We start from the raw sequence: 72,089 nt of genomic DNA, 5'->3' as shown, positions 1-72,089 counted from the left end.
TTGATATTTATATTTTATGTATGCAGGATTTTTAGGAAGTCAAGGAACTAAATATATAGGAAAAAATATTCTAAAATAGAATGAAAGGAAAAATGCCTAGATAAGAAACTTAGTACATAAATTATGATATGGGATATGAGGAAGCTAATTGCCAGTCTTTCATATAAACTGATGGTTAAAATTTTCTTTGTTACTAGACTGTTTGGATTTTGAAAAGACTGTTTTATCAATGGTGGGAACTGGGCAGCATTTAGAGCCTCAGTACATAAGGACACATTCTGACAGAACTTATCAAACAGGTATATTTTGAAATTTAAATCAATCACTTTTGTCTAAAATGTTCTGAGAACCTCAGGCACCTGGTAAGTCCTATAGTGTTTTCCTCTCTAATGGAAATGCCACTGTTAATATCTATCTATGACTCAAATAAGTGGGTATACTTTGAAGGTTAAGAAAGTTCTTATTTAAAAGACATATTTTATTATTATCTGTGAATGGAAATAAATTATTCTAATTTATGTGGCATAAAGACAGTAATCCTTCATGTCTATCAAAAATTCTCTGATATGGAGTGACATCCACAAGAAGGTAACAGAATGGCCTCCAGAGACTTGACCATGGGAATCATCTTCCTTTCCCAGACTGAAATTGGAATCTTGGGGAACTCTGCCTTACTTTACCAATTCCTCCTGACTGATTTCACTGGGAACAAGATGAAACCTACAGATCTGATTTTTAAACACCTGACCTTGGCCAACTTCATGGTTTTTCTCTTTAAAGGAATACCTCAGACAATGGCAGCCTTTGATCTGAATTATTTCCTTGATGCTATTGCTTGTAAATTTGTTTTTTATTTCCATAGTGTTACCAGAGGTGTTTCCTTTGGTTCTACTTCACTCTTGAGTATCTTTCAGGCCATCACCATCAGCCCAAGTAATTCTAGGTGGGTATATTTCAAGATCAGAGCCCCAAAGATTATCAGTCCCTCTCTGGGTCTTTGCTGGGCCTTACACATGCTGGCAAATGTCCTCATTCCCTTGAATGTCACTGATACATGGAGTGGAAGAAATCTTACTTGGATGAAAGATTTAGGGTACTGTGCTGTTGTAGATTCTAAGACACTGACTGGTATAGTGTACTTGTTCCTGTTGGCCTTCACTGATATCGTGTGCTTGGCACTCACGCTGTGGGGCAGTAGTTCCATGGTGTTTATCCTGTTCAGGCACAAGCAGCGGGTCCAGCACATTCACAGGTCCTTGTCTCTTAGGTCATCACCTGAGACCAGAGCCAAGCAAAGCATACTTATCTTGGTGAGCAGCTTTGTGCTTTTTTATGCAACTTCTGTCATCTTAACAATGTATTTGTCTGCCACTGATGGAGCCACTAGGTGGCTGGCTGACACCAGTGTAACCATGGCTTCAAGTTTCTCAGCCTTCTTCCCCTTTCTGTTCATCAGCTACTACACCCCTATTTCTAGGCTCTGCTCTACTTGCTGGTATCCTGTGCCAAATTGTTCTAGCATAGTCAGAGAATAGTAAAATTTATATGTCCTGCACATGTACTATTTACTTTGTTCAATTCAACACTATCATGCATCATTTCCTCAACATGAGACTTTACCTTATACACACATTATCTACAGGCACTCCCATATTATTTATAATATAGTCTGGGATCCAGGGGAAACTCAATGCATGATGAAAATGCTAATATAATTTCTGCCAGTGGCCCCATGGAGAACATTTCAGTACTAGTGAAATTTAAGCCTTGGAGCTTTATGGATTGTTGTGGTTATTTTGAACTTCTATGAGAATGGAATTTTCAATCACAGATCTCATCTGTTGACAAAGGTTTATGAGCATAGGTCTGTTACTAGATCCTTATCCTAAAGCAGGAAACAAGTCCCAAGGCCATTCAGCAAATAGGACCAAGTTCAGAGAATAAAATTGAGTTGGAGTGGGCTGAGATGGAAACCTTGAGTTGTGCAAGTTTTGGGTGGGACAGGATATTTGGAGTCAGATCAGCACTTTGGTTCCTAAAATCCTAAAGATTATGACCAACGTTGAAAGGATACAATGTGTGATGGAATAATATAATTTTGTTATATTTATATAAAGCTTCAGGTAAAAAGCTGAATCAGAACTGAAACAGAGAAATTATGCAAAACATCAATTAGTAGGAGTTGTTAGAATATTTAGGACCAGCTTCTTACAAAGAAAAAAATTATTTAGGATGCACTGAATAATGGCTTAAACAAGGATGAGTATGGGGTTTGAGAAACAGACCTGTGGGTTCACTGGAATGTTGGCCAGTTTGAAGTCAGGCATGATGAAATTCCAAATGAACAGGAGAATAAATAAATCTAAAATGAACTGGAAGGTTTCTACCTTGGAGAAATATGCCTTATATGGAATTATGACATATTTCCATCTCTATATATTAACATAATTTGTTGGGAAAAGTCATGAATTTAACATATAAGTAGTGAGGTGTGAATCTTGCAAAAAGCTTTAGGCAGAAAACATCAAATTTTAAATGAGAAAAGAGCAAATATTTTCCTAATTAGGCATTTTAAGGTATATAGTTGGGATTCACTTGATAAATGTAAGTGAACCATTAGCATATTAGATCCTGTTATGCTTTCAATGTGAAAGATTCACCAAATGATCCTGTGTCCAATACCTGGTCATATTCTGATAGTACTATTTTCAGATGTTCTGTACTTTTTAGGTGGTGGGGCATAGCTGGAGGAAGTGGGTTACTGGGATCATAACTTTGAAGGTTATCCCTTATGACTAGTTCCTTCTCTGTCAATATTACCAGTCTGGAATGAGATTAAGAAACTACTCTGCCTCATACTTTCATCACCATTGTATTCTGCCCAGGCAGATGGGGTCAAGCATTGACTGAACCATCAGAAACTGTGAGCAAGATAAATTTTTCCTCTTCTAAATTGTTCACTCAGATATTTTGTCCCCACCTACTAAAAAGAAATTAATACAGAAGTAATGCAGGTACCCCTTTTAAAATGTATTAGCAGAACTCTCTTGTTTATTGCAGCACTATTAAAAATAGCCAAGCTGTGGAAACAGCCAGGATGCCCCACTACTGACAGATGGATTAAGAAAATGTGGTATTTATGCACAATGGAATTTTATCCAGCCACAAAGGAGAATGAAAGTTTGTCATTCTCAAGTAAATGGATCATCTTAAGCGAAGTTAGGCAGGTGCAGAAGAACAAAAGTCATGTGTTCTCTCTCATAACCTAAAACAAATGCAGTAATGTAATTATATTATATTACATCACATATTATATTATATTACATTACACTATATTATATTACATTATAGTATATTATATTGTAATGTGTGTGATATGAGTCACACACTAAGGGGGAGAACACACATGGGAGGAACAAGGAAAGGGAAGGAAACCTAAAATTTTAACGTGGTTGATGGGCTCACTGTAGAGGAGCAAATACAGTAATCTTAATGTAGCAGAGGCCACCATGGGAAGAGAACTAGGAAATAGTGAAGAAGTCCAGTAGAGATGAACCAATGTTGGTTGTAATACACATGCGCATGGGAGTAACACTAGGAATCTCTCTGTATAGCTATCTTTATCTCATCTAACAAAATGCCATGTCTTTCTAATTATGTCATGTTTTTCCTTAACAAAATCAGAGAACAAGATGGGGGAACAGGTTCTGCCTGGAAGCAGTGTGGGGAGGAGGTGGCCCAAAAATGTATATACATATGAGTAAATGTAAAAATGATAAAATAAAAAAATTCTGATGTTTTTGAAAAAAGAATATCCACAATAAATATTTGTTGAATAAATGAAGAAGCTGTAACCTGGCAACCCATCTAATCCTTCCATTCCTGATGTCATATTACATAAACCACTAACTCCCAGGAATAAGTACAGTGTCAATACTACCATCAAGAGTTTTGCTGTTTAAATGTGAAGCATATTCTATAATCCTGTGTTTCAATTCTGTAGGCCAAATCTGTCATATGGCCTATATTTATAAATAAAGCTTTATTTCAACAGTTAAAAACTATGTTAGCATACTCTTAGAAAATCTCCTGTGTGTTAGATTATACACTAAATACCCCTTAATGCCATTCAATAGATACTGCACAGAATACCATCTAATTACACTGGAAAACTATACATAATAGTATAAAATTTTAAGGCATTATTTAAAGGAAATGTTTTCATGGTAAATATGATAGTGATGTTGAAAGACATCAAATTTATATACTATGTTCATTTCGATAAAATGCAGACAAAGATTGCTATGAACTAACTTACTAGAGTAGAATGAAATTAGAAAAAAAATTCATATCTTAAATTTCCAAAGTAATGTAGGAAAAACCAATTATATATACAAATAAAAAATAAAAGGACACAAATTGTTTGGTAACAATGAACTGTTGACAGAATATACAACTTTGCAGTGGCTGCTAAAATTAGGATTTGGCAGAAGGGACTAAAATTTTGCAATATTAACTTGAAGATTTGGGAGGTCATTGTTAGGAATTAAAGAATGAGTAAAGAGTAGTCCTACACACAATATGTATTTTTCTTTTTGTTACACATATTATTAGATTCGCCATTGTGAGATTCCTCGAATAGAGTTTGAAAGCCATTGATAAGCAAGTAGAAAGGTAATCTCTCTCTGTGTAAGTAAGTGCAGAAGAGGAAAGAAGACATTTTTAAATCAAGATTGATTGTGCCATAATTGCAGACAGAAGTGCAGTGCAATTGGAGGGAGCAAAGCAAGATGTAGTTCTGTTTGGGGAACAGACTAAATGTTCTATGGGTTCCTAAATCTGCTCAAATACTTGGAATTTCTATCAGTAGCCATTTCAAACCTGTGGCTTCACTCAGTGAGTGTTGCCATGAGAGTATTGTCAGAAGATTGACCCCTTCCTCCCTTCTCATGACATAGGCCTATAATTTTAATGTACTATTCAGAAAGGCAGATGCAAAGTAAAACACTGTATATTTAGAAGTCCTTGAAAATTATCCTCCTATGAATAAATTATAGCTGAACTGGACATTAATGGACAAACAATAACTCCATATTCCCAAATTCTAGGGGCTCAAAACATGATGGAGGCTGGAAAGTTTGTAGATCCCATGAAGGTCCTGATTGAGGTTTCTCATGTTATCATAAATCTTCTTTGTTCTTCCACCCAAAAGTTGAAGCAATGTTCTTTGGTATAAAGTCAACAGCACAGCATACTTCAAAAACTCATTCCCTATTATAGGCCATAAATACATCCAGGGCCCAAGGTTTCTCCTCCTGATCTCAGAGAAATCATAGCTTCATGTAAGTAAATTTTAGCACCTTGGGATCATGCATTAATATCACCTTCAATTCAATGAGGTGAATACAGTACAATCCTTATTACTAACAGAAACTACCAAATGCTTTTTCAAATTGGCATTTGGTGAACTACAAAACATTGGAAATTTACCATCCTAATATAAAATGACAACCTTCCTGGGGCTGTAATATTTAGGTAAGAAATCACTTAAGTGAAGCAAAACAATCACCAGGTCATGGTTAATGACAGCCTATTATGAATGTAGTTTTTTTTGAGTTCTTGGAATGGAACGCAATTGGTCCTCCATCTTCAACATCTGAACTAGCTTGGCCTACAGGAGTTCAATGCCAAGCTTGGTTTGGATGCATTTAAAACTGTGGACTAATCCAAGTTCTTTTGTCTATGTTAAAAAATATATATTTGTTATTAAATATGGGCCTTCTGGAGACAATGCTAGAGGTCTATGATTAAGCTGTCCCCAGACTGTCAGAAGCGGAGTCAACAATTTTGTGTTTTACACAGAGAAGTATGAGGGTCACACAAGAGTATATCACAACCAATGTCATGCAATCAATCAATGAAGTGTATCTTGCTTTCATGTTATCGCTAAACCTTTCCTTTTCTGGGAGGGACATCTGACTCAACCCATTTATCTGGAGAAAGCTGATAATCCACTTAAGGATTACCTGTGTGGATCTTCAGGAATCTGATCAGATGCTGCTTTCCCATTGGACAGGAGGAGTTTAAAGGTGAGGTGCTTGTAGAAAGGCCACTACAGCTTCAGAAGAGCCAGGGAAGAGAAGCAGATTTCTGGAGCTTGCAGTCACTGGCTGGCCCTGCTGGGATTCTACATCTGGTAAGTCACTCACTCCCCTCCATAAGACAGTCCAGTTGAAGAATTTTATGACTTGGGTTGGACTCCAAGTGCAGCTTTGCCTTCACCCCAAATGTGTTTAATCATTCTTTAGTTTGGCAATTTTAAGCTTCTTAAAAAAATTACTTTTTAAAACAAATGATCAAATTGAATTGAATTGAAAAGTTTTCATTTAAAATGGGGATTGTGTTTGTTTGCTTGTTTATTTAATGCTTTGGCATTACTGTAGCTTTTTTCACCTGGAGCCTAACCCTTTTTAAGCAGCACTCTACCAATTGAGCCATGATGGAGCCATTTTTTGGCTTATTTTGTTACTGTCTCTTTTTTTTGATTATGGTTTGGCCTGGGACCCCAATCCCACTTACCTATGACTCCAAATTTAAGGGACTACAGATTCATGCTACCACAGCTGGTTTCATACTTGAGAGATGGGATCTCCCTCTTTTTGCTATTAAATTCAGTTCTCTGGGTCTTGGCTTCCCCAGTAATGGAATTACAAGCATGAGCCTCCAGGCCCAGTCTGAAATTTTATTTTTTGACTACTAAAATAATCAGTTTAATTATCTTCAGTGCCATTGATGAAAGCTTAAGAGTGTGGTGGTTTTGTTATTTTAAAAGTTCAACTTCTGGGTTTTTAAATTTTTTTTATTCATTTATTCACATGTGCTTACATTGGGTCATTACTCCAGCCTGTCACATGCACTCTCCCTGCCCTCCAACACCTCTCACTTCCAGGCAGAACCTGTTCTGCCCTTTTCCCTAGTTTTGTTGAAGAGAAGACATAAGCAATAATATGAAAGACAAAGCATTTTTGCTAGTGTGAGATAAGGATAGCAATGCAGAGAGATTCCTAGCATTGCTTCCATGCATAAGTATGTTACAACCCAAGTTGATTCATCTCTACCAGGCCTTTTACTTGTTTCTTATATCCTTCCCATATTTACCTCTGTTGCTTTAAGGTTTCTCTATTAGCTCCTCTGCAGTGAAGACATCAGACACTTTCATGTTTTAGGTTTCTTACCTATCCTCATATCTCCCATATGTGCTCTCCCCTTAGCATGTGACCCAAGTCCAACAACACTGGTGTATTTGCATTAGATCTAAAGTCTACATATGAGAGAGGACACACAATTTTTGGTCTCTTGAGCCTGGCTAACCTCACTCAGAATGCGGTTCTGCAGTTCCATCCATTTACCTGCAAATGATAAAACTTCATTTTTCTTCAGGGCTGAGTAAAATTCCATTGTATACAAGTACCACATTTTCTTGATCCATTCATCAGTAGTGGGGCATCTTGGTTTTTTCCATAATTTGACCATTGTGCATAGTGCTGCAATAAACAGGGGTAAGAAGGTGCCTCTGAATAACTTGTGTTGCAATAATTTGGGTATATCCCCAGGAGTGGAGTTGCTGGATCATATGGAAGATCTATGTTTAGATTTTTAAGAAGCCTCCAATTTTTTTTCCAGAGTGGTTGCACTAGCTTGCTATCCCACCAGTAGTGTATAAGGGTTCCTTTTTCCTCACATCCTCACCAACACCTGTTTTTGGTGGTATTTTTGATGATGGGTATTCTAACAGGGGTGAGGTGGAATCTTACTGTGGTTTTGATTTGCCTTTCCTTTATGGCTAGAGATAGTGAGCATATTCTAATGTGTTTTTTTGGCCATTTGAATTTCTTCTTTTAAGAAAGTTCTGTTTAGCTCACTTGCCCAATTCTTCATTGGTTCATTGATTTTGGGAGAATTTCATTTTTAAGTTTCCCTATATACTCTGGTTATCAGCCCTTTCTCTGATGTATAACTGGCAAATATTTTCTCCCACTCTGTGGGTGGTCATTTCAGTTTAGAGACCATTTCTTTTGTTGAGCAGAAGCTTTTTAATTTTATGTATTCCCATTAGTCCATCCTTTCTCTTAATTGCTGAGATGCTGGGATTCTATTGAGGAAGTCATTTCCTATACCTATTACTTCCAGAATGTTTCCTGCTCTTTCCTGTACTAACTTCAGAGTTTCACATCTGATATTAAGGTTCCTGATCCATTTTGAGTTGATATTTGTACAGGGTGATAAACATGGATCTAGTTTCAGTTTTTCAGACAGAAAACCATTTTTCCCAGCAACATTTGTTGAAGAGGTTGTCTTTTCTCCATTGTATGTTTTTGACATTGTTGTCAACAATAAGGTGGGCATAGCTCTGTGCATTCATATCAGGGCCCTGTATTCTGTTTCACTGGTCTTCATGTCTGTTATTACACCAGTACTATGATGTTTTAATTGCTATTGCTTTATAATATAGTTTGAGGTTGGGTATTGTGATACCTCAAGCATTGCTCTTTCTGCTGAGTATTGCCTTGGCTGTTCATCATCTCTTGTGTTTCCAAATGAACTTTAGGGTAGATTTTTCAATCTCTGTGATGAATGCATTGGGATTTTGATGGGAATTGCATTAAACATGTAGATTTCTTTTGGTAGTATAGGCGTATTTACTATGTTGATTTTACAAATCCAGGAGCACGGGAGATCTCTCCACCTTCTTCAGGGGTTTGTAGTTCTCTATGTAGAGGTCATTCACATCCTTTATTAAGTTTACTCTTAGGTATTTTTTTTTTTAGGCTATGGTACATGGAATTGTTTACATATATTTTTTCTCAATTTGTTTATTGTTGCTGTATAGAAAAGCTAATGATTTTTGTAAATTGATTTGTATTCTGCCAGCTTGCTGTAGCTCTTTATGGTGTCTAGGAGTTTTGTAGTAGAGTGTTCTGGGTCTTTAAGGGATAGGATCATATCATCTGCCAATAGGGATATTTTGATAGTTTCCTTACCTATTTGTATTTCTTTTATTTCTTCTTGCCTAATTGCTCTGGCTAGGAATTCCAGAACTATGTTGAATAGAAGTGGGGATAATGGGCACCCTAGTTTTGTTTCTGATTTTAGGGGGAATGGTTTCAGTTTTCACCATTAAGTATGATGTTGGCTGTGGGTTCATCATATATAGCCTTTACAATGTTGAGGTATTTTCCTTCTTTTCCTAGTTTTCTTAGAGCTTTAGCACAAACTGGTGTTGGATCTTGTCAAAGGTTTTTTCTGCATCTATTGAGATGATCAAGTGTTTTTTCTTTGCTTCTATTAATGCGCTATATTACATTTATAGATATGTGTATGTTGAACCACCCCTAACATCCCTGGGATGAAGCAGACATGGTATGATCTTTGGGATGTGTTGTTGGATTCAGTTGCTATTATTTTATTGAGGGTTTTTGCATCGATGTTCATTAAGGAGACTGGGCTATAGTTCTCCTTTTTGGAGGTGTCATTGTCTGGATTTGGGATGAGTGTAATACTGGCTTCATAATATGAGATAGGCAGTGTTACTTCCCTTTCTATTTTGTGTAACAGTTTAAGGAGAGTTGGTATTAGTTCTTCTTTAAAATTCTGATAGAATTCAGCAGAGAACCCATCAGGTCCTGGACTTTTCTTTTTTGGGAGACTGTTTATTGCTCCTTGAATTTCATTTTCTGTTATAGCTCTAATAAAGTGATTAATATCCTCTTGGTTCAACTTTGGATGGTCATAAATATCTAGAAAGCTGTCCATTTCTTCAAGATTTTAATATTTATTAGAATACAGGTTCTTCAAATAGTCTCTGATGACTTTCTGGATTTCCGTGGTGTTTTTTGTTATCTTGCGTTTTGCATTTTTGATTTTACTGATTTTTGGTTTTTTCTCTCCTCACTTTAGTCAGGTTTGCAAGGGGTCTGCCAATCTTATTTATTTTTTCAAAGAACCAACTTTTTGTTTCATTGATGCTTTGTACTTTTTTTTGGTTTCTATTTCATTGATTTCAGCTGTTATTTTTATTATTTTTCTCATTCTGCTAGTTTTTGTATTTTCTTGTTCTTATTTTTCTAGAAATTTGAGAAGTTGCATTAGGTTGTTTATTTGAGATCTTTCTGTTCTTTTAATATATGCACTCAGGGCTATAACCTTTCCTCTTAGGACTGCCTTTGCTGTGTCCCATAGTTTCCGGTTAAACATGTTTTCATTTTCACTAACTTGCAGGAACCTTTTAATTTCCTCTTTTATTTCATCAATGACCCATTGATCATTGAGCAATGTGTTGTCCAGCTTCCAATTGTATGTGTATTTTTTAATGTTGTTTAGTTCTAGTTTTAATGCATCATGATCAGATAGAATGCATGGTATGATTTCTATTTTCTTATATTTGCTTAGGCTTTGTTTCTGCCCTAACATATGGTCAATTTTGGAGAAGGTTCCATGGGCTGCTGAGAAGAATGTTTATTGTGCAGAAGTTGAATGAAATAATCTGTAGACATCAGCTAGGTCCATTTGATCTATGGTATGATTTAGTTCTAGGATTTCTTTATTGATTTTTGTTTGGATGACCTATCTATTGGTGATGAGGGATATTAAAGTCTCCAACTACCACTGTGTTGGAGTTTATATATGTTTTTAGGTCCTTCAGAGTATGTTTGATGAAATTGGGTGTATTGCCATTGGGTGCATATAGGATGATAATTGTTATTTCCTTTTGGTGTATTACCCCTTTTATTTGTATGGAATGTCCTTCTTTATCTCATTTGATCAATGTAAGTTGTCCAAGATAAGTATTGCTACTTCTGCCTGTTTTTAGGGTCATTGGCTTGGTAAATCTTCTTCCAGCTTTTCACCCTAAGGCAGTGCTTGTTTCTCTCAGTGAGATGGGTCTCCTGTAAGCAACAGATTGTTGGATCTTCTTTTCTAAACCAGTTTCCCAAATGGTGTCCTTTGATGAAGGAGTTAAGTCCATTAACATTCTGTGTGAATATTGATATGTAGTGGTGATTCCTGACTTTTATATGTTTTGTTGTTTAAGGGTTTGATTGTGTGCAGCTGGATCAATGTTACTCTCTACTTTCTTGCATTTTCTTCTCGTGTGGTTTAGTATTGCTTGAGCTTTCATGCTTTTTTTTTTGCTTTCACTTTCTGTTTGCAGAATTTCTTGAAGAATCTTTTGTAGTAGTGTCTTGGTTTTCATGTATTGTTTTTGTTTCCGCCTACCATGGAAGACTTTTATTACTCCATCAATTTTGAATGATCATTTTTCTGGATAGAGTATCCTAGGGTTGAAGTTATTTTCATTCAGTGCCTGGAAGGCCTCACCCCATGCTCTTCAAGCTTTTAACTTGTCCATTGAAAAACTTGCTGTGATTTTGATAGGTCTACCTTTGTATATTATTTGTTTTTTCTCTGTTACAGCCTTCAAAATTCTTTCTCACTTCTCTGTGCATGTTATTTTAATGATACTATGTTGTGCGGTAGCTTTGTTTTGGTCAAGTGTGTTTGCTGTCCTGGCGGCTTCCTGTACCTGAATGGGCAGAGTTTTCTCTAGATTTGGGAAATTTTCTGTTATTATTTTTTGAATATATTATGAATTCCTTTTGCTTGCACCTCTTTTCCTTTTTTAATGCCAGTGATTCTCAGGTTTGGTCTTTTGATGGAATTAGTGAGATCTTGCATATTCTTTTCACAGGTGTTGAGTTGTTTGAGTAATAGTGTTTCAGTTTATCCTTTAATTTCCATTTCATCTTCTATTTCTGAGATTATGTCTTCTGCTTGTTCTACTCTGCTGGAGTGGCCTTCCATTGTGTTTTGTTTTTCTGTTTCATTCTTTTTTCTGAGGTTTCCCATATCATGGGTCACTTCCCCTTTAATATTGTCATTTTCTGTCCTTGATCTGTGTGCAATTTAGTATTAGCTAACTTACAGTAGTAAAACTAATGAAACCAAGAAAGAATGAGAAAAAAGAAAAAGAAACAAAATAGAGAACCAAAGAAATCAAAGGAGAGATGGTGGACAAAAAAACAGTGAACAAGCCAAACAAATACTGTTGGTCTGTGTCTCCCATGCAGGTATGGAACTTGCATCTGGCGGGGTGAGAGCCCTCCTGCTTTCTCAGTGTAACATGGTGTGGAGAAGCTTTGTACAGGCTGGGGTTTCAGGGTGTCAGAGTTTTGCTTCTTCTTGGTGGTTTTTTTCTGCCAAGTGTTGTTCCAGTGTCTCATCAAAATTTTTGATTTATGGAGCTCACACTCTTTGCTTCCTCCCTCTAGTTGCCATTTTGGATTCCCCCCAGGAAAGGACTTGATTAAAGAAATATTGTTAAGGGATGTTTTTTGTTCATATCTGACTGTACTGGCTTTTTTCAGGTGTGAACAAATTAAAGAAGGAACAATTTTTTAGGGTACATGGTTTTGGAGGTTTTATTTCATGGTTCCTTGGCCCCAGCACTGAGGACCTGTGGTGAGCAGAGTATTGTGGTAGAAATGATGTAGTGACACAGAGCTACTCATCTCTTGAGGAGAGCAGAGAGTGGCAGATAGACAGAAAGGGACCTGAGCAGTGTATACCATTCAAAGATATGCCTCCAATGACCTACTGCCTCTAACTAGGATGTAATTCCTTACATACCATTGATGAAGTTAGTGCTTTCATGATTCAATTATCTTTCACCAGTATCACCAGCTGGTGGTCAAGTCATCAACCCATGAACATTTTCGGAGCACACTTCAAATCCAAGCTATAACAATGACTGCTACCATGTTATATGAACTGATGGAAATGAGGCAGAAGAGAAGAAAATGATGAGAATTCAGCTTTAGTTATAGTAGGAGAGATATATTACCTTAAAAGAAGGAAAAGAAACACAAGGATAATGGCTGTAGGTATGTGGTATCTAATAATGAAAGCACATTCTAAAATCTCACAGTAATATTTACTGCCCATGAAAATAGAAATAAAGACATATTCCTGACAGCAAGCATGGAGGAGTAAATATGAGTGACTGCAGAAGAATAAGGACTGAGTTATTCAGATAGAAAACCAAAATAACCTAGTTACAGGGAAGTACACATAGACTTTAGCTCTTCAGACTTTTGAAATTATCTTGGCATGAACTTCTCAGATATGATCTCCTGCTAGCTTTGTCTGGCCTACTGGGTATGAACTTATAATGAAACAATCCAACATGGATTTATATTTTTTCATGGGTTAAGTAATAGAATCATGCTTGGGTTTTGTTGTCATTTTGCTATTTAAGAAGGAAGTTTGGAATTTGGGACTAAGAAGCTGTTGAGTGAGTGATTATAATGGTAGCCAGTAAAACCTAAGCCAGATTGGATTAACTGAGTCACAAAATGATGAGATTCATGGTCTTGGTAAAAATCAAGGAAAAGAAGGCAGTGGTTAGACGTCATTCCCTTCATCAAGGCTTGGGTGTGTCAAGTGCATCATTCTATTCAACTTTCAGGTTTTTAATTGATCAAAACTTATTTTAAAATTTTCTCAAAAATTAATTAATTGAGTAACTTTTGGTGGTCTTGAAGAAATCTTTTCTTCCACTTCACTTGTTAAGGTGGTTTGTTTTCTGGTACTGGGGTTTGAACACAGGGCCTACACTTTGAGCCACTCCACCAGTCCTTTTTTGTGTGTGTTAGGTACTTTTGAGATAAGGTCTCAAAAGTTTTCCCAGGTTGGCTTCAAACTGAGATCCTTCTGATCTCTGACTCCTGAGTTGGTAGAATTACAGGCATGAGCCACCAGCACCTGGCTTATTAAGATTTTTGTAAGGCATTTAAAAATGACAAATATATAACTTCTAGATGACATTTTCAAAGGGTTATCTTGTTCAATATTTATTTATGTATAAAGTATAACTGCTTGAGTTTGTTTTTTTACTCCAATTTCAATTAAGATTTTGTTCCTGCTTTAGTCTTCATGAAGTTTAGAATTCATATTTCACCTAAAGATGGTAAGATCTTTAGTATATTCACTATGATTTTCCATGAAAAAGTTTATATCAGTCCTTTCAGCTTAGCTTTTTGTTCACTTTGAATTTCTTATTATCTAAATTTTGCAATCTTGTCAGCATATAATTATGATTTAGAGTAAGTGAATTTTCCCCACTTTTTTCTAAACTTTATGTCTTTATGAAATTTCACATTACATTTCTGTAATTTAATATTCTATATTTAACAAAATATACATTTCTTAGTTGATTTCTACATAAATAATTCAGTCTTAATTGATGATTAATAGCCCCTCTATAAAATAGTAACGTGAATACAAAGTTGAACATTTATGAATATTAGACTATTTTCTAATGTAACCACACTTCTATTCATATTTAATAGCTGTTACATTACAAGAGTCAGCTGGATCTCTTCCAAAATTGACTCTGATCTGGCATAGTGTTATAGTTATTATTTACCACTAATTTATATTATTTAAATCCATTAATATGAACATTAGAAAGAGAAGAATATTGATTTTATATTCTTTTATAAACTGAATTGAATTCTTAGTAATGTCCTATAAAGTTCAGAGGACAGAAAATTTCTGACATATTCAGTGTACTTGAGAAGACTGAGAGTGTGGTTTGATAAATATTATAATTAAAAGATATTATCAATTAAATTTAATAAGTATCAAAAACCATGAACACATAAAGAGACAAGGTAAAGGATGGCACTTCATACTAATAAAAGGGTTAATACACCAAAAGGAAATAACAATTATCAACCTATGTGCACTTAATGTCAGTGCATCCAATTTTATTAAACATATATTAAAGAACTTAAAAGCACATCTAACCTCAACACAGTGGTGATGGGAGATTTTAATACCCTCCTATCAACAATAGATAGATTATCCAAACAAAAAATCAATAAAGAAATCCTAGAACTAAATCATACCATAGATCAAATGGGCTTAGCTGATATCTACAGAATATTTCATCCAAAATACACACAATATACATTTGTCTGAGAAGCCCATGGAAACTTCTCCAAAACTTATCATATGTGAGGGCAAAAAGCAAGCCTCAGCAAATATAAGAAAATAAAAATTATCCCCTGCATTCTATCTGATCATAATGCATTAAAATGAAAACTAAACAACAAAAACAACAGCAGATTTCAATCAATTGTCATGAAAATGATGATTGTCAGTGTGAAATTATTTATCAATATTCATCTTGTAAGGTATAATCCTACATTACTATTTGATCAGAATGGACTTCCACATAGCTAATCTACATAAATTACTAGTGCAATTTTAGTGACATTTTGAAAGTCTTTTTATAAGTAACAACCCAATTGTGAAATTATAATGCAATTGTAGCACAAAGTGTAAGAAACATAAGATTATATGCTATAAGATTTCAAATATTTTAATTTTACCAGGCTTTTCTCAAAACAGTATCTATCCTAAAGCATTTTCTCTGAAGAATGACTATTTTTATTACATAAAGATAACAAAATGAGTAGATACATTTGAATGTGAGTCACTCTCTTGAAACGCCAGTTTCTCAAAGATTTGATTGAAGAAACCCAGATAACAGCAGGAGATGTCTACACACAATAATGTTTAAGACTTTCTGTATTAGAACTTTGTTTTCCTTTGTACAAATGTAATTATAAATAAACTGTATACAGCAATCATTCACATGGCTTCATCTTATAGCTCTGATGCTCTCTTGGGTGATTTCATTTAAAAATGTCATTTTCAGGAAGCTATCATTCTATACCTCCCTTCCTGGAACTATGGAATTCCTCTTCTCACTCTTAATTTGGAAAAATGATTATTCACTTTTAGTTAAGATTTTGGTAATGTGTTTGATAGAGACCATACCAGAAGCTGTGGTTAAGAATAATGGAAATTTTGCAACCAATAATATGTTACATCATCATGATAAATACTACTATGAACTAGTTTCAGTAACTAACCAACACTGATGATACTGTTCTAAGAGGAATCATATTTAAAAATCTACACCCTAAAATGGTAACATTACACATTATAAAATAATAAAAATACAAGGAGGGGAATATTCACAAAGTGATATCAAACATTTGGAAATGTCTATCATATGGGATGCAAGATCTACTGGTATTTATCTGCTTTAACTACACTGAATTCAGGGGCAGAGAAAAATAATTTAACCTAAATGTTTAAAGCAGTTTTTAATTTCTGACTAGTCTCCATATTTTTAAAAGTAAAGGAAGAGTGAATACATCAGATTTATGGGTTTGAATATTAATTAAAATCTTACTGGGGAAATTTTTTGAATATTGAGACAAATTATATTTTATTGCTGAAACATCTAATTAACCAAGAATATCATTAATAAATAGAGTCATTGAAATATACCTACAGGTAGTTGTGAGGGGGAATTCCTCAATATATATGCCACTAATGAATACAGGAATATAATATTTTACTCATTAAGAAATGTATTCTACAACTTAAAGACACTATTTAAAGGAATTTACAAAGGATGAAATTATTTAAAAATGTTCACCAAATTTCTTCCTGTCATCCATGAACCATGGTACAATTACTTCACTAAAACAACTCAAGTTTTGAAGATATATTAACTGTGAAAGAAATATATTGGGAATCTTGGCCAGAACTTGCCACTGTCATTTGTACATCACCACCTCATCATCAACCCAGAATTTACCATTTTCCATAGAGTACATTAAAGGTCATATTGCCTAAATGTTATCAAAAGACTTAACAGACTTTTTGATGGTTATCATGTACTTTCATTCCTGGTCCATCATTTTGAGACCTTATGGCACTTTCTTCTGAAAATAAGTGACAAATGAAGCTGCAATGAGGACTAAGATGTCACAGGCTTTCTTATATTCCAGAGATATGAAATTCCCCATGTGTTATGAGCAGTATCTTAAACAAAATAAACACCAGCATTAATATAAATGAGTTATATATTTTTCTGGAATTGCCATGGTAATTTTCATATAAATATTAAACCTTACAAGTTAAGAACATTTATAAGCATTTCTTTCGCCAATAGACTAATTATTTTTTAATATTGCTGTATTATGTGAAGCATATTGTTGTAAGTTTTGCACAAACTACTGCTCTTAAGTTACAGACATCTGAAACTTACTTCAATGAAGACCTGGAGATTGAACCCATGGCCTGGAATGTGCTATGCATTTACTCTACCTCTTGGGCCACACCCCTATCTCTTTTGTTTTTGCATTTTGTGCTTGAGAAATTTTAAAAAATGAGAAAAAGAATAAATACATTTTGGTGTACCAATATGATAAAGCAGATGCTCAGTTTATAGATACATGGGAGTGTCCTCCTTAATAGTGTGTATTCTGGAGTGAGATTCTATCTCTTCATTTCTAACTCAACTAACTTCTTGATCTGTGTTCCTTAGCACATTATTTGAGTTATATTTTTTCACTTTCTTGTTGCATAAAGTGAGTTATCATAATAATGCCTTTTGCATCATATGGCAATTATAATTTAATATGTACAAATAACAGAGAACAATGCCTGACAAACATTCTTATATATTATTTGACATTATTATTACACTCATCATATCATCATCTCAAATGTATATTCATGAAAACAAAATCACAGGATATATTCTCACCTATTGTAAAACCACTAACAGAGACAATAATGTAAAATAAGCATTTTTTCTGGATGCTCTTGACAACATAAAGAAAATAGTTGAGCTATAACTCAGTTAAATATTTAATGAAGAAATAGATAAGGATAGCAGGAACAGGAAATATCAGGGAAGGTATTCCTAACATATTCATTGAGCAAAAGCAACCAAGCATGTTTGATGGTATCCCATAGGTACTGGTATGTTATGTTTTCATTTTCATTAACTTCCAGGAACCTTTTAATTTTCTCTTTTATTTCATCAATGACACATTGATCATTGAGCAATGTGCTGTTCAGCTTCCAATTTTATGCATGTTTTTACTGTTGTTTAGTTCTAGTTTTAATGCATTATAATCAGACAGAATGCATTATTTGTTGAGGCTTGCTTTGTGCCCTAAGATATATTCAATTTTGAAGATGGTTCCATGGGATACTGAGAAGAATGTATATTGTGCAGAAGTTGGATGAAATATTCAGTAGACATGAGCTAGGACATTTGATCTATGGTGTGATTTAGGTCTAGAATTTCCTTTTATTTTTTGTTTGGATGACATCTCTATTGGTGATAAGGAGGTATTAAAGTCTCCCACTTCCACTCTGTTGGAGTCTATATATGTTTTAGGTCTTTCAGAGTATCTTTGACGAAACTGGGTGCATATAGGTTGATAATTGTTATTTCTTTTTAGTGTATTTCCCCCATATTAGTATAGAGCATCCTTCTTTATCTCATTTGATCAATGTAAGTTTGAATTCTACTTTGTCCAAGATAAGTATTGCTACTCCTGCCTGTTTTTAGGGCCAGTGGCTTGGGAAATCTTCCAGCCTTTCACCCTAAGCCAGTGCTTGTTTCTGTTGATGAGATGGATCTCATGTAAGCAACAGATTGTTGGATCTTCTTTTTTAATCTAGTTTGCCAAATGGTGTCTTTTGATTGGTGAGTTAATTCCATTAACATCCAGTGTTAGTATTTATAGCTATGTGGTGATTCCTGTCATTTAGTTGTTTTTGTTGTTTTAGGGTTTTATTGTGTACAGCTGAATCAATGTTACTCTCTACTTTCTTGTCTTTTCTTCTCCTGTGGTTTTACACTGCCTGTCCTTTCATAGTTTTGATTGCTTTCATTTTCTGGGTGCAGAATTCATTGAATAATCTTTTGTAGTGGTGGCTTAGTGTTCGTATATTATTTTAGTTTCTGCTTATCATGGAAGAGTCTTTTTTGCTCTATCTATTTTGAATGATAGTTTTGTTGGGTAGAGTATTCTAGGGTTGAAGATATTTTCATTCAGTGCCCAGAAGACCTCACTCTATGCAGTTCTTGCTTTTAAGGTTTCCCTTAAGAAATCTGCTGTGATTTTGATGGATTTTCCTTTGTATGTTATTTGTTTTTTTCTCTGTTACAGCCTGCAATATTCTTTTTCTATTCTTTGTGCTTGTTGTTTTAATGATAATATGTTATGGAGTAGTTCTATTTTTGTCAAGTCTGTTTGGTGTCCTGGAGGCTTCCTGTACCTCAATGGGAATAGTTTTCTCTAGATTTGGCAAATTTTCTGAGGTTTTGAAAGACAGAAAACAGCAGCTTAAAATATTCTGTATGCCAGGCCAAATAGTTCCATGAGACCCTTTCTCAAAAACCCTTTCACATAAATAGGGCTGATGGAGTGTCTCAATATAAAGAACATGAGTAAAGTCCCAGTTCTGCAAAACAAACAAAAAATATGCTGCACATTTTATTCATTTTTTTAATCCATGGGTGTCTTTTTTTACTCTTTTCTTGTGTTTCTGATTTTGTTTGTTTTATAAAATTTGTTTGTGTTTTATTGTGATGAGGATTTAACCCACAGCCTAGGTGCAAGTTAGGTCACCTTCTCCCACCAATTTTCACCTCAGCTTGGACAAATTTTAAAGTGTAACCCTGTTCTGACTCAGGCCTCCCAGGGCCTTCTGTCCCAGGTCTTAGTGCTCCTAGGAGAAAGACTGGCATGTGGGAATTTCACAGTCAGAGCTTGCCATAAGCTTAGTATTTCCACCTTAAGAGTCACCATTTTCCAGATGCTGTGTCCTCATGCTCCTTGGTGTCCACAACCACTTACTCAAGGATTGGAAAAGGGAAATGAATGGTTCCATTTTCTCCATTATCCTCTATCCTTGTCAGACAGGGTACATGGAAATGACAACGTGGAGAGGCAGGTCATGTACAATTTCCTTTGCCTTGGTTTACACCCAGAAACCTTAGAACAAAATTATGAGTGAGCTTTTTGGCTTCTTGTGCAGTCCTCCCAGGTGACCCAGACCTCAGAGGAGCACTGGGTCGAAATGGTTGTGTTATTGATGCACTTGTGTCCAGGTTGGTGCTATTGAGATGCTCACCATGCCACCTGCAATCACACGGTGGTGGCTTTTTGGGCATCTGGTACTGGTGAAAGTGGGATGAACATGTCTCTTCCACCATTGTCAAAATAGTGAGTTCTCGGGCCCTGAGTTGAGAGTATGCTGGTGAGAAGAGGTTTCCCAGCCTTGTTCTGAAAGGATGTCTCTTCCTGGATGTCTCCCAGTATTCTTTTCCCTGCAGATCCATCAGAATGTGCACCAAGGCCCCACTCACACTCCAGGAGCTGTCAATGTGTATCCTGCAAAAGAAACAGATCTTGGCTATTTCTTTTGTATACAACCTGCCACTGTGGCTTTTCCTTCAGCTCTTCAATTAGGACTTTGCCTCCAAAAGCACTGAGATCCTTAAGGACATGGTGCATGCCTGTCCTTTCCCCCATCTCCCTCTGGGGGCCCTGATGAAGACATGAGACTTGGGGAGCTTACAGATTGCCCTGGATGGGATTGTTTTGCTGCTTACCCAGCATGTTTGCCCCAGGTGAGGGAAACACAGGGGGCATAGGAATGAGGTCCCTGAAATCAAAGGAATAGTTAGCTGGAGTCAGGGAGAGCAGGAGGCAAAGAGTGGACCATAGGTTTCTGATAGTTCAAGCCAGGGGCCTGAGATATCTGTAAAAGGTCTTCCTGATGTGTACTACTACTTAGTCAGAAGCAGCCTCTATGTGCACACAAACAGAGATGCTAGGAAGTGGGGACTTAGTTGGTTCAATGGACAGGAGGTGGATGAAAGGAAGACAGAGAATCTGAGAAGCAGCAGATTGTCAGAATGAATAATAAAAGCTCAGGCTGGAAGTGGGTCAGAATGAATAATAAAAGCTCAGGCTGAAGTGGGTCTGTTTTCTGAATGGGTCCTTGTTTTGTTTCCCCCTCAAAACGTGCAAATTGCAGGTTTTGGATTTGAGGAACAAGAAGCAGGACATCTGGTCCCTGGGCTAAATGCCTGCTCCACAGAGGAACAGAGGACTTGACTGAGCAGAGAGCAGCAAATCATGGTGAAGGTATGGCAGTGAAGCAGCCCATGAGGCTGTTTGTAGACATCTGCATCCATGATGTATTCTACCCAGATGAATTTCAAGTCAACCTCCTGCAGTGTGCCCAGAAGAGAAAATATTTCTTCCAGCTGTGCTGTATAAATCTGTGTACTGGGAGAGGCTCCATCTACAAAATGCAGAAGGTTCTGCATGTCATGCTGCTGGAACACATCCAGGAACTGCAGGTGGATCATTTCTGGCACTGGGAGACCATGAGAAGATTTGTTTGTTACCTAGGCAGAATGAGTAATCTTCAAGTATGTTCATTCACCATGATGAGTATCTGATTCTATACCTCCCACCCCCAAAACAAGTGGTTTTCTTTCATTTGCAAAAGCTGCCAAACCTCCAAGAGTTGTATCTGTAGGATGTCTTATTCCTATATGGAAAACTGCACAAGATACTCAGGTGACTGTGGATGGAAAGCTATTTATGCTCCCAGACCAGACCAAAGCCATTCTCTGTTACAGTAGATGTGAAAGGGCATTTCTTGGGTGCCAAGGGCTGGCCACGGGACAGTGAGAGAGGCTCCAGAAAGGAAATGAATTGACTGGTCCAGTGTCTCATCTTAAATCCTGACCTACACAACTACCCTTAAGGTGCATCTGGCTAAACTGGGGTTGGTGGTCTGTTAAAAGTCCCCATAAGACCAAGACAGATGTGGGGGTCAGACCCAAGATGAGTGGACTGTGAATTCTGCTTAGCAGGTATGCCTAAGCTCAGGTGGTAGAACTAGGAAGAAGAGGGCACTGGAGGAGGGAGGCACCCTCACCTGCACAGCTCCACATGGAACTCTGAGCTCACTGTTGTAAAAGGAGACCAGGCTTCTCTGGAATTTGGTTTGGAGCCCAGATAGGAGATGGGATAGTGGGTGTGTGTTTCTCTGACGTTGAGGGTAAGAAGTAGGTGTGAGTAGTTGTGAACAGTGAAACATGCTTTGAAGGTGACACAGTGGGTGAGTCAGCCTCAGGTGGGAACCCTAGTGAGGAGTAAAGGGTGCTATAGTCATGGCAGCTGAGCCAGTTCCACTGTGACCATGAAAGTCTTAGCTAGAATGGGGTGACTGAATGAACAGAGGCTTCAGCACACAGCCTCCAGAAGTCTGACCTTCATCAAATGATCAGAATAACCTTTGCTCACAAGTTCTCCCTGTAGATCATTTTGAAGTGGCTGCATCACCACAACTGCTATTCACTAGAATTAACTATTCTTTCTTCTCAGGAATCCAACACCCTTGGAGATCATCTCTTTGAGGTTAAGCCTGATATAACTGTCAGACTTAAGGTATCTGTCCCAGTGTCCCAGCACCAGCCAGACCAGGCAGCTCAAGTACCTGCATCTATAGGACTGCTCCTTGAAGGACTTGAGTCCAGAGCCCCTCTGAGCACTGAAGAACCTGCTCTTAGAAGAGTGTGAGATCACTGACTCCCAGCTCCATGCAATCCTGCCTGCCCTGAGCTGCTGCTCTCAGCTCACCACATTCAGTTGGGAACTGCACTTCCATGGCTGCCTGGAGAACATGCTGAGCCAGTTAAGTCAATCACTGTATCATGCCCCTTTGGAGAGCTTTGACCCTGAAAGGGATCATATGGACCATGAGAGATTTGCCCACATTTGAGTGAAGTTGGGGCAGGTACTGAGGGACATAAGACCACCCCATAAGTTCCAGATTGGAATCTTTGTGTGTGTCCATTTTAAAAGGTGCCAGTTTTCTAGCCTGGAGCCCAATGGCACCTGGGTAGACACAGAGGATTGTCACCATTCCTCTGTCTTTACTTGTTCTTTTTGTCAGTGAACTCATTGAATAGACTGAGGAAAGGGGGAAGGGGTAAAATTTGCTTCAATTAAACTTACCTATAAATTTATTATAAAGATCAAACTCAGTGCCTGTTGACTGGTAGACAGAAGCTCTGCTGCTGAGCTCCATCTTAGCACTCAGACTTTGTATTTTAAAACCAAAGTGCCATGCAAACTGTCATCCTGCCTTCACCCCAGTCTTCTCAAGACTACTTATCAAGGAAAACAAAATTTTTGTTTAGTCATGTGAACAGAACATTAATTTGACTCATTTATCAGAAATAGAATTTGAATCCTACTATTCTTTTAAAAAAGTAGTTTTATATAAACCTTCCTAATTACATTTTTATGTGAAATCTTTAGATCTTCATTTTATTTATGCATATGTTCTTGTGTCTCTATAAGTGGACTCAAGAAATAAATTAAAAGGCTGTGGAGTCGCACAGGAAATTAATGTGAGTCAACTCCCTGTATAGCTATTCTTATCTCAACCAGCAAAAACCCTTGTTCCTTCCTATTATTGCTCATACTCTCTCTACAACAAAATTGGAAATAAGGGCAAAATAGTTTCTGCTGGGTATTGAAGGGGTAGGGGGGAGAGGGAGTGGGCAGAGTGGGTGGTAAGGGAGGGGGTGGGGGCAAGGGGGAGAGAAATGACCCAAGCCTTGTATGCACATATGAATAATAAAATAATAATAAAAAAAGAAGACAGGAAAAAAAAAAGGCTGTGGAGTGGGAAGGCCCTGGTAGGGATAAAGGAGGAAGAGATGCAGTGCTTCCAGGGGGAAGCTACAAAACCAGGTCTCAGTCCAGTTCTATCTGAACTCTACTGCTGTAGTGGCTCCAGCTTCTGCTCCATGTCCCCTTCTTGGGATGCTCCAATGTGCCCCACAGCCCCCATTCCCCCAGCAATTCCAGATCCTGAGCCCTTCTTTGGCAGGCTGGACAACAGGATTTGCTCTAGCTATAAATCCAAACCACCAAAAAGAGAGGGAAAGGAAGGAAGAGAGGAGCCCTTCCTTAAATCCACCCAAGTGCAATTGGGCAACCTTCCTGGTAACATGACAGACGATCACATCATGGAGACACTTCCATCTCTGGGAAAATGAAAATGATTCATATGCCTGCAGAAAGGATGCTGCCTCATTATGGAAAGGCATGGCCTATGTGAATTTGAGAATGCAAATGAGGAGAACGTGCTGAGGCCCATAACTGGGAACAAGGCCATGGCCAGGAAGTCACTGCTCCTGCATACTGTCCAATTTGTAGGCTTCCCCATCAGCAATGCATCCCTCCCAGTAGAGTGCTGACATCATGTCCCATATGACACCAGTCACCCCCATGAATGGGGACAATGTCACATTCTCATAGGCATTGGTCTCAGATCTTTCCTGACCACTGCCACAGGAGCTTACCCAGATCCAGCTGGTCCTGATAAGTAGGGCCAAGGAAGCTTACCTGATTACTTTCTTGTTACCCAGCTCAGTGCTCTCATGTCTTGGGCCAGAGGAAGATTAGGAGCAGAGCCCCCATTCATGCAGGCTTGGAAGGCATCAGGTTGGCAGTCCCTCTGCATGCTGGTTCTCACTGCAAAAGTGCCCTAGCTTCAGACTAGAAAGCTGACCCCATGCTTGTACCTGAGGGGCAGAGACAAGCAAACCCCCAGGTGACCATGGGCCTAGCCTTGCCTGATACCACCTAGAGCTAGTTTGTCACCTGGCAAAGCCAACAGAAGATAACCAAGCTATTGATCCTTTAGGGCTGGCCTTCTGTACCCTGCTTGAGCTCTCTTCCAATCTTTAAGGTCAAGCTGCATGGAATCCAGCTCCTGATGTTAGTGGGCACAGGTAGTTTTCTTTCTATAACCTCACCCACCCAACCCATGTCCCCTTAAGTCTGAAATAGGGGAGAGAAGTGAGCCCAGCTCTGTAGGGCCATGAGCCCCTCACTTACAACATCCAACATGCCATTCATGGGAGTCTTGCGCATTACCTTGACAACAGTTACATGGCTTTTTATGTAAATGAGTTCTATAAAATTTGTTTTGAAATTTGTATATTTATAGAATTTTAAATATGTTGTGTTTGAAGTTTATTATAGAGAACAAAAGAATTATATTGAATAAGCATAAGATAGAATACAAAAGACCCACATCTATAAAGATATATTTTTACTACTACTTTTAATTTTCTTTGGCAGTGGTCATGTTTGTTCTTTGAGATAGTGCAAAATGAACTCATCTCTACATTCATCTCCTGATCCATGGGTGTTTTGTTTAAAGGCAGCACTGGGATTTGAACTCCAGGCCTTGTGCTTGGTAGGCAGTCACTCTACCACTTGACCAATGTTCCCAGCCCCTTATATTTGTTTTTCATAAAGAAATGGGTTTCTCTCTCTCTGTCTCTCTTTCTCTCTCTTTCTTTGAGGCACTATCTCCCATGAGCCCTGTGGGATGAACTGAAACTTCCAATCCTCTCCCCTCTACGTCCCTCCTATTGGGAATAGAGGTTTGTGCCACCAGGCCTTGTGTCTATGGTGGGTTTTTTTCTTTTTGCAGTTCTCAGGACTTATACTTTTAGTCACATCCACCAGCCCATTTTTGTGATGGGTTTTTTCAAGATAGGGCCTCACAAACTACTTTCCTGGGAAGTTTTTGAGCTGTGATTCTCCTGATATCTGCTTCCTGAGCAACTAAGATTAAGGCATGAGCCACTGTGTCATCCCCACAATAAACCCACCTCCTAGTGTAGAACATTAAGTAATCGGTCACTTGTTGGTCTCACTATATCTTCAAATAGGATTAAAATGAGGGAGCACTCCATTTTCAGATAATTGTATCATTCATCTTAGTACAATCTTAATTATTTAATGCTCATTTAAGATCTCTGTATACTTGTTGTGCATCATTTTCTGTGATTCCAAACATAGCATTTAGGCCTGGCTTAGCAAGATACTCCTGCAATCTCAGCACTTAGGAGGAAGAGACAGGAGGATAGAGTTCAACGACAATTTGAGGTACACAGGAAACCTTGTCTAAAAGAACAAGGCACACACCAATGGTTAAGAAATGCTTTTTAATATCAATTATCTTTATTTTCTATTTTTATGTTTTGGCAGTAGTAGGCTTTGAACTCAGCTCTGTCATACTTATAGGCAGGCACTCTGCCACATGAGCCATTCAGCCTATTCTATTTTTTCTACATAGGTTCTCAAACTATATGCAGGGACTGTCTTTAAACCATGATCCTCTGGATTTCTGGCTCCAGTGAAGAGCAGCTAGGATTACATGGGTGACTCATCAATGCTCATTGATTATAGAGCTCATGCAACAAGAACTGAGTGCAGTATAATGAGTATTGGCCTGTTGCTGGGTTGCAGAGAGAGTGAGCAAATATATGCCCCTCGCCTTTCCCATCATACACTGCAGGAAGGAATCTACAGCTTAAAAGTGAAATGAGTTCACCTGACATTGTTTGGTGGGTTTTATCCTGCTGTGCTTTTTAGAAATGGGGCAGGGCCCTGCAGAGTACTAATGAGCTGTGGTCAGTGTTGAGAAGCCTGTGGGGAGGGCCAGTATCCAGGCACATAGAGAACTTATGAATATTTTGAGATAATTTTTCACATGGATTATCTGTTGATTCACATAAAGTTAGGTTCTCTACTGCTGGGTACCTTTATTCACTTACTATTTATTTATTATTCATTTATCTACTTGAGAGGTCTCAGGATGATGCCCAAACTAACCTCCAAGGTTTTGGTAAACAGAAATATCCCTATAACCTTCCAAATAGTGTGCACCACTGCACCCTGTCAAGCTATTTTAAGTGTCTTTTACCATTGGTGAGTGGTTGAGTGATGTATAAAAAAAGATTTCAAAGGGCTAAAATAACTACTCCTTAAATACAAAAGTCTAGTATCTTCTGAGGACAGTAATGGGAGAGTAAAGAGTGTGTTTCTCACTTTTTGAATCAGATGCACATGGACCATACATACTGCCCTTTGGGAAGGGGTGATCAAATGCATTCTCTCTCCCTCTCCCCCTTCATTTCTCATCAGGTAACAGAGAAGGATCAATTTGTTTCAGTTACTTTCATTTAGTTCTTTTTCTGAATCACACAAAACATTTTAAACCAATAGAAAATCTATGAATAATGGAATAGTTTCATAGGTTATCTACAGAAAAGAAATTTTCTGAACTATCTGAAACTGTGAGCTTCCAAATTAAACACTTATTTTTGAAAATTGCAAAAAAATTTGTATTTCTAAAGCCTTCACACTTTTCTTAACCAACTTACATTTACACATTTTGAGTATTTCTTTTAACTGATATTAGGAAAAGGATTCTAGTGATAAACTTTTCCCTCTGTTCACAATTCTGATCCAAAATGGGAACCATCAAAAAAAGGCAGCAGTAGACATTATTATTCATACATCCTATAATCACTTATCTAGGAAATGTGTATTGCAAGTCTTCTCTTTGATAGATGCCATGCTTGATCTATGAACATAATGAGTCTCACTTTTTGTCCTTCCTATAGGCAGGTATGTTCCTAAGCATATTTTACTACGGTTAGTTTAATGAATCTTCACAACAACCCTTTGGCATTGGTAAAATTTTAGAAATAGAAGGGTAAAGACAGAGAGCGTTCAGTAAATAATTAGGAAATAAGCACAGAAGGGTAAAATAACTTGTCCAGTGCTATGAGATTTAGGAGTCTAAACTCAATTTTCAGTGCACTATTCATGGGGCAAAGTGATACTATGGCTAATAATTCCAGTACTGACTGCAAAGATTGTAATACATTTTTGTTCTCTCCATTGTGTCTGACTCACCAGCTATAAACTAACATTTCCTAAAAGTTCAGTATTATAAACAATCTTTTCCATTTTGCTTATGTAATTATTTTTCTCTAATGTAAGATTACAGAAATTATGAGTGGTTCTCATACTTATGGAACCTTTTGGTGTGATGCCTCTGTGTGTATGTGTTCATGAATGTAAAGAAGGAAACAATTATCTGAGCATACACATGTGTACAAATATCTTCAACTAAAAAGCCTCCCATAATTACCCAAGATACTTTATTTATGATAGTGAGAAATCTCATTGTGTTTGGTTTTCATAACTTTGGTAAGTGTGGTGACAGTCTGTGGAATACAGACACTAACAGCAATCTTTGGTGTCAGAAGAGTCTGGCTATGAATCCCAGCTTTCTGATTAGCAAAGCTGCTTCTCCTCTCAGTGTCTATTTTCTCATTTTTTAAAGAAGGTTGGAATGTTTCTATGGTCATTATTTTGAGTCTGTGTTTTAAGTACAAAAAAGACTAGCTCATTTTCTGGAATAACCCTATGTCATTATGAATATCTGCTTATAACTTTGTATTCCTTGGGTTGAAGTCCACCTTGCACAGAGTTTTTGAGCTGACATTTAATTGATGTGTATTTGTCTATATTTTGTTTGCAACCTTAAAAAAGATTTAATTATTTTCTTTTATATATAGTTAATTTTATTTTGCTGCCTAACAGTAACAACAAATTTAGCAACTTAAACAATGTACACATATTATCTAATGCCTTGTGTGGTTCACAGGCTGGAGTTGGCTAGTTGGTTTTCTTTGCCTGAGTTTCCATAGACTGCTCTGAAGATTTTGACTTCTTTGTGTCTGAGGGCCCCAAATTACTCATGGTTGTCATCTGAAGGCTCTTATAAGGTCCTTGAGGTCACTTACAAAATTCCTCAATGCTCACCAATGTTGATCACTGTTTTGGCTTTTCCAACAGGTTTTCTTAAGACATCAAGCCATCAATAAGGTCTCTAGCAGTGGTGGAGTGTCTCAAGTGCTAGAGCACCTGCCTAGCAAGCTCTGAGGCCCTGAGTTCAAACTCCAGTACTACCGCACAATCAAAAAATCCAAAGGAGGTCTCTAGAGTGGTCTGATCAATGATGAGCATTTGCCTAATGAATTGCGATGTCATTAGGGAGTGACGTCCCTCCATCACCTCTGTAATAAGCTAATTGTTAACAGTAATACATAGCTTCTAACCACACTCAGAGGTGCAACACAGAAAATGCAGAATTATACAAAGTCATAAAGGTAAGAAGACCAGAAAATCATGTTGTTCTATAATGATCATTTTTGTTAAATCTGCTTTGATTATCACAAGTGTTAATAAGATTATTTTGTCCATTTATCTTTACTAATTCCTTTATCTAGAAAGTAGTATTTTATTTTTCTGATTTAAATTTGTTTCTAGGCTGTACACTTTTTTCATTTTTTTCTTGCTTCTTTCAAATTGTTTTACTTTTAAATTATAATTTTCACATTTTTATTTTATCAATTATACATTATTTTATCAGTCTTATAGTAGATATTGTATATAACAAGCATACTTGACACATGAAAGTCTAAAATGAATTACTACTTTATTATTTCAAAGACAAAATGATGACCTTACAAAAATTTAAATCTCATATGAAACCTTTGTTCTTCAGGAAGCATTGTCATATATGTTTACATATATTTCATCAAACTAAAGTAGGATCAACATAAAAAAGAAAGTGCAAAAACCTTTTCTTAATTTATTTGGCTTTATCTTATTTCAAATTCATTACTACTTTAAAGTGATCTCAGCTGGCATTATTTTCTTCTGTATCAAAATAATTATCATTTGTCATAAACTTTGGGATATGTATGGAGATATATATTTAATATATGCTTTTCTAAAAGTACTGCTTTTGTGATTTATGCATATATACAAAATTTCATGCAAATCTGAACTTTTGATAAGAATATTGTATATTTATAGAGTTAAGATGGGACCTACTGGTTATGAGCCTTAGTTAAATAAATTTGGAAATTTGCTATGCTGCACAGGAAGCCATCAAAGACAGCTTAGCATAATCAACTATTTCAATAAGATGTATTTTCTGTTAGAAGACACTGGCAAATGTGGGATGAATGAAATAGGATAGAATGATATTATCTATCAAAGAATAAGTTGTAGTCATTTTTAAAATTGCATTTCACACTTTCATTACATGTTAGTTTTTCTGGTGAAACCAGGGTTTAAATTGACATGAAATTTAACTGGCTTTAGCACTGTGTTTTCAGTCTTGTGGCTATGACTCTAACTGATGAGCATAAAGCTTCTGATGTAATTTTTGCAATTGAAAAATATGTTGGATTTAGTGAGCATTTTTTATCATATACTAGAATTTACCAAGTTAAACATCAAAACACTACTATGAAAAAATAGTAGTCAATATTAATTAATACCCTACTTTTTGTAAATAGTAAGAAATATTTATGTTGATTTGATTATCAACTCTTAACTAATACTCTATCTACATAATATTATTATTTCCATTTAAAAGGTGAGAAATGATGCAGAGACATAGCAAGCACATTTTGGAAATGCCATAACCAATAAATTTAGTACTGGGTTTCAAATAGAATCAGTCTGGCTTTAGAGCCTCTTAATGTTAACCTCTATGCTTAAGTGATGTGAGAATCTGTGGAAAAATATAAACAAAAATCTCAGCTGCCTTTACAATAATCTCTTGAGAATATTTCTTCACAAACTGGCACATTCACTTTTTAAAATATATTTAATGCATTGAACCATGTGTCTCATTTTAAAACCATGCTGATTTGTTAAACAAAATCTCTGCCTTCATAGACATTAATGTTCATCAAAAGAAATACATACATAGCTAAATGTAGTGTAATGTGTGCTAACACCCAGGTAAACATAAAGTAATGTAAGGGAGGAAGCACATTTGCTGGAAAGTAGGTTCATTTTGACAAAAAGTAGAACTCTTCTTTTTTCAAGATTATCAGAAGTTTTGTGAGAATGAAAGAGTTAGAGAACTATTATAGAAGTGGAAAAATTATGGCATAGTGCCATGAATATCCAAAGTATACTTGGGAAGAAGAAAAGCATTATATGTGACTAACACAATAAGAAACTGAGCAAGTTGGGATGGGTGGAAATAAGAATCAAATTTTCTTAGATGTACATAGCATTGTGTAACATGCTACAATTAAAGTACAATTCCTTGGATTGCAAAATGGTATTATAGAACTGTTTTATTGTAAGTTATATAAATATTTTATAGGTTATAAGTTAATATCATTTCTTCAGTCAGCATAAAGGGTGAATTACGTATTTGACTCAAGATTATGAAGGTTGCACTTTTACTATGACAACTGAATGATGCACTTAATCTCCTGTGTAACTGAAGTTAGATATCTATACAGTAAAAGCCCAAAATATTAACTGTATGAATTTTAAGTACTTATCTTTCACCTCAGAGAAATTGCAGAACCTAACCCCTGCTTTAGAAAAATGTGGAAATCATGCTCCATTGCACAAGAGGAAGAAAAATCACATGTATACAGAACCAGCAAAACTGATGCTCAAAAATTAAGTAAAACATAATTAGTAATACATATGAATGCACTTATGCAAAATATGTATTACTAATATTTATTAATAAAGATCTCATAATAATCACAATTTTATTTAGTTCCTTAATAGTTATTCTATAGATTGGCATTGGTATAATTTAGAATTACATAGAGAAAGCATCAATTTAATATTTTAAACCTCCTTTGAACAACTTCAACTGAAGATGCTTGAGGTGAGGGTTAGTTATAAAATCATTTCTAAAAACCAACTTTGTTTTTATTTTTTTTCATCCACGTATTAACTTTATTTTTTTTCTCTCTTGATAATTTATTTTTTTTCTTTTATTATTCATATGTGCATACAAGGCTTGGGTCATTTCTCCCCCCTGCCTCCACCCCCTCCCTTACCACCCACTCCACCCCCTCACTCTCCCCCCCAACCCCCTCAATACCCAGCAGAAACTATTTTGCCCTTATTTCTAATTTTGTTGTAGAGAGAGTATAAGAAATAATAGGAAGGAACAAGGGTTTTTGCTGGTTGAGATAAGGATAGCGATACAGGGCATTGACTCACATTGATTTCCTGTGCGTGGGTGTTACCTTCTACATTAATTCTTTTTTATCTAACCTTTTCTCTAGTTCCTGGTCCCCTTTTCCTTTTGGCCACAGTTGCTTTTAAGGTATCTGCTTTAGTTTCTCTGCGTTAAGGGCAACAAATGCTAGCTAGTTTTTTAGGTGTCTTACCTATCCTCACCCCTCCCTTGTGTGCTCTCGCTTTTATCATGTGCTCAAAGTCCAATCCCATTGTTGTGTTTGCCCTTGATCTAATGTCCACATATGAGGGAGAACATACAATTTTTGGTCTTTTGGGCCAAGCTAACCTCACTCAGAATGATGCTCTCCAATTCCATCCATTTACCAGCGAATGATAACATTTTGTTCTTCTTCATGGCTGCATATAAAATTCCATTGTGTATAGATACCACATTTTCTTAATCCATTCGTCAGTGCTGGGGCATCTTGACTGTTTCCATAACTTGGCTATTGTGAATAGTGCTGCAGTAAACATGGGTGTGCAGGTGCCTCTGGAGTAACCTGTGTCACAGTCTTTTGGGTATATCCCCAAGAGTGATATTGCTAGATCAAATGGTAGATCAATGTCTAGCTTTTTAAATAGTCTCCGAATTTTTTTCCAGAGTGGTTGTACTAGTTTACATTCCCACCAACAGTGTAAGAGGGTTCCTTTTCCCCACATCCTCACCAACACCTGTTGTTGGTGGTGTTGCTGATGATGGCTATTTTAACAGGGGTGAGGTGGAATCTTAGCGTGGTTTTAATTTACATTTCCTTTATTGTTAGAGATGGTGAGCCATTTGAATGGCCAAACCATTTTTTGGCCATTTGAATTTCTTCTTTGAGAAAGTTCTGTTTAGTTCACTTGCCCATTTCTTTATTGGTTCATTAGTTTTGGGAGAATTTAGTTTTTTAAGTTCCCTATATATTCTGATTATCAGTCCTTCATCTGATGTATAGCAGGCAAATATTTTCTCCCACTTTGTGGGTGTTCTCTTCAGTTTAGAGACCATTTCTTTTGATGAACAGAAGCTTTTTAGTTTTATGAGGTCCCATTTATCTATGCTGTCTCTTAGTTGCTGTGCTGCTGGGGTTTCGTTTAGAAAGTTCTTACCTATACCTACTAATTCCAGAGTATTTCCTACTCTTTCCTGTATCAACTTTAGAGTTTGGGGGTCTGATATTAAGATCCTTGATCCATTTTGAGTTAATCTTGGTATAGGGTGATACACATGTATCTAGTTTCAGTTTTTTGCAGACTGCTAACCAGTTTTCCCAGCAGTTTTTGTTGAAGAGGCTGCTATTTCTCCATCATATATTTTTAGCTCCTTTGTCAAAGACAAGTTGGTTATAGTTGTGTGGCTCCATATCTGGGTCCTCTATTCTGTTCCACTGGTCTTCATGTCTGTTTTTGTGCCAGTACCATGCAGTTTTTATTGTTATTGCTTTGTAATATAGTTTGAAGTCAGGTATTGTGATACCTCCTGCATTGTTCTTTTGACTGAGTATTGCATTGGCTATTCGTGGCCTCTTGTGTTTCCATATAAATTTCACGGTAGATTTTTCGATCTCTTTGATGAATATCATTGGAATTTTGATGGGAATTGAATTAAACATGTAGATTACTTTAGGGAGTATTGACATTTTTACTATGTTGATTCTACCAATCCATGAGCATGGGAGATCTCTCCACTTTCTATAGGCTTCCTCAATCTCTTTCTTCAGAAGTGTATAGTTTTCCTTGTAGAGGTCTTTCACATCTTTTGTTAGGTTTACACCTAGGTATTTGATTTTTTTTGAGACTATTGTAAATGGAATTGTTTTCATATATTCTTTTTCCGTTTGCTCATTGTTAGTGTATAGAAATGCTAATGATTTTTCTATGTTGATTTTATATCCTGCTACCTTGCTATAGCTACTAATGATGTCTAGAAGCTTCTGGGTAGAGATTTTTGGGTCTTTAAGGTATAGGATCATGTCATCAGCAAATAGGGGATATTTTGACAGTTTCTTTACCTATTTGTATTCATTTTATTCCTTCTTCTTGCCTAATTGCTCTGGCTAGGAATTCCAGTACTATGTTGATTAGGAGTGGAGATAGTGGGCATCCTTGTCTGTTTCCTGATTTTAGAGGGAATGGTTTCAGTTTTTCTCTGTTAAGTATAATGCTGGCTGTAGGTTTGTCATATATAGCTTTTATAATGTTGAGGTACTTTCCTTCTATTCCTAGTTTTATTAGAGCTTTTATCATGAAATGATGTTGGATCTTATCAAAGACTTTTTCTGCATCTATTGAGATGATCAAGTGGTTTTTGTCTTTGCTTCTGTTAATATGGTTTATTATGTTTATTGATTTTCATATGTTGAACCACCCCTGCATCCCTGGGATGAAGCCTACTTGGCCGTGGTGAGTAATCTTTTTGATGTGTTGTTGAATTCAGTTTGCCATTATTTGTGTTGAGGATTTTTGCCTATAGTTCTCCTTTTTGGAGGTGTCTTTGCCTGGTTTTGGGATAAGTGTAATAATACTGGGTTCATAAAATGTGTTTGGCAGTTTTCCTTCCCTTTCTATTTCATGGAAGAGTTTTAAGGAGGGTTGGTATCAGTTCTTCTTTAAAGGTCTGATAGAATTCAGCAGAGAATCCATCAGGTCCTGGACTTTTCTTTTTGGGGAGACTTGATTGCTGTTTCAATTTCATTTTGTGTTAAAGATCTATTCAGGTTATTAATTTCCTCTTGGTTCAGTTTGGGATGATCATATGTATCTAGAAATCTGTCCATTTCATTAAAATTTTCAAATTTATTGAATAAAGGTTCTCAAAGTTGTCTCTGATGATTTCCTGGACTTCCATGGTGTTTGTTGTTATCTCCCCTTTTGCATTCGTGATTCTACTAATTTGTGTTTTTTCTCTCCTCATTTTAGTCAGGTTGCCAGGGGTCTATCGATCTTGTTTATTTTTTCAAAGAACCAACTTTTTGTTTCATTAATTCTTTTGGTTTCTATTTCGTTGATTTCAGCTCTTATTTTTATTATTTCTCTTCTTCTATTTGTTTTGGGATTTGCTTGTTCTTGTTTTTCTAGGAGTTTGAAATGTATCATTAAGACATTGATTTGGTATCTTTCAGTCTTTTTAATATATGCAGTCATGGCTATAAACTTTCCTCTCAGGACTGCCTTAACTGTGTCCCATAGGTTCCAGTAGCTTGTGTTTTCATTTTCATTGACTTCCAGGAACTTTTTAATTTCCTCTTTTATTTCATCGATGATCCATTCTTCATTAAGTAATGATTTATTTAGTTTCCAGCTGTTTGCATGTTTTTTGTCTTTACTTTTGTTTTTGAGTTCTACTTTTACTGCATTGTGATCAGATAGTATGCACGGTATAATTTCTATTTTCTTGTATTTACTGAGACTTGCTTTGTGCCCTAGTATATGATCTATTTTGGAGAAGGTTCCATGGGCTGCTGAGAAGAATGTATATTATGTAGAAGTTGGATGAAATGTTCTGTAGACATTAGCTAGGTCCATTTGATCTATTGCATATTTTAGATCTTGGATTTCTTTATTGATTTTTTGTTTGGATGACCTATCTATTGATGATAATGGGGTGTTAAAGTCTCCCACAACCATTGGTGTTGGCGTTTATATATGCTTTTAGGTCTTTCAGGGTATGTTTGATGAAATTGGGTGCGTTGACATTGGGTGAATACAGGTTGATAATTATTATTTCCTTTTGGTTTATTTCCCCTTTTATTAGTATGAAATGTCCTTCTTTATCTCATTTGATCAAGGTAGGTAAAAATCAACTTTAGAAAAAAGCTTTTCTTGTCTTCTGCAGAGCTGATTAACCATTTTTATCTGTGACTATTTCTTGAGCGCTCTTTGCGGCAATTTATTTGTTCAGCTAGTATTTAGTAGGGTACCAGTAGAGATTATCCCCTAAAAGATGATACAGAGAAATAAGCAATAATGTGTTTTTGCTCCAAGTGTCTTTCCAGACTATGAAGAAACACTCAAGAATAGCAGCACTAGCTTGTAAGTCCTGACACTTCAGGGTGAAGTTCCAAAACAGGCTACACTGCTCAGAGTGCATGTTAGAGACAGCCAGCCATGGATAGAGAAGCTGAAAAAAGCTGATCTTGCCCAAAACTTGAAAGAGGCAAAACTAGAAAGTACAGTCAAACATTGTATGCACATATGAATGAAAGAAAAAAACAAAACAGCACAAGTCTGTAGCCAGATCCAAGAGATGAAGCCATATTGAGTACAATGTAAAAATGCAACATGCTCCTAAAGACATCATTCATTCTGGCCATAATATATCAGCTATGTTTTATTGTGACTAGATATTTTATTCCAATATTCTTTATAGTCAAATCAATGACAATCATGTTTTCCATTTTGATATTCAAGTAAATTCATGCTTTGATTCATGAACTTTAGATCATTCTAATAAATGATTTATGTAGTTTTTATATAAAAATAGAAATTTAGTGTTATTATATTTAATAGAGTACAATATTATTAATAAGATTATGTCTTGCTGTATCATATGAAATTATTTTATCATTCCATATTACTTACTATTTGAGGTTCATATTTTACTGGATATGTTTATGTGAACGTCCACTGAGAAGATATAATATTTTTATTATTCTGATTACTAATTTTACTTTCATCATTATCATTTCCTTAGTGAATCGACTTTCAATTCATCAAATCATAATTTTAGAAAATAGCATTATTCTTCATCATTTCCATTGATCATTTAGAGCTAAATGTTGCTTCTAAAGCAACAAAGAGGCATTTTCTATATAAATCAAACCTGTGTGGAAAAGTTATCTGTTCACCTTTAACTTTCATGTGATTCACTGCATATAGAATGTATAAATCCATAAACGAGGTTCACTGCAACAATGCACAGCAATTAAAGTTTCAATCCTCTCCTTCCTACCTGTTGCAGCCGCACATACCCTTCATTTGACTATGAAGTCACTGTAACTGGCCACTTGCACAAACAGCCCTGTTCCTAGTAATAAAGGATTCTCTCTCCCTTTCTCTGCAGTCTTTAGAGGTTTTCTGACCCACAATCACAAAAGACATACTTAGAAGGATTTCTAAGTTCATGACTAGAGTTCCAGGGAAGAAGGTTTATTTCTGAAATTCTAAGACATGAAAAGCATTCTAACAAAAAATAAGATGCATTGCCACAGGTTCTCCCCTAAAGGTGTGAGTAGTTCATATTTCAGTGTATTTAACACTGAAGGGTTTATAAAATAAGTACTTATCTATTCTTATTGATTCATTAGTTTTTTCAACTTTTAATTACTGAGCACTTATGAAGGCCAATAATATGTGCATCTTTTCAGTATTTGATTTATACAACCCAGTCTGTGTTGAAATGATCTGGCATCCTTCTTATGCAATCAGTCCAAAGAGATATTTAAAGACTTTGCATGTGTATATACATGCACAAAACACTTATAATTATAAAGGTTATAGTTTATGCCATCAGCATTCTAACCATATCTCCTAATATTTTCCTGACTTCCCTTCACAATTTTTTTAACTGACATGAACATGCATTTATCTGAATAGCCAGTACCCCTCTTTTTTTGTTGGAGGCCATAATCAGAAACTGATTGTTTATCATGACCACACATTCTTTTTTTCTTTTTTAAAATCAATCCCTAGCAAACTTTCACTTGTATCCATCCTTACCTCCTCCTATGATGTTTCTGAAATTCTCAGAAGGAAGACAATACAGATTAAAGTTTTCAATGTCTCTGATAATTGCTCTTTATGGTTATGTTCATTCATCCAGTTTTGCGTGGGGGAATTCCCGCTGCCCTCTCTCTTCCAGTAGCTGCATCAACATTTTAGCATCTGTAACTTCATATCAGTTTTAAATGAGAGTTAGTTAAGAAAATTATGAGGACTAATTCTCTTGCATAATAATAAGTGCAGAGATAAGTAATTATAGGGTTCCTTCACTTAGGATTCAAACTTTTTCTAAGTGTCAATCAGGCAACTTCCATAAATGGATCTTTATGGAAGATAAAGATGCATGGCTCTTCCAAAAGTAAAAAGAAATGTAAGCAAAAAACTAAATTAAGGGCATTTTTGACATACTACTCTTAGCAAAAGAGTTATTGTAAGGAGTGTGAAGTTTTTAAAGAGGTGAATTTTATTCTTTCTTGATCAATGTGTTTATTAAAATCTCTTTCTTTAACTCTACTACAATAAAGTATAAACAAATACAGTAATTTTTAAAACAGGTGTTTCCTGAAAAGTTACAGCTGATAAAATTATAACAAATCACCATGGAAGAAAGGAATTAGGTTTGCATTTTTAAAACATAAAGATTCATTAAACATGGGTGTGCAGGTGCCTTTGGAGTAACCTGTGTTGCATTCCTTTGGGTATATCCCCAGGAGTGGGATTGCTAGATCATATGGCAGGTCTATGTTTAGAACACATTTATACATGAAAGCAATGCTAGGAATCTCTCTGTATAGCTGTCCTTATATCAACTAACAAAAATGCTATGTCTTTCTTATTATTGCTTATTTCTACTCTTCAATGGAACTGGAGAAAAGTGCAGAACAGGTTCTGCCTGGAAGGGAGGGGGGAGGGAGGAGGATGGGGGGCGGGGGCAGGAGGGAGAAATGACCCAAACAATGTATGCACATATGAATAAATGAATAATAAAAAAAGATTAATTAAAATTCCAATAAAAAGGCAAGCAGATTTAATGTTTGTGTTGTTTACAGACCAATTCTAAATGATCACAAGATATGCAAGAGTCTGAGTGCTGGCAAAGGAACTCGGAATGAAAAAAATGGAAGATGACTTTCACAGTATCATCAATAAACAACTGAAAGTTCAAAATCTTTTATTCTGTTTTCACTCAGAAAAATGAGAAAACAAACCTTGGTTTTTAATGTGAAATCCAAAGTATCTTTAAGTATCTGAGACCTTTTCCTTTTAGGCAGTATTTATTATAGCAAAAGTAGGTTACAATCAATTTAAACATAATATGCTCACCTTTGGCACTTAACTACCATAAATATGAAAAATGGTATTAAGTTTATAGAAGGCAGAATAAATAACAATATAACAGTAAAATTTTGATGACCTTAATGAAAAAACAAGCCTTGAGTTAATCATAACCTAAATATAATAACATAAAAAAAACTCAGAAAACACATATAATAACAAAAGAAATTATGTTTCCTGTAAGCTTATCCCTAAAACATCATTGAAAAGCATACTATGTCGGTGAAGATACTAGAGATACTAACTTTAAAATGTTTGACATAAAATATAAAGGACAATTTACTCCACTGAAAATACACATTTAATGCCTCCTATGTGCCAAACCATTCTAGAGATTTGAGAAAAGAGTTGTAACAAAGCAAAGATCACCTATCTCATGGAGCCTGCATTCTAGAGAGAAATGTGAGAACAAGGATACAGGGATTGCTGCAGCTTTAATACTTCTCACATTCATAATATTTGGTTATGGTGAATTATTTTTAATTTAACATATAATAACTTGTTTTAGATTTGTGGCTAGTATATTCCATCAACTCCAAGATCAGCCTCGTCTTATGCTATTATTTTTATTTTCTATTGTCTTAAAATATAAGTTGTTCACAGTACTTTTGGTTTGTATGTATAATACTTAAAGAGATGCCTCACTTAGAATACACTCACTCTTTCTAAAAGAGAGAACAACCTTCAATAAACAGGGAATCTAAGACATTATGGTTGTCTTTTGAAGACCTTCACAATGGGATCAAATTAAATTTCTGGTCAAAATAATAATTTATGTATTGGGTAAGTCACATTCTTTTAGCAGAGGTGAAAATATTTAGAAACTAAATAATTAAGCCTTCATATTTTGTAAGAGAAAACAGAAGCCCCAAAACTGACTTGTCCATAGTTGCACAACAGCTGCTGTGAATACAGCATACATCTCTTGATTCCTGTCTCTAAACAGTGAGTTATTCAGGGCCAGCCATTTTTTACACATGCAATTTTGCTAAGAAATTTTTCACGTTTGTCTTTGCCTGACAAATATCTGTCAATATACTACCCCACCAACCACTTTACCTTACATTAAACTTGTGGGGTTTTTTCCTACAGTGTTCTGCACTTAGAACAATTGCCTTATTATGATTTTGGACTTCCACCCATGCTATGAGTAAGTACAGGCTTCTTATACTCCTTTGTTGTACCTTAGGATTCATATATAAATATGAACATATATATGAACTTACTCCAATATGTACACAAACAGACTATATATATAATGTCTTTTTGTCACTGTTATTTTATGGAGAATAGTTAATGAGTTTATTCAAAGTACTTTAAAGGTCAATTATCCATGAATAATAAGTGATATAGTGTTCATTCATTATCACTACCTTAATATAAGTAAATGGTAAAAAGCACACTTTTCCAGTCAGGATTTATGGCTAATTGTTTTATTTAAAAAACGGCACTTTATTGTGTTGCTAAAGACTTAGAATCACAATAAAAGAACATATTGGAGAATGAGGAAATTTGTACTGAAGTTGTTTGTTCAACTCATTAGACTTTGTTTTCTCTAAATGCATTTGGTCAAACTTCCAAGTAATATGTATTAGTGTTCATCAGGACAACTTTCTGTAAAATACTGTGTAAAAACTTTTCTCACACTACACATTTTTATTCCTTTATCCTAAGTCATTCTAAACCTAGTATGCAATCTAAAATTTTGATGTTTTAAGAATATCAGAGATCATGATGCTAGACAATGCTCTGTATGTTGAATCAATGCCTGTCATATAGCAAATGCCCACTCTTTAAATATATGCTGAGTTGATGCATACATAATACTAGATACACATATGAAGAATAAAATAGTCTTCAAAATAATATTGTCACAGATAGTGTAATATCCTTTTTAAACAAGCATGAAATTTATTCATATAATCTGTTTTTATTATAAAAACATTAAATACCAGTTGTCAGGCTCTCTTATAATGGTAGTGAAAAATGTCATGAATTATAGAATTAAAAATATATTGAGAAATAGTATTAATTTATATTTTATATTTCTACATCACACTGGACTAGATTGTGTTCTTTCAAAACTTGTACTTTGAAAACTCAACCTCCAATGTGATAAAATTTGTGAGAGATGTTATTTTTCTCTAAGAACCAGACCCCAGTAAATATGCCCTACTTTATTAGCTCCATAAAAAAATAAATGAGTATTAAGAGGAAAAAAAAACAGCCCAAGACCTGGAAGGAATGTCTGGACATTACAAATAATATTATGATGGCTGAAATACAAATGGGTTCTGAAATACCAGAATGCTTCTGGTTATATTTAATTAGAAGACATATGGAAAAAGGACAACACTAATAAAATAAATACAAACAAATGTAATTTGTGAGAGATGCACAGTGTTTGTAGAAGCAAAGTTGCAGTGATTATTTTAAAAAGGACTTCAAGCTTAAATACTTCAAGTATTAAATAAAAAATACTAATTAAATACATAAACATATATATGGATACACACACACACACCCATACACACATGTGTGTGTGTAGGAACCCCATCACTTCTTAGTTTGGAATCAACCATTAAACCATTAGGATAAAAAGAAAGAATAAGGTTATTATATATGTGTGTGTATAAATATCTAAATATAATTATGTGTGTGTATGAATGTATCATTATTAATATATCTACTATATTCATATATTTCTCTTTGAAATATTATGAGTCAGTAAACAATATCAACCCAACCAGATATTACAACTTTATAAAAGAATAATAATTTAATCAATATATAAGTGAACCAGAACTATGGAATGTGTAGATCAATGAGATAGACACTAATAACAGATATCTCATTATTTCCTTTCTCCTTGGGTTTATTACCTTAAAAAGTAGACATTATAAATTAAAGTAATAGCACATGCTCACTGTATTGTATTTGAAAAAATTTGTGCATTTTGATTTGGAAAAGTGAACTCTTTTCTAAGAATGTGAAAGAATGGACATATCTAAGTTTTAAAGTAGAATATAAGAAATTAAAAAATATATACAAAATACAGAACAAACATAAAAGTAAGTAAAATCCCTGAGTAGCAAAGCATTCATATCAAATAAAAGAAAGAGTAATACTTCAGTTATAATGAATTGTAGACCTTAAGGTATAGAGTTCACAATACAGTAGCAATGGAGTAAGAATGAGAATAACTCACACCCTGGAAGACAGCACAGTGCTGAAATTCCTACAACCCATGGCTACCTGTACTGAAGTGTATCCTGGAGAGCAGCCTCACTTCATCTTTGTAAATCCCAGTTTTCTTACTGGCAAGCAAGGGATAATACAGTATGCTGAAATGTATGGTGAAATGGAGAAGTATGGGGAGATCAGAATGCATTGTATATCACTTAATTCATGTGAGCTTTTCTTAGTACCATCATTATCATCATTGCCCTTTTAATCATCCCAGTGATTCAATGAGAAATGCATTATTTTCCCTGTTTTGAAGAAAGGAATATCATAGAGAAAATACTAAGAATGGAGATGCTAAACCTGAGCTCTTCATGAGATAAGCACATCTGAAACTCTCTGATATGAAACTATGAAAGTAAAAATAGAATCAGTGATTTTTATATCTGCATCTCTATTAATAATCTGTCTCCAGCCAAGCAGAATATTCATGTTGTCAACAACGTTTTAAACTTCAGTCTACTGGTTCATTAGTACCTGCTGGCTTGGATGATGGTAGAACACTAAACATTGAGTACAATCTCCATTTTACAAATGGATAAATAAATAAATAAATCCATTTAAAAACAGGACAAAACACACTACAAGTAAAGACTGTTGGTTGAATCAGATACAGAAAGCAAAGTCACCAAAAATTGTGTCCTTCTGGGAATGATCTGTATGCAATAACTGGTTGAGGCATTGTTGTCTGATTTGGAAAGGGTGTGACTGGTAATGTTATTCCAGAACTTCTTCTGAGGTTGGCTGAAGCTTTGGCTCTGGATTCCAGGTTGACTTATCTCTCTGCCTTTATCTGCTTCTCTCCTCCTTCCCACAGACAAGTGTGTGGTAAGAGGTGACAGACCAGCTGTGAAAATTATCACTATTCATGAATCCTCATTTACTTTTGGTGGGAATGTAAATTAGTACAACCACCATGGAAAAAAATATGGAGGCTCCTCAAAAACCTAAAAGTAGAACTGCCATATGATCCAAAAATATCACTCCTAGGGACTCCTAGGGTTCTAAAGACACCTGCACACCTGTGTTTATTGCAACATTATTCACAGTAGCTAAGATATGGAAATAGCTAAGATGCCCCACTACTCATGAATGGATTAAGAAAACTGTGGTATTCATATACAATGGAATGGTTTTTAGCCAGAAAGAAAATGAAATTTTGTTATTGGCAGGTAAGTAGATGGAACTGAAGGACATCATTTTAAGTGAAGTTAGTGAGGTTCAAAAAGTTAAAGGCTGCATGTTTTCTCTCATATGTGGAATATTGATCCAATACAAATACAAGCAATATTATGAAAAACAGGTCATGCTAAGGGGTGGTCACATACAAGAGAGGAAGAAGTTTAGATGAATATGGTTGATGTGATTCCTATTCAAAAATGAATGTAGAATTGTTAATTCTGTTGAAGTCACTATAAGGCGACTAAGGAAGAAAGGAGAAAAAGAGAGGGGATGAAACAATTTGGGTTATAATACATATATACATGGAAATACACAATGAAACTCCTTGTACAGCTATCCTAAACAAAAAAAAATCATTTATTTTTCAAAAACAGAAAACAAGAAGGCAAAACAAGTCTTACATGGGGGGTCTGGTACCAGTTGGAGGGAGAAGGATACAAGGAAAAGTTGTTGCAGGTAAATATGGTGGAAACATTATGTACACATGCATGTAAATGGAAAAATGAGACCTGTTCAAACTATTTCAGGAATGGGGAAAATAAAGGAGGATGATACAGGGGATAAATTGAACTATGATACATTATAAGAACTTCTGTAAATGTCACAAATGTACAGTTACATTTCTCCAGTAAAGCTATACAGATGGACAATAAGCACACTAGAAGTTCCACATCATTACTCATTAGGGACATGTACATTAAGTCAGAGATATCTCCTCCTATCCACTAGAGTGGCTATATTTAAAAAAAAAGAAGTGTAAGAGAAAAAGAAAGCAATGTTGGTGAGCATATGAAAAAAATTGGAGTCCTTCTGTCCTGTTGATAGGAATTTAAAATGGCATAGGTGCTATGGAAAAGAGGTTCAATTTTCAGAGGCTGTTCTATGCTCTGTTACAGAACATCCCACCTCTAGTCCCAGGTATTCTGAGGGTCATTTCAGTTTAATAGTGAAATGAAGAGTTGCTCTGTGCGAGAAGGACATATGCTTCTTCAGCAACCTGACCAGGATGACTGGCTATTCTTACTTCTGCATAAAATAAACAGAGAAATCTGCAAGTTTTTTTTTTATTTCAACATGTGAAAATCTTCACCTCTTTTTGGAACAAGAAATGAAAAAAACAAAACCACAATGCCTGTGCAATAATAGAACATTTAATATGAATATTCATATCTAACATTCTATTAACCAAAAATAAATATTGGCATATTCAAACAAGTGCATAATTTTCCTTTTCTTACTAGTACTCACTCTCCTTCCCCCTCCCTCCAAGTACTTATTCCCACAGCTCAGGATGCCGTGGGGATGTGAATTTGTGTAACATTAATGGAAGATACCTTTCAGGCCTCAGCAACTCTATCCTAGCAACAGCCTTAGCCCACAGCCATCCAGACCCTTGGGAAAGACCCTTACAATATGCTTCTGGAAAATAGGAGTCCTTTCCTCTTACTCCAAGGCAAGGTGGGTCTGGCACCATGCTTTCCCCCTCTCCACCTGTTGAGTGTTCTTTTCTTCAGGACAAACTCATAGTTAGCAGATGAATTCATGGCATAATATACATTAAAATTATCAGGAATCTTCATCTCCGGTGTGTGTGAGAGAGAGTTTTATTCAGGGACGCTCATGTGGAATGTGCCACCCTTATCACTTGGAGCCTTCTCTAGTAACCATCTGATCCACATCACTGAGATTCCCCAGTGAAGCTCCAGAATCACCTATATCTCATACCTGTGACTCATGACTTCAGAAGGATATGCTGAGGCCTCATAACACCTAATGACTCTTGCTCAGAAAGATATGTGGATTCATTCCACCATGCCCCATATCTAAGCCTGCAGCTAACAAAGGGTCTTTCTATCCTCCCATGTGGTTGCTTTTTCTGGGGAGGGCCTCTGACCACAGCAAGCTTTCAAGAATCTAAGACATCTTCCCTGAATGTTGCCTTACTTAGGACAAGACCTGAAAAGTGCAACACTTGATCAGACCTCCCCATCTGAGCTCCAAAGAAGCCTCTACACAGTTTCTGGGCTCAAGGTCTGGTGTGAATCAATGGTAGGTAGGACTCCTATCTAGGTCTTTAGCTTTCCCTAGGCCTCAGTTTTCTTTTTCCTAACACAGGGGACAATCCCATCTCGCCCGCCTATCCAAAACCACGCAAGCAACTACAAGAAGATTTATGATAAAACTAGGGAGAGTTCAGTGCTGAAATTCTGGGTAATGGCAGGACATAGAAGTTCAGTGCTGAAATTCTGGGTAATGGCAGGACATAGAAGTTCAAAGGAAAAAAAGCAGAGCTATGACAATGTGTACAGCAGACTTTGTGGGTCACATACATCCCATGTTCTTTCTCTCTCTTTATCACTAGGAGGAATCTGCTGTATACTCTGGCCTACTTTTCCTGACAGGGACACAGTCACAGGTGACTTGGAACCCCCCACGTTCTCTGAGTCAGAACTGCTAACAGTTCTATGGTTCTTCTGCTTTCTAGATCACTAACTCAGAAGCCAACAGCATATACATTCTATGTTACATACATGTATTTTAACATTTGACACTTACATTCATAAACATGTTTTCTCTTATTAGCCAGAAAGTGTCTGTTCTAGTGGGCAGTGAGGTACCCTACCATGATGTTTGCTTTGCATTAACTGTTCACATCAAAGTGCATGGACGTGGATTTATTCAGCTGCTCAGGTAGTGAAGAGACTGATGTGACTAAGGATGCTCCTAGAAAGTTCATAGTGGGCACCATGCCCATGCTAACCCTGCTGCACTGACATCATCAGCTCAGGGTTTTGGACTTTGTAATGGGAATGGTGCTATCTCTGACCCTCTTCCATTTCCCCAGATGGGTGATTCTTCAGTTTACTGCAATCTTTTGAGATTATCTGTACCAGCTCATAGTCCTCTGGATCATCAATGTCTAAATTGTGTTTCTCCATTGTCTTGAGGATGATGTCTGGAGCTTTATCTTGATTGGTCACCTGGATCAGTGAAGGGGGCGACTCATCAGGACAAGGGTGCAACAGTGGCATACCAAGGTAATGTCCAGGAGAGACACTCCACAGTCACCACAGCTCTAAATACAGGGCTCAAATCAAAACAAATTCTGACAACTGGCCACCTCCACAGCCACCATTCTGTTGTGGCTCCTCATTTCCAAGACTGGATTGGCAAGGAAGTCATAGACACCACTCTCCTACCAGGGAGATGCCAAATGTTACAGCTAACTTATGCTCAAACAACAGGGGCTCCATCTTGCCCCAAGAGAAAGTCAATCTCCAGAATGTGATACCTGGTCTTCTACTGTTCCCCACATCATCTCTTCTCAGCACAGTTTCTTCAACTCATGTTGAACTCATGTTCTTCAACTTGCAGGCCCACTCTGCCTGGGGTTTCAGTACATTGCTCCCTCAATCCTCTAATGATAATCCTTGAGTGCTGACCACTGCCTTTTATGACCTTGTGTTTACTTCCTGACCCCACTTACCAGGATGCTCTTATAGTTGCCATTGTTGACCTCCAGGCTCACATGGATGATACAGCAGTTGCCCACCTGCTGGTTGTAAAAAGGCTTTGTGCAGCAGGTGTTGGAAACCCCAGAGATAGGAAACTTATTGCTGCTGGTGGTGGCTGCAGTCTTGCTGGATGCTGGCACTGAGGAGGGGTTCCTTGAAGTAGAGCTAATGCTGGAAGACTCAGAGGATGACCAAGAGTCTGACTTGCAGAGCTGTGAGAGACAGCAACATCAGCTGTCCAGACCCTGCAGGGTGCTCCAGCCTGGAAGCCAGCTCTAAGGATTCTAGAAGATGTCTTCAGGAACTGGGGCTTCTGGTCCCCTTGTGTGGACATTGAATGGACAAGGCTGGCACCTTGGAGAGGAGTCAAAGAATGGGAGTTCACCTTTTCCTGGCCATCAGGAGACTCCAGTATACAGCTCACATAGATCCCCTCTATGTCCAAGCTGGAGGACCCAGTTGAGCTTGTGCAGAATTGGTCACCCATGTCCCCACTGCTGAAATTGTTGTCACACTTGAGCTGGTCACAGGGCTTGGTACTGCTCTCTGTGTTGGGGGCCTGGAAGCTAGACAAAGAGGCTGGCTTAAGTGAAGACCCTCCACAAAGACATATTCTACCCTTAGCATCCCCTCAACAGTCTGTGTTCATGGAACATTGCTAGTAGCTCTGTAAGTCCCCTGTATCCCTTTTGTCCCAGGCATCTGGGGGATCAACACATTTCACTAAGGAATAAGGTGAGGCCAAGGCAGCTGAAGGCACTCACCCCATTTACAGGGGTGTTTGGAAGTGGGATGGGATCCCAGCACAAGCCTGTCTAGCCTACAAGAAGGAGCCTTATCTGTCCATGCCCACCTGCACCCAGCTACTTACTTGCTCCCAGTGGCTGTGTTCTTGGTCTCGTGGGTAGTGCTAGCTGATATGGATGGAAGCTTCAAATCACATGAAAGCTTGTAGCTATGGACTAGTATGCTGAGGCTAAAAAGAGCCACATCCTGACTCCTGCCCAGTGCCAACTTGGAAGCAAGAGCCTGACTGCCCAGCCCTCACCAGCCAACAATGTGACACTGACCCAAGCTGTATCACAAATGCTCATGTGAGCCAGCCCCAGGAACAACCCATTCTGGTTACCCATTAGTGTCTTGCTGACCTCACCTTTGTGTCTCACTGAGATGCTCCATGCCCGGGAACCATGTCCCAAAGTGCTCCTGGGTGAAATATTGTACTTATGGCAAGTAACCTGCAGCTGCTTGATCTGGCTGATCACATGGAACTCCTGAGCCATGGGGAAGTACAAAATGGTGACAGTTGTGAGCAGGTGTCAGCTGGGACAGCTTTGCTCTGGGAAGGCTCTTTCCCTCAATTCTACCCAGAGTCCTTCTTCCCTGTTCTCACAGCCTGCTTTGAGCAGCCACTCCACAAAGCTGTCCTGATCCACCTGAGACTCCCCACTTTCCTATGAGCAGCCCCTTCTCTCAGTGTCAAATATCACCATAAATCAATAGGTGGACAAGGAGTTCAGTGGACTAGCCAGTTAGATACTCCTCACCCACTCCATGGATTAGGGCAGCATCTACTTACCTTCCTCATCTTCTCAACATTGATGATTCTCTCCTATACAGCAAAGAAGCAGTGTGCTTAGAATGTGGCCTCTCAACAATTGAGGACCACAAACTCCTCTGCACTACCAGGAAAGGCCACCAGGTGATAGGGTGCACCCATATCTCTACCAGGCCCCTCTTTTAATCCATGGCAAGGACACAGAGGGGCAGAGATTTGGAGCACTGTTTTGCCCAACACTTAGTAAGGACAGAGGAGAGACTGAAATTTCAGGTGAGAAGGCCGTGATTTTTCCATGAGCTGCCTCCACTTGGCGGGGCTGGCTTCACTATTCTGCTCAGTTACTATGTAAGAGCCTTGCCAAACCAACCAAACTGCAAATGTGCTATCAGGCAGCTCTCTGGCATTATTAGGTAGGACGAGTGTGATGCTTACAAACTGAGTGAGGTGGGGCTCTCAGGAGTGCTAGAGGGCAGGGGTCAGCCAAAGGTCTCTCCCTGAAACCTGCTCCCCTGCCCCTGGCTCAGGTTCACTCACATTAAGATAGTCCTTCATGGCATTGTCCAACATCACTAGGTCAGTGAGAAAGATGCCAAGGTAGGGGATGGTGCCCTGGATGAAACACAGACTTCACAAAGAGGGTAATAAATAAGTCCCAGCACCCCTCCAACAAATGATGTTCAGTCTGACCCCATTCATTCCAGGGATTCCCACTCAAGAGTAACCTGCAGATCTTTGGACAACTCTCTTAAGTGAGATGTTCCCTCAGACATCTGGGAGTTCAAACACCCAAACTAGTCTCTGGCAGATCTCAAAAGTATGTGGCCCTTACCCATTGTCCTTACAGACTCTGCTGTTTCAGGAGGAGGCAGTATTTCCTCCACAATGTCACTTGGTTAGGGCATAGATATACCAGGGATCAGAACCAGTACTGAAGGGCATTTCAGGAAGCCCAACAACAAATGAGAAAGGCCTGTTGATCCCATCTCTCCACTTGTTCCCAGGGACACCCTGGCTTCAGACACAATCACTTACCATCTCCTTGAACTGCCTCTCAGTCCTCTTGGACTTCCACCCTATGGTTGCAAATATGGATATTCTCCCCTGCGAAGACTGAGAATGGAATTAGGGAATCCTGTCTTCTTTCAGCCCTTGACTATCTAAGGACCTGACCTGATTCCAACTCTCTTTCCACTGATATGAAAATTCTTCACCAAGCCCCTATTCCAGCACTTCTATTTGGGAATCCCTGATGGTCATGTAGCATTCCTTATTCCTGTTTTCTTATATGCAAAGTGTACATGTGAATATATCTTCCTTATGGGGTCTGGGAGTTCTCAATATCTCCTTCCTGTCCTCCTGTTATCTGCTATTCTGACTCCAGCCTTTGCCAAACTCTTCCTCAGAACTTCTGAAACTTCCTTTGGCTGCTTGGAACACCTTTTCTCTCCTTATGTAAGCTCTCAGAGTCAAAATTGATCCAGTTGCTTGATACAGAAACTGAGGGCTAGAGAGGAGTGTTAAGTGCACAGGGCCCTTCAGTTGCTTCCAGCCTCCATCTGGACAGTAACCATGGTCCTATCGTATGACTCTTCATCTGTTCCAAGGATACTTGCTCAACTGAGCCACAAAGTGAAAGGTACAACAAGGCTTGACATTTTCCTGCCCAATTCCATGAAGTCTCTGCACCCATTTGGGATCTAATGTTGAGGTAAATGCTTGTAGACTGCACTGACCCTCTCAGGATATCCCTTGGCATAAAACTCTGTTTTTTCCACCTAAAGTCTGAGAATACCCCAGGAACTATCTCTGGTTGACCAGGGGTGCGCAGCATTAACACTTTGCTTCCTCTTTTTCATTAAAGTTTCTGGAGTAAGTCAGAAAAATCCAATGCTGAGTTCATCTCAGGTGGATGCTAACTTCCCATGGGTCCTCTTAGGTGGGCTGACCATCAGCATCATTTTCTCTAGAGGAGATGTGGGTACATTTGATTCATCCAGATTTGAATCCTGGGTCTGGACATTTGGACCTAAATTTGGCTTCAGCTCATGCTGCTGACTGACCACTTGGGACCCCTGAAGCTCCAGGTCCCTGCATTATATACCCACAATGAAGAGTGTCCGTGGCCTAAATTCATGAGGCCAAGTTGGGCTGTTAAGGGAAGGCAGTCACATACCCTTCCATCCATCCAAAAGGTGGCTAGTGCTAATCCCAGAAGAAGACAAAACATCCCTTACTCCTGAACCTCAACCACTCTCCTGGAACACTCATGCTACAAAATCTGCATCCCATTAGCAGGAATTTCTTAGTCTGAAACTGCCTACTATGTACCTAATTGACACACACATTCTCTTCTCTTCATTCTGAACAGATATTACTAGACTCTTTTAAACACTATTAGTGACCAGGATGGTGGATCAAGCTTGTAAGTCTACCTACACAGGAGGCAGACATCAGGAAGATCAAAGATCTACACCAGCCCTAGGAATTACTTCTCAAGACACATCTCAAATAATGTCTCAGCTTGGTGGCATGTGCCTGTCATCCCAGCATCCCAGGGAAGCACAAATAGGGAGATCACAGGCTGCACAGGTCTGGGCATAAAGTGAGACATTACCTCAATAATAACGAAAACAAAAATGTCTGGTGATGTGGTTGATGTGGAAAAGCAGATGCCTAGCAATCATGAGTACCTGTGTTCAAGCCCCCATGAGGACCACTTTTCCTGAGAAACTAATTTAATCTCCTGCATCCCCATGTCTATGCCAGGTTCTCCACCTACCTTGGTGAGCAGCTTCCTGCTCAGGAAGTGATTCTTTTCGGGAGAAAAAATTCTTGACACCTTCTTAAGTTTCTGGAAGATTTCCCTGCAGGAAGGGTAAAAAGAAGGTGACAGTGGGAAGAGTGGGGAGTGGTAAGAGTGTGACACCATATTCTTGCAGGATATTGACGCCAAACTACTGGAGAAGAGGTTTTAAAGTAGCTCCACTGAGTATTAAGCATGGATGGTTGTGGAGGGGGACCTTGGTGCTAGCACAATGGGTGTCACATCCCCATTTACTGAGGGGCTCTGTTTTAATATCATCTGGACACAGTTCTGTTCCCCAAATGTGAAGACATGAAAATCTGCCACATGAATCCAACCAGTGTCTGGCAGACAAGGAAGACTTGTCCTTCCATATACATACTGATCAGGTACCATGAACACCAAATTGTGCCCCCCACCCAGTGGCCCTGAACTTCAGTCCTTGAGGCTGGGCTAATTGCGGAGCAATGCCACCTACTGTGCACAAGAATCTTCTCCAGAGGGAGGCACACATACCTGGAAACCTCTTCTCAAGTCCTTTTCAGGCAGTAGATGGCATTGTTCTGCAGAGCAGAGAGAATGGTGTAGAGGGAAGAGAAATTGTTCAGAACTCCACATTCCTAGAAAAATGATAGTGTGAAACACAAATAAAGCAGCTGGTAAACCACCTTAGCTGCCATTGATAAGACCCTCTAAAGGACATAAATGCTAGAGAGCTCTGGAGGCACAATAGGGACACACATGTAACTAGAAAAGGACATGAGCTCACAACCAGTATAGAGCTTCAAGAGGAAGTGAGCACCCTGGCCAAGACTGTGAGTGTCCAGGCTATGTAGCACTGAAAAGTAGGCACCTGGGTTTCTAGCAGGGTCTCAGACCACAAACCATACCCTGAGAGGTGGAAAGGTGAACAGGTTATCCCTGGGCACTTTCTGTAGCATACTCCAGCAACCTCAATCCAGTGTTCCACCACCTGGGCCCTCTCTGGGACCTTCATACTCCAATCACCAAGGCAAGTGGTCATCACACAGGTGGCCACATTGTTGAATTGGATGATGGTGGCATGAATGGTGGGAGTGAGATGCTCATTGCCCTTCTTGTCCCGCTGGGACAAAATGGACCTGAGGCAGTGGTAGGGCACCACCTTCTTGAACAGTTCCTGGGAAGAGGGTCCAATCAGTCCTACACAGAACAAGCCTTCAGGCCAAGATTGAAGCCAGTGTAGTGGCTACACCTTGGCATGCTAAGCATGTGAATAAAGACTTGTGGGACTCTGTGCTTGTTACATGACCACCAATAATGCCCAGAACAGGAGTGACCCAAATATAAGGTTTTGGGGGACATGAAGGGAATTTTCAATATCCAAATTCACTCCACACTCTAGAAAATGTCCTGTACCTGCAAAACCAGGAAGTACCTCTGCCCTCCTCCAGTACACCTGCTGTCTGACTCCTTTCCTCATATGTTTGTTATAACCAGGGGCTTGTCTGACAACTACCATGAGCTCTAGTACACATAAGGTGCTGAGTATTGAGGTTTCTTTCCCATCATGGAAGATGGTGTTCTGTGGGCCTGCCTAGACCTCTGCCCTATGCATGAACCTACACAGTAACTGGAGAGATCCCATCTCCATTGTACAAAAGGGAAATGAGTTTTCAAGAGTTTAGGAAGTAGCCTTGATCATGGGACTTCCAGGGTTAGAATGGGGATTTAAATGGGAACATCATCTCTAAGCCAGGGAATGTCAAGTGTGGATAGAATGGGCCAGAAGGACATGTGTCACCACCCTTCCTGTCCAGAAACTCACAGCATCCATCTGTGTTAACTGCTCTGCCACCAAATCAGGTGGGAATGCCAAGATATGAAGCTTCTCCTTATTCCATCTGTTCTCTGTGGTCACATGTACAGATGCTGAAGGATCTAGCTGTTGCTCAAGAGTATCTGACTGAACTTATTCAATCTCTCAAGCCTTGGGACGAGCTGGGTCACTCTCTGGAATTGGTTTTGGAGCCAGCAACTGAGCTGGCAACAGAGCTGCAGCAGGAGACAAGATCCAGATATGGCTGTCTTTCTTTTTTTTTTCTCATTTTTCTTTTATTATTCATATGTGCATACAAGGCTTGGTTCATTTCTCCCCCCTGCCCCCACCCCCTCCCTTACCACCCACTCCGCCCCCTCCCTCTCCCCCCCCAATACCCAGCAGAAACTATTTTGCCCTTATTGCTAATTTTGTTGTAGAGAGAGTATAAGCAACAATAGGAAGGAACAAGGGTTTTTGCTGGTTGAGATAAGGATACCTATACAGGGCATTGACTTACATTGATTTCCTCTGCATGGGTGTTACCTTCTAGGTTAATTCTTTTTGATCTAACCTTTTCTCTAGTACCTGTTCCCCTTTTCCTATTGGCCTCAGTTGCTTTAAGGTTTCTGCTTTAGTTTCTTTGTGTTAAGGGCAACAAATGCTAACTAATTTTTTAGGTGTCTTACCTATCCTCACCCCTTCCTTGTGTGCTCTCACTTTTATCATGTGCTCATAGTCCAATCCCCTTGTTGTGTTTGCCCTTGATCTAATGTCCACATATGAGGGAGAACATGCAATTTTTGGTCTTTTGGGCCAGGCTAACCTCACTCAGAATGATGTTCTCCAATTCCATCCATTTACCAGAGAATGATAACATTTCGTTCTTCTTCATGGCTGCATAAAATTCCATTGTGTATAGATACCACATTTTCTTAATCCATTTGTCAGTGCTGGGGCATCTTGGCTGTTTCCATAACTTGGCTATTGTGAATAGTGCTGCAATAAACATGGATGTGCAGGTGCCTCTGGAGTAACAGTCTTTTGGGTATATCCCCAAGAGTGGTATTGCTGGATCAAATGGTAGATCATGGCTGTCTTTCTAAAGTCAGAGATGGCCCCAGCCTGCCTGAAGCCCCAGTCCTGAATCCAAATAGGAAACCTTCCCATATTAGTCAAAGGTTATTCCTTTGTCTAGGCTCATCATCAGGCTTAGAAGTTCCACACTGTGGAGCTTTGCACCATCCCAATCTTACGTGCTCTATATTCTTGCCCCAGGCTGCTCACTCTCAGTTTCAGGCTCACTGCACTCCAGGTGTTCCCACTGGACCAGAAGAAGCTGAGCATGGCACTCCTCATTTGACCCTGGCATATTGAGCTGGAGATAATCTATCAGCAGCTTGAGGCAGGGAAAGTCTGGGGGCTGAAAAAAGTCCTCCAAGTATTGGTTCAACCAGGTGTTCAGGATGGAGGAGATGACCGTGGAAGAAGATGGACAGTTAGCAGAATCAGAAGCCTGGCCTTGTTGGCAATTTCCTTGTCTTGCCATAGTTGACTTGTTGGTGCTAGGTTCCTACATTTTCCCCTGTTTATCCAGAGGCCAGCACAACCCAAACTAAGCTCTTTGTCTGACCAGGCACAAGCAAGCAAGATACACAGGCAGGAGTTGTAGGGAACCTCTAGTGCCCAGAGTCCAACTTATTGTGAGATCTTCCCTGGAGAGGGAAGAATTGTGTTCTGTGTGTCTCTGGTACCCCTTCCCTTAGGAATGTCAGCTCATTAGAGTTTGTTCACCTGCCTGGCATTCACTGACAGCTGGTAGCCCTCAATGAGTGCTTTGTGCTGCCTCACCTTGATAAGTTAGTGTGTGGGGTGTATCTGACCATGACACTATTTTCCTGATGGGTGCAGTCTGACTTCTGAACATTCTGAACATTCACTAGACACCTGGGAACCAAGTAGTTCCAACTACTGAGGAGCATATCCATTGTACCTTATCTGTGGCCTGAGGGGCCATATGGTAGAGAAGCCTCACAGGCATAGACTCTTTAAGATGATAGATTTTCACAGGGGTCCACCCTGGGGCACTCATGCCCAAGAATCCAACCATAGCTCCCTTTATTTTTGTCTAGTTCTGCCAAAGCCATAGACCACATCCTTCTTGTTGGAATCACAAGTGTTTGGGAAGCAATGATCTTCCCATTCTTATCCAAACCTAGCCACTAAATGTCCCCTCTTGATACAGGTACCCAAACCTCTTTATCCAATGGTCACTCACTTTTTCCAGTGATCCTTTTGTCTGTCATTCTTGTTGAAGCTATACCTAGAGAAGTCCAAAAAGGTGTTATATCTACTGTATCTACTACAACACCTGATATTGCTGCTTGTATACTCCAGGAAGTGGAGCCAAGGATATCAGAGATTTGCCTGTTCTTTTACTGAATTATGCTACACCCCTAGATACCTTTCCTGAACACAGTTGATGCCTAATGTGTATCTGTGCAAAAAAAAGCAACCACTGTGCTCCTTCCCTGATACTTCACTGGGTATGTCTTCCTCAGTAACTCCAGAATATGTTTTTCCTGACTCCTCAAATAAGTGAGAACCAAGGCAGAGAGCTTCTTCAAAGGGAAAGGGAATCACACAAAGAACCCACACCCTGAACAGCTTATTCCTCAGGCTAGCCCTGGACTAAGGGCTTTCATGGCTCGTATTACTGGGTCCTGGCAAAACCCTATGTGGGTAGTCCTCTGAGCTCCCATTCTCCAATGTCAAACTGGGGGAAGAGCAGCATAAGGCATTGCTCAGCACAGTCAAAAGTGGAGATTCTTTTGTGCTTGGAGATGGGGGGTTTTTGTTGTGAACAGCAGGTCCAGCACCTGCTCTGTGGTTGTGAAATATCAGTAGGTGCACAGAAAGGTGGGGACAAAAAGGGGGTCCTTGAACAGTAGGGACAGTACCAAGTAATCCACCAACTTCTCCAGTCTGCCTGCCTTGAGGATCCCCAGGCTCTGCCACTTATCTGAGTTGTCAGCTGCCTCATTTTCACTCTGGGTTGTGAAGAAAAACAGTTTAAACCATAAGTGTAACAAACTGGAAAAGGCTCACTGGCATAAAGGAAACAGACATCAAGAATTTGGCTACACAGACACACACCACACACACACACACACACACACACTCAAACAGTCAAACACACAGAAACCCACAGGAAAGGGTCTAGTCTTTTCTTTGTGTATTAGGGTAGTTAAGGTGACCTGTTGTCACCTATCCTGGCCTGCTCTGTATCACCTTTGTGGCCTTCTGGAAAAATCTCTGGAGATGTCCTGGGTGAGGGCTGACCCAGTGTCTCTATATGTGAAAGAGGCCTCCATTGTGGGCTTTCATAGGGTCTGAGCTTATACAAGTTCAGAGGCAGCAAGAGAACATCCTTTTTTCTATAGTCTCCAGAGCAGTGAGCTTACTACAGTTCCTTTGGAATGTTAGGAATGAGGTTACCTGGCAACCAGGATTTCATGTGAAACATCATCCAGGAAGTGAGGTCATTTCTGGACATACGTTTAACTGAGACTCTTCCTGAGACAAGTCCTCCTCAAGGTCCACTTTGATGCTGAACCTCCTCCCTGCCTACTCCATAAAAAAACTGGACATAGTCACATCTGTACATTCCACACTACTGTCTTTGGGAAGGACTGGGTGCAGAACCCCAACTTTGAGGACACAGAGCTACATTTAAGACAGATAACTGATACTGGACAGATTTCATTGTGCCTCTCAGGTCCTTCCCAGTCTCCCCATGTGTTCCCTGCTGGATTACCCTAGCATCTGTTTCTTGGGAAGTCATCAGATATGAAGACCCATCAATCCGCATATCTATATTTCTTGTGATAGTTGTGGCAACTGTGATATATAGCTAATGCATGGATTTAGTTATCAGATAATTACAAGTTTAGAAGCAAGGTAATGGAGCTTAAATTGGGTGTGATGGTACACACCTGTAATTTCAACACTGGGGAGGCTGAGGCAGGAGGATCACAAATTCACTGCCAGCATGGCTATATAGCCATGTCTTTCCTCAAAGCAGAAAGAAAACAAACCACTACCAGAGTGAATCAATCCACACCTGATTTCCACAGTGGTATGTAGGAAAAATCAGGAATGCATAGAGAGACATGTACATACAGACAACAAACACACAAAGGCTTACACAAATACACACATATTCACATGCATGCAAAGCCACACACAGACATATATACATGTACATGAATGTAGGTAACTGCACCTGCACTCAAAAATGTACATGTGTACACATATAATTGTCCTCACACAGACACACAGGCACTCACATTCATGTTTACCCATTCATCCTTGTTTCAGGGCCTCCTGAAGAATACTAATAATCTGGTCTTTTCTCCTGATGCAGCTGGGACTACAGTCAGACACGACCATGAGAATGATAAAGCTTATTTTCAAGAGCAAGAATTAGAGATTTATAGACCAGAGTTATTTCAGAAGAATGAACAAAATATGTATACCTTTTGTAATTTCCTTTGGTTACTGTATTTCTGGAAAATTCCATTCATATTACTTATATTTCAATCATTCAAATTCATGAAGAAGTTTCACTGGAATTTGAAAGGGTTAGTTAAAAGAAACAACATTCTACACTTAAGTGATGGCTTTTGGAGAATTTGTTCATTGTTTCTTTTCAGTAGTACTCTGGTTAGAACATTGGCACTACCATTGCAAGGCAGGTGTTTCACAACCTCAGCCACTCTAACCTGCCTGATTGTTGTTTGTTAGAACAAGGACAATTTATGTAGCCAATGCAGTGCTTTTTAATAATCTTGCTCCTAATTCTGCAGACATACTCGCATTCATAACCTGTAGCCTTGTACATGCTTACAACTAACAAAATGGCATCATCTGTGAAAAAGAGGAAGATAGGGAATGGTGGTCATTTATGAGTGCTAGTCCAGGTTGGTTTTTCTACAGGGTGCCATATGAAGGGAGAATATTGGTTGACCTTACACAAGTGCCAACTATCTTTGCAAGGACAGGCATCAGGCAGCTAACTGCATTTTATATGTCCATGGTGTCATCATTTGTCATTCTAGTGATGTAGTAGTTCTGTGTGTTTGGGGGTTTTGAGTTATTGATCAGTTCTTGCTGGTAAAAAGACACAGGATGATAGCTTCCATATGAACTCTAATAAATAACCTTCACTGTGGCTTATTTCATGTGCTGTTTGTCCATCCAGAGAAGTTTCATCAGCATGAAGTAATTTCCAAAGGACTTCTTGAAGGTTTTTTTTTTTAAGGTCATACCCTGCTTCACCAAGAGAATACTGAATGTCTATCTTACATTTTCTTTCAGGTTTCTTTCCAAATTCCTATGCAGTCAACATGAAGTTGGAATAAATTTGAAGTTTGCTTTTTTTCCTTGGATGGGAGTGATCCAAGGATCACTAATGGATACTAATGCATCCATTTATATCAACAGATTCCAGCTACTGAGTGCCTGTTAGGTGCTTAAAAAAAGTTTATATGTTTTGACTCTCTTAGTCTTCATTGCAGATCAAAGAAGTAGGTACTATTAGAAATCCCATTTTACAGTAACAAAATTGGGGCTTAGAGAGGTTAAGCAACTGTCACAACATCAGTCACTTACCAAATGACACAGCCTAAATTTGAAATCTGAGATTCTTTCTTTTTTTTTTTCATTTTTCTTTTATTATTCATATGTGCATACAAGGCTTGGTTCATTTCTCCCCCCTGCCCCCACCCCCTCCCTTACCACCCACTCCACCCCCTCTCTCTTCCCCCCTCAATACCCAGCAGAAACTATTTTGCCCTTATTTCTAATTTTGTTGTAGAGAGAGTATAAGCAATAATAGGAAGGAACAAGGGTTTTTGCTGGTTGAGATAAGGATAGCTATACAGGGCGTTGACTCACATTGATTTCCTGTGAGTATGTGTTACCTTCTAGGTTAATTCTTTTTGATCTAAACTTTTCTCTAGTACCTGTTCCCCTTTTCCTATTGGCCTCAGTTGCTTTAAGGTATCTGCTTTGGTTTCTTTGCGTTAAGGGCAACAAATGCTAGCTAGTTTTTTACGTGTCTTACCTATCCTCACCCCTTCCTTGTGTGCTCTCGCTTTTATCATGTGCTCATAGTCTGATCCCCTTGTTGTGTTTGCCCTTGATCTAATGTCCACATATGAGGGAGAACATACGGAAATGTGAGATTCTGATTGAGGACATGTGCTTATGGTTACTGTTCTGTACTAATTTCCATTAGGATGGACTGTGGGAGAATGGTCATTTAGATGATCATCTTTGGCAAAACACATTCATTGAGCAGTGCCAACTTGTTTTGGGAAGAGATCCAACTTCAGTGTTGGGGCTTGATGGTCAAATGCATTATCATGACATTTCTTGGTCTTATTCTATATACCCTCCCTGGGGCTAGCACTTAGGTTTCTGCCTGAATTTGCCTCTCACATCCCCATCTCTTAGACTTATAGGGCTTGTCTGTCTTTTGGGGAATTGGAGGAGGGAGTTCTTGTTTTGCTGTGATTTTTTATGCTTGATTGTTTTCACTAAACCAGACTGGAGGTGTTGATGTCAGAGTCCACAAAGAAAGGCCCAGCATCATGAGAGCTTGCTGCTGGTCTTGGCAGCTGGAGCTGGCATGTTGAGACAGAAAGGGCCTCTATAGTGTTATTTCAAAGCTGTGGAACAGAGCATAAAATGTGGATCTCATTTTATGTGATGGAAGTTTGGTTGCCAGTAAGATTGCAATGAGGTAGTGAAATGTTTTAAAAGAGAGCTCCCACAGAAGCAATGAAGACATGGGACTCTAACCTCAGAAGGGATTAATGCTGTTCTCCTCAGACTAGATGAGTTCTCAAGAGAATAGATGGCAACAGAGGAGCCATAACTGAATTGGAAAGAAGCCAGTTAAACTGGGGCAGAGGTGATCATTGTATAGGGCTCATCTTTTTGTTTCTCAATCCCATGTCTACAAATATAAAGCTTAGGATGCTCTGAGAAGGTCTTGTGTAAATATTTGGATGGGGGGTCAAAACATGAACTCTTCTGAATTTATTGCTAGTCAATTCTGACCTACACTTGCCTGGAGATATTTATGATCCTGATCCCATTCGGAATGAAAGAGGATCACAAAGTTTTCTACAAAAAGTTATATGCAATTATGGGCCTTGTGCTCAAGGAAGGATGGAAGAGTTTTTGTAATATACAATTTATTTACTCTTCTAAAAATACTAAACATTCTGAAATATACATGCATTTCTACTTTCTGTTAAGGGTCTGAGGGCAATGTGTGCAGAGCCCTTTCATGAACTATGGTGGACTCAGGCCCCTTTCAGAAAAGACACTTAGTGCTATGGAGACTAGACAGTGATGTAAGCTTAGGGGCTAGGACTGATCCATCAGCACTATGAAACTGCTGTGAGAGACAATAGCAAGGACTTCTCAAAATCATCCTTGTGAACTGATTTCAGAAGTAATGAAGGCACTTAGTTTAAAATGCTTTCGGGGTACACTGGAGATCAAACCCAGTGCCTCGGGCATGCTACATAACCATCTAATACTGAGCAATATCCCCAGTTCCTTATGCAAAATAATTCTGTTTGCAATACATTAAATAGCACTATTGCTATTTGTCCTGTTTTAGGCTGCTATAACAAAGCATCATAAAGCAGGTAGTTTCTACACAATAGAAAAATATAAATAAAAATTTATTACCTGAAATAGTAGGCTTCTGCCATCTCATGTTGGCCAGTTATCAGTTTGAGAGGATAGTACATGATGGCCAAATACTACACTATGAATAAGCCCAATGGCCAAGGCCACAAAGAGGACAGGCAGCAACAGGTCTGACACAGTGCTTTGTCAAACTTGTAGAGTATAACACAGCCACCTTCTCAGCAGGGCATCCTAATGAATGACAAAATTCATAGACCTCTAGTGATGCAGAGATAATCCATGCAAGTGGGGTCTTTGCAGGTGAGATTGTCCTAGGACAGACAACTGCAGTGTGAGCTGGATGTGACTGGACAGTCTCCCAGCACCTACCTGGTTCTAATGTTTCTCTTCAGGTATCTGTAGGTGACATTTTGGTTCTTTCAGCCACAGGAAGTCATGTTGCTACCTCCCAGATTTAGTTAAGAACAGACTTCTGCATCAAAAGGACCATATGTGGGCACTGTGCATTCATGTCCTGGAAGGCTAAAGAAGGAAACTATGTCTCAACACATTATACACAAAGGCCCAGTGCTGCTGTTGTTCCTTCTGATCTTTTTCCTGAGTGGGAGGGGTAACTGTGAATAGAGGACAGAAAGAGAATCATGCTTATCTTATTAGTTGAAAGTAGTCTTGAAATTTAGGCAACTTATGATGTACCAAAAGCAAAACAAGGGCCTGACAAAGGTGGTTCATGCCTATAATCATAGCTACTTGGGTGGCCAAGATTAAGAGGCCTGCATTTCAAGGTCAGTTCCAGTACATAGTTCCGGGACCCCATCTCCAAATTAACTAGAGTGAAATTCAGATTAGAAATGTGGCTCAATTGCTATAGCATCTGCTTAGCAAGTGGGAAGCCCTGAGTTCAATTCTAATTCCTACCAAAAAATAAAAAGACAAAAAAATTGCATGCAGCTCTGTATGACCTAAACACAGACTGAGGTGGGTAGGGAGCAGCATGCTGAAGGCTTCTTTCCCTTATACAGATCACTTCTCCTATGTTTCTCTTTTTCTAACCTGAGATCTCTCCTAAGAATGTCCAAGGAGTTGGTCTTAGAGAAATACCCATGGCACCTGCCTTTTATGAGTTCCACCTGCCACAACTCCCCCTACCTCTTTAACTTCCTGCCAGGTCAACAGGAGATGCTCGGCCCTCCAAGCCACAGTGGCTGTGAGCCTCCATGACCTCAGAAATCTTGTCCTTCCTCCTCTGACAGTCTTCTAGGATTATAATACTCAGTAAGTAAAACTCAAAAAGAAAAAGAACATTTTGTGCCATTGATCTATTACTCATCTTCTTGCACTCGCTTAAGAGTGATCATCTGGGGACTCCACAAAAAAATCTCTACATAACTGATCCAAATTAAGCCAACATTCCAGATGTAGCAGTTGAAAAGGAAAGTCATTGGTGAAAATTTGCTTAATGCAGACACTCTGAAAGCACATACACACTGCCGTGATACAAAATGATACCAGGCACATTAATATGTATGCAGAGGCCCTTAATTTATACTGAGCTTTACTGCTCCAAGAGAAATGCATTCTGGATTATGGTGACCAGGAAACTACTTAGCATTTCTCCCAAAAAACTATGACTGGAAGAAGAAGAAATCAATGACATTAGACACAGTGGAATCAAATGTAATTGGAACCACATGAGTAAGAATTTATGAAGTAAAAACGCTTTGACAGGATCACATATTTGCTCATGAGTACTCAAATGCAGGAGGGAGAGCAGATGATGATTCTCAGCTCTGCAGTCTTGGAAATTTCTTGATGTCCCATCCACCATGGGTTGGAGAAAAATTAGGATCAGACCTATGAAATCTATTTGTACAAAGAAAGAAAATGGGGCAAAAACAATCATGTAGGGCTTATTGTATATAAATGAGATAGATAACAGAGGGAAAGAGAGACAGATATACAGAGACAGATGATGAATGAGAATCACAATCCATTCTGGGGAGACCCTGCTGCCCAAAGAATAGGATCAAAAGAGATTCTCAATTTATTGAGACTCTCTCATGGAGTTTTAGACATGTGGCATGGGTCACTTTTTTTGGCCCTGTGAATTGATGAGTTTGTTTGGTTTGTTTTTCTTTTTTCTTTTTTTTTTTCACATTAAGGTTCCATTTCTTTACAATCACCTTTCAGGCACACATACCTACACAGAGCAAATATCACGCTAGAAATTTTGAATCATATTTTTAGTTCTATAATATGCATCTTCCCTATGACCTCAACAACCTCCTAGGTCAATGTCTTCCCCCAAACCCTAATCACATTTCATTTTCCTGCTTACCTTTAGTAGTTTTAAACTATTGCTTCTGTGTTCTTTCTAGAAGTACATAGGCTCTGAGATACAGTGTCCACTTGCTGTAGGTACGAGCGCTGAAATAGGCAGGCAAGTATCAGGGGCATAGTATGGGCTCCAGGTTATAGAAGGTCATGGCACTGCAGTGAAGACAGGGAATGAAACTGGGTAAGACCATGATGGATTTCCCCAAATTGTACAGAATCTGCATCAGCTTGGTATGCTGCAGGACAGTGTCTTGGATATCTTCATTAACTCACAGTAAAGTGGGATACAGCAAAATGGCTTATCTTGATCAGCCCAATGGTGCAGTACAGGATCTTCTTAAGTAGGCCATGGGGACTGCTTTTCTATAGAAGTTGAAGGTTGAAGACTGTAAGCTGGGATCAGTGGCTGAAGGCAGGCAGGATGGCAGTGAGCTGGTGTCCCAGAACCCTACACTAATCAAACACTGTGTCCCAGATGATGGTTCAGATTCTCTCTTAGCAGAACATGGAGGGGCTCAAGATTTACATTGATTAGGTTGACCCCATTTAGTTCCAGGTCATTCAATTGACTGATATTGGAGCACTGGGCTAGATATATCAATTTGACACAAAAAGCAGGCAGTTGGTGATGCAGAGGGTCTTCAGGAGTCTCTTGAGGTAGCTGAGCCCATGGTTCAGATGACCTTCAAGGAAGAAGATAGGAGGGTAAATGCAACTCCTGGAGGTGATGCAGATTGAGGAACTGAGAGCTGAACTCCTTAAAACACCACTCCTATTTCTCCAGGAAAGTGTATGGAGACATGAGGGTATAAGAGAGGAAAACTCTGTACAGATCAGCCATCTGTCCTAGGTAAGGAGCAGTTTCCCAGGGTGCACAATTTCCTGGTACTCTTCACTTCCAAATCCTCCCAAATGTTCTTGCTGTACCATATTCACAATCATGTCAATATTTTGCAGGGGCACTGAAACATCTTCAGCTTCTCAAATCACAGGTGTAGTGAAACTTTCTTCTGTTTGACCCTCTGGATGAGCTATTTATTGTGGCTGCCTTTCTTGAGGCACAGGTCTACCTGCACCTCCATGATAGGTGTTTTTCCCCGATTTGTCCTGAAACCATCTACTTTTCCACTTTTATCATGGGCTGGGCCTCTGACTCCACCAATGAGCACAAACCATCCCTGATTCCACACTGTATGGTCCAGAAGTCTTGATGAGCATCCATAAATCCAGCACTTGCAGTTTCCACCTGCTGTGTAAACATCCTAAGCAAGCAGTAAGGATAGCTCTCTGAGCACAGCTTTGGAAGGTTCTGGTGAGGCTGCCATTCCTTCCTCAGAGGGAGAGAGGCAGGCAAGTGGCAGAATCTAATTGTGACTTCCAATATAAGGTATCCAGAACAGATGTGGGAAAGAGATCCATGCGCAGCTCCTCCTCCATAGCAGTGATGCTCAGGGCCTCATCCTTCACCAGCCAGCTCCAGGAGCTTCATCCTAATGAATCTGCTATGAAAGGAACTATTTTCTTCCACATTATGCATCTCACCAAGTGTCTTTGTAAAGGAGAAACAGATGCTGATTCAGCAAATTCCTGGCACTCCATGCTGGATGCAACAATGTGGCTTTCATTCACTTCTTGGGAGAAATCTCATGAGTTTCAGTGTGGTCTAGCATAGATTCTGGAAAGTTCCCAAGGAATGGTACATATAGGAGGAGGAGGGAATTTAGAGAAAGGAAGAGCAAAGGATGTGTGGGTGTATACTCCCATCTGATAGCAAACGGACAGGGGTAAGGGTTGGTGGTAGGGGCTGAAGTCAGAGAAAGGGTATTTGGATAACAGAAATGAAGGTTGGGCAGGGTTCATGAATATTTTTAAATAGGGCTTTTTGTTATTATTACATGGAAAGCCCAACAAACCAAGGGAAACTTCCTTTGAATGGATAATTTGCACTCAAAGTTTCCTCAAAGAACAAGCACGTCATGCCATAGAGGACCACTTGGTAGAGCAAAGGGTAGGTCAGTCAACAGGGGGATCTAGGGAAAATGAAGCCTTGAGCCTCTATTTTGGTTTCCAAGGAGCATACAGGCAGGGAAAATAGCTTTAGAATCCACTAGTTTGCATAATCTAATCAGACTGTGGTTCATAAGGAAATCTGTCATTTTCTGGTACCTGGTCCTGGGGTGCTAATGGCATGGATAATGGCCCAGAGTGTAAAAACCTACAGAGGATATAGTGTGAGATGGGTCTCTGATTGAATTGAAATGAAAAGCACACTCATAGTCCAGTCCTGTACCGTGTCAAGGAATTATACAACCCTGGGACTGGCAGTCCCTAAAAGTCATTAAGGACTTGTGATGTCATTCATCAGAAAGAAAAGACATGATTAATACAATGGAGATGGTACTATTGGGCATTAGTTGTCCCTTACTGTACAGAAGCCTGGGACAGCAGGTGTCCAATAAAATGCAAAATAGCTCTTCCCATCAAAGAATTGTTCTTGCAAATGTGAGACCACCACTCACAATCATGCAAGTGACAACACTCTTGGCAGTTATTCAGCCTGAGGATACATAACCCCACTGTGTCTGAGTAGTCTTCAGGTTCAGGACCCTGAATTTCTCAGGAATTAAAGCATGGTGTAAATTAAGTGGAAGACTACCATTTGCTGCTGCAGCTGTTATTTTCAGTAACCCACGCTGTCAACCGTAACCCACTTACTATTTTTGAGTTTGCAATGCAGCACAGTTTTATTGGTCTTCATTTGGACCATTATATGCCACTTTATATCCATATACAGGTTTCCTCTTATGGATTTTGAGCATAATGTAATGATCACATGCTGCAAACCCAGGTTTTCCTCTCCTTAGTACATGACTGCTTCCTTTTGCCTTTTGTTCCAGATAAGAGTACCAACCCTTTTCATGGCCCAGTATAACACATCCACCTCCTTCTTCTCATTCTTCCACTTATTTTTCCTTCAGGACTCAGGCCTCATCTCAATCGTTTTTAAAATATTTTTGAGACAAAGTCTCCTTATGTAGGCCTCACACTTGTGATCTTCTTGCCTAAACCTACCTAGTGCTGGGATTTAAGATGTGTACCAGAATGCCTGGATTTGCTCATTTCTTTATGGTCAGGGCTTTTTCCTCTTGTTTTAAATTGACATCAAACATGTATTTCATTCTTTTCTTTATGCAGCTTCTTTTCAAAACCCAACTGCTTTTCAGCCAGTGTATTAGAAACTTTTCAGTCTCCTTTTTAAATTGCTATTCTCTTTCCCAGGTGCTAAGCTTCTATCCATGCAGGTGAACATTATAGTAAAGTCTGGCTGTCCATTGCTTCTCACAGGTCACTGGTTTGGCATATACAATGGGGTGCCTATATCTGCATAGTCAGATCCATGGCTTCCTGTCCAGTCTACACAATGATGCTCCATTCAATCATGACTTCCAGTGGGACAAAGATGTACTCATATTTGAACCCATAACCCATCAGCTAGTGAACTGTAAGGATGGATCTTCCAGGATTTTTAAAATCAAATCTGTTTCATGTTATGTGCCACTGGTCTGAATTGTACATATTATGTGGGGTGGAAATTTGAGAGATGCTGATCTGAGTCACTTGTGAACTAAGGAATTGACACCAAATGTATGCAAGTGGAAAGAAAGCATCATGGTATCTCAGCCAAGGGGATATGTGGCCAACACTGTAGGTTTGGAAAGCTGTTGGGTCTCAGGATTCTCACCAGGTCCCTATACCTCTTCAAAGGTCAAACACAATCTGCAGTGCTACAAGCAATTTGTGATAGGCTTGAGCCAAAACCATCCAATTCTCTATCCAATGTTCCTTACAAATTATTATAAAACTATTGTGGTATCATCAATATAACAACTTTATAGTTTTGCAATTTGGTAGCACCAGAAGTTATGTGATTCTGTCCAAATGATGAGGCATTCCTTTCCTCAGGTGGCAGGTGTAAGGAAGGGGCCTGAATCCATCAAATTGGGGTTATTTATCACTAATAGCTTAAGTGGATTCTGTGTTGTGTCACATGGATTATTTGAATTCCATGCACAGAGCCTATTATGAGCTGAATCATGTTCCTTAAGAACTCATATACTGAATTCCTAACCCCTAGGACATCAGAATGGAACCATATTTGCAAACAGAATCTTGTCAAAGGTTATCAAGTTAAAATGAGGACTTCAGGGTGGTCCTTAATTCAATAAAATGGTGCATATGGGAAAATAAACTGTAGACACAGAGGCATATGTAGAGGGAAGATTACATGAAGATACATAAGGAGAAAATAACTATTTACAACTCAAGAGATGTCTAAAGAAGATTTTTCCCTTACAGCCCTCAATAGGAGCCATGAGTTCCTTGAACTTGGATTTCCAGCCTGAAACATTATACAGCAAATTTCTGTTATTTAAGTTAGCTAGGCTATAATGCTTTGCTATGGCATCCCTAGAAAATCAATATAAAACACTCAGTAAAAATAATTAAATGGTAGCTTGATTATATCTCAGTAGTAGAACATGTGTTTAGATGGCATATGGCCCTAGGTTCAATCATCACTACCAAATGATAGCAATAATAATTAACACTTATTCAAAAAGAATACAGGATATGTATCTTGAATAAGTACAGTTAATAATGGAATATAATTCTACATGATTTTTTTCTCCTGTACTCCAGGATATCCAGATATTCTGATAAAATTCAGGTGATGGAGGAAATCAGAGTGTGACTTTAATCACAGCTAGTATAACTGGTCATGTGACATTTGATTGTAAATTATATATAAAATAGTAAAAACCAATGTAGCAAGTAGCATTGTCTTAGGATGGAGGAAGAGGTATTAGTCACTGTATGAGGTACATCATTTCACTAATTCAGTGAGTATATTTCTGCTTTAATTTATGTTTGATCTGGAAAAAACTTTTTATCTGAGATAAGTTAAGACACGGTTGGGGAGAAAGAAGCAAAATGACAACCTACTGCAGCAGTTTCCTATGTGAAGATGATTTTCTTATAAATATTTACCAGCCAAAAAGTTGTTCTGCAGCATGAGTTCATGTATTACAGTCTCCAAGATGTCCACAGACTCCAAAGTCTAAAATCCATTCAACACAATGCAGGACTAGAAATTTGATCAAGATACTGCCCTCAAACCAGAAGTGTCAGCCTCTGTAGGGTTAAACATCTTGTCCAGCATTCCTCCTGAGGTAAGTAAACAAATGAAGACACATTAAATTCTCTTTCAGCTCAAATCTTACTGAGAAGATATAGTGGGAACTTTGAAAATGAATATAAATTCCTTCATTAAAAATGTCTTGAAGGAGTCAATTTTGTTCATATGCAAAATTTGTTGTTAGTACAGGGAAAATTCTCCACTTTTTATGCATGCTCTCTGTGATGCTGATACTCACATCTAAACTAAAAGCTAATGAAGAAAAAACACTTAACATACAAGGAGTGAGATTGCATGCCAAGGTAACATATGATAATAACAGTGGGGCAGAATAAAAAACAGAGGGAAGAAAATTTATGAGCAGTATGGAAGAACCTTTCACACAGAACTTAGAAAAAATAAAAGTGCATATTTCAACCTGCTGAGGATGAATTTGTTTTCAGAGCATTAAATGTGAATAAACCTGGAATGCAAACACTTCTTCATCCTTAAACCTAGAACAAAATGGTTACTTATGGGAAAACATGATGATTCCCAGTGAGTAAGGTAAAATAAAGAGTTTGAAATGTTAAGGTAGTTTCCAAATGGCTTAAAATCTTTCCCTACTTTCATGGCTAGGGATAAACAACGATGGAACAAGCTGAGGTTGAAAATAAAGCTGTGTCTCACCAGTAGGCAGTGTGTCTCTATGTAAATAACTTGCAGGGGTCTTACAAATCAGAAAAACTTCTACAAGGAAAGGGACATACTTTCCAATTAAATGAGGCCCATGAAAAAGGAAAAGTCATTATTGAGTCTCCTGGGACATGCTTTAGACTGATCTTCTATGAACCACTAATTCAAGAAAAAAAATATGAAAGCTTAAACTTTCTTCTAAACAAAATTTGAACTGTAAAACAATTTGCTACAATAATGACTAAGAGTAAGTTTTATAGCTCCAGTTTAGTTTTTTCTTGCTTTTTTCTCCAGTGGAGAGGTCACTGTATTAAACAAACACCCACTGGTTTAAAATTATCTCAAATTCCATAAAATGTAAATACTGGTTCCTAAACCATCATTACTTAGTGTCCTATGAACTTCTGACTACATTGCAAAGTAAATAGGTGAAAGATGGTTTCTTGAAGAGGGTATTGAATCCAGAACATGGTCACTATTTGTGTACAAATAGTGCCATAGGAGAAATATCACCAATGAAAAGAGAAACAGGAAAGGAAATCTTCAGAAAAGGTAATTTGAAAACTATATCAAGGATAGTCTCACATCAGTTATAATTGGAGCATGGCAAAAAGGCAAATAGTATGAAACTGAAGAAAAATTTAAATAAACAGAAGAAGACAATTACCATGAACACAAAAAAGAATATTCTGCAGGTTTGAACATAAAATGGAAAAATAAACACTTTCCTCCAATAACAAAGAATAATATAACAATATTCAACACAGAAAGTTCACCTACAAGAAACTGGTGGTTGAACAGACTTCTCCAAATTGGACTTTGTGCTTGGACTTTGTGCTTGGAAACTACAAGAAGTTAGCCCTCCCCAGAAGTTAAAACTTTTTAATGCCCTCATCCAGTCTGTTTGCAGAATAAAGACCATTGTATTAGACAATCTCATAGCAACTGGCAGGAAACGTAAAGACTTCTTGGATTATTCTCATTTCTCTTCCCATTTACTCACACTGCAGAGAGTAGAAAAGAAGAAAGTTTCTCCTACTTGCCTGGAAAAGAAGAACTTATCTTTCAAAACTTAGTTCAAGTACCACAGATGTAACAAAAACAAACAACAAATAAAAATCCTGAACTTTTTTGACATTACCAAATCTCCCTAATTCTTATATGTGCACCTTGCACCAGGTTTTCACCCATCCCATAGCATTTATAGCATTTCCACCCATGTGTTTGTAGGGTTATTCCTTCTTCTGAACTGAAACTTTCTGAGGGTAGAACTTAAGACTTTGTATATCACTGTGGTTTGGATATGGTTTGAATGCATTCCCCAAAAATTCATGTGATGGAAGTTTGGTTGCCATTATGGCTGCACTGAGATAGTGAAAAATATAAGAGGAAGGTACCAGGGGAAGCAATCATGGGACCAGACCCCACCATCCAAAGAGATTAATGCTGTTCTTATGGGACTGGATGAGTTCTCAAGAGCACTGGTTGTAACAACGTACTTATAGCTGGATCTGGAGAGAAGGCAGTTAAACTGAACCAGACGTCATCAGTATACAATGTTCCCCTGTTTTTGATTCTCAATCACATGCCCTGGAATCTATAACCTATGAAGCTTGAGAAATTCTTGTATAAATTATTTGGTGGCAAAATATGGAATTTTGTGAATTTATTGCCAATAAATTCTGATCTATGCTGGACTGAAGATGTTTATGGTCTTGATCCCATTAAGTATGAATGACAATGATATAACTTCCAGCACAAAGATATATACAATTATGGGCCCTGTCAACAAGGATGGATGGAAGATATTGTGTAATATATAATATATATATATACTTTTCTAAATATAGTAAACATGCATTTCTACTTTCTGCTAAGATTCTGAGGCAATGAGTGCAGGGCCCTTTGCATGACATATGGTGGATTCATGGCCCTTTTAGCAAGGACATTTAGCTCTCTTGGGGATTAGCCAGTGATATAAGGATGGGGACCAGGCCTGCCCATCAGCCTATGAAACTGCTGTGAGAGAGTCCGAAAAAAGCAGACTTCTCAAAGGTCATGCTTGTCATCTATGACCTCAAAAATAATGAAATCACTTACTTTAGAATGTTTTGGGGGTCACTGAGGATCAAATCCTGGGCTTTGGGCATGTTTAAAAAGTACTTTACCACTGAGCAACATCCTCAGTTCCTTATACTAGAAAATTACATTTGAGATTCATAAAATAGCAGCACTGTTGCTACTTGATCTGGTTCAGGTTGCCATAAAAAACATAAAAGAGGTTGTTTCCACACAATAGAAAAAATATAAATAAATGTTTATCACCTGAAAAAGTAGGCTTCTGCCTTTTTGTGCTGGTCAGTTGTCAGTTTGAGAGGATGGCAGGCAGTAGTCAGAGGCCACACCATAAATAAGCCTAATGGCCAAGGCCATGAAGAGGACAGGCAGAAGCAGCTATGAGACATTGCTTCGCCAGACTTCCATAGTGCAGTGCAGTCATTTCCTCAGGAAAGCAGTCTACTGAATGAAGAAACTGGTGGTCCTCTGCATATGCAGACAGAGTCCATACAGGTTGGGCCTTTGCACGTGAAGTACTCCCAGGAGAGGTACATGGGAGGTGAAAAGATCAATATTGCTGGACCGTCTCCTAACACCTATGTCATTCTAATGATTCTTCTCTTCATGTATCTATAGGTGACACTGGGGTTCCACTCAGCTACAGGTAGTCACTATGCTACCTTCCCATATTTAGTAAGAGCAGACTTCTGCATCAAAATGATGACATCTAGGCTCTGTACATCCCTTCTCTGGAAGGCTAAAGGAAGAAACCTTTATATGCACATTGTAACTACCACGTTATACCCAAGGACCAAATGCTGTTTCCTTGGATCTTGCTCATTGGTGGGAATGGCAATTTTGAATGGAGGAGGGAAGTAGCCATGGCCTTACCTTATTGGTTGAAATTACTGGAGCAGAACTTGATGCATAAGGAACTTATGATGACTCAAAGACAAAGGAAGGGCCTGGAGATGGTGGTTCATGTCTATAATCCTAGCTAGTTGGGAGGCTGAGTTTGAA

At 38.4% G+C, this 72,089-nt stretch overlaps 2 protein-coding genes across 2 annotated transcripts; one reads left to right on the top strand and one right to left on the bottom strand.

The window, feature by feature from the left end:
- Positions 1–596: 596 nt before the first annotated feature.
- Positions 597–1,535, top strand: LOC109677867 (vomeronasal type-1 receptor 4-like). Its single transcript, XM_020153631.1, has one exon. It carries the CDS (start codon positions 597–599, stop codon positions 1,533–1,535), a length of 939 nt encoding a protein of 312 aa, XP_020009220.1.
- A 22,631-nt stretch (positions 1,536–24,166) lies between these two features.
- Positions 24,167–54,623, bottom strand: LOC109677869 (ral guanine nucleotide dissociation stimulator-like). Its single transcript, XM_074058604.1, is given in 16 exon segments — positions 24,167–24,359; positions 44,889–44,977; positions 45,788–45,792; positions 46,264–46,378; positions 46,885–47,124; positions 47,298–47,478; positions 48,066–48,120; positions 48,123–48,186; positions 48,492–48,524; positions 49,008–49,093; positions 49,505–49,574; positions 51,253–51,337; positions 51,793–51,896; positions 52,220–52,435; positions 53,084–53,200; positions 54,348–54,623. Coding segments are annotated over 16 exon segments (1,929 nt in total).
- Between the last annotated feature and the right edge of the window lie 17,466 nt (positions 54,624–72,089).

This window comes from Castor canadensis, chromosome 2, assembly GCF_047511655.1.
Source record: "Castor canadensis chromosome 2, mCasCan1.hap1v2, whole genome shotgun sequence".
In the NCBI taxonomy this organism is placed as follows: Eukaryota; Metazoa; Chordata; class Mammalia; order Rodentia; family Castoridae; genus Castor; species Castor canadensis.
Note: the sequence above shows the minus strand (reverse complement) of the source record. Positions and strands in the feature narration are given on the sequence as shown.

Bases quoted from the DNA above. Each gene is read 5' to 3' on its own strand.
- LOC109677867 (XM_020153631.1), top strand. From the start codon at position 597: ATGGCCTCCAGAGACTTGACCATGGGAATCATCTTCCTTTCCCAGACT.